Source organism: Henckelia pumila, chromosome 2 (genome assembly GCF_033568475.1).
Source record: "Henckelia pumila isolate YLH828 chromosome 2, ASM3356847v2, whole genome shotgun sequence".
In the NCBI taxonomy this organism is placed as follows: domain Eukaryota; kingdom Viridiplantae; phylum Streptophyta; class Magnoliopsida; order Lamiales; family Gesneriaceae; genus Henckelia; species Henckelia pumila.
Genome location: NC_133121.1, coordinates 192,242,158 through 192,314,246, shown reverse-complemented (window position 1 = coordinate 192,314,246; position 72,089 = coordinate 192,242,158). Strand labels below are relative to the sequence as shown.

The following is a 72,089-nucleotide window of genomic DNA, read 5'->3' as shown; positions in this document are numbered from 1 at the left end:
TTATTACATCGTCTCCCTGAGGAAAAAATATTGTCAATTTGTTAAAAGGAATTGATTATTAATATAATTTATATTCAATGTAAATCTCACATCGATAATAAAATTTTCTGGCTCAATGTCTTGATACAAAACTTTATCTGGTAAATATTTTGTGTGAATTACGTTAATTATATTCGTGATCCTTGTCAAGATTTTGAGTTCCTCCGACCATTTTATGTTTGTATTTGCAATTAAGCCATTATGCGAACTAGTATATATTTATATTTAATGTTGTAGTTTTTGTGATACCGGAACTCTCGTGCCCAAGACGCAGCGGAAGTTTAAAAAATTATATTTTGACATTCAAAATATGCTTGGACACTCGTATGGTTTAAATAACCTTTGTAGAGAGTTTATGAAGTTATACCTTCGATGAACAAATTCACTGGACTCTAACTATTTCGAAAAATCGAAAATTGCTCTTGTAGTATATCCCTACGAACAATCAACTGGATTTTTCTTTCTTTCTTCAAATCAGGTCCACGACTGGATTTCCGGTTCCTCTTCTAAAACGCATTTAAGAAGAAGAAGAAATTTTTCGTTGAGAAAGATATAACGAAGAAGACTGGCCGAGAGGAAAACTTTAAGCTGAGAAGAAAATTTTCTTTTTTTCATTATTTCTTCTGATAGCTTCTGCTATCTTTTATCGCCTCAATCAATTCTCAATTGATTGAGGCAAATTAAATGTGTTGTCGGCTGACAACTCATTTAATTAATTTTTTTTTAAAATTATAATAATATAATATATATATATATATTATAAACATAAGGTCCCACAATCATAAATATATATTATATATATCCATATATATATCATATATATATATGCATTTATATATATTGTGTGAGTCCTTAAATCAAAGTCCAACTCGAAAAAATTAATTAAACCCTTTTAATTAATTTTGCTCTCAAAATTTTTTTAAGCTCTTATAAACAATTTATAAGTTTATCTATCGATCAAGTAAAATTTTTTTTATCATAAATTCAACTCTTTGAATTCATTATCTCAACGGAAACAGAAAAACCAGTACTTATGTAACCCTCAATGGTTCAGGGATACAACTAGCTGTGGGTTCACAACTCTTTGTGATTCAGGAAAGATTTCTTTATATGGGCTTACCCTTTTAGCCCCATTTTATGTATCAACCCCTTGATCATAAAATGTCAGAACTCATTTCTGATTTGACCCATCGAATCATGGTAAGAGCGTCAAGTAGCACCGCCCCATGATTCCCTAGGTATCACTGATAGTGCCTGCAAAAACCAGTCGATTATGGTTAACGTACAGTACAGTCCCTTCATTTCATATATCCCGATCGAATCGGCAACCATTGGTATATCGAGAGTTGCCTATGATTCGATAACTATATTATATCATCTTGGATAATGCATAGTGATATTGTATATGTAACTAGAGAAACCATTTCCCTAAAACATATATCATTCTCTGGCCAGAGACTAAATACACTATCATTTCCTCAGATCATATAGGATATCCACATTTCATAAATGTGCGGTGAATCTCCGAATACAACCACTGACTCCCATGTATTTCATAGCTACACCCAACCATGCCACTGTAATGCTCTTCTGGAGCCAGTAAACTGATCAAAGTGCAGCATTAGTACACAGAGTCTAGTGTTGTTCCGGGTCATAAGGACTAATGGTGTACAACCATAATCAGGACTTCATCCACTCAAAAACTGATAACCACTTGGAAAGTCCTACGAGGGTTGTTCAATGAACACATCCTATGTGTCAGCACCTGTATGCTTCGGACATCCTATGTCCATTACCAATCAAACATGGTACTCCACATCACAGATAATAGTCTCAATCTCAAGCGACCCTTATCCTTCTTTTGGGCGGCTTAATCGACTATGAACTATGTTTAGAATATATAGTGGAATAAAGATGCTGTTGGAAAACTCGGCGATCAGATCAATCAGGATTGATACCCGGTGCAGCGGAAGTTTAAAAATTTTATATGGAACGATTCCATATTGGGTATCAAAACTTTTACGATTAAATTGTGTGTGTAAAAATTAAATAACGATTATAAAATTTTTACCTTTAATCTCGAATCGAGATTTTGGACACCAACAGATTTCTCTGCTCTTGTTGTAAATCCCTGGAACTGATGGACGAACTGTTCTTCAATCAGGTCCACAAACGGATATTTAATCCCTCTGATAGATTGCACTAGAAAATCTATCAGAAGTTTCTACGAAGAGATTAACGAATTTGATCCGTTAAACCAGACTGCAATTCAAAATTCACAGGCTGGATTTTTCGAGCAGAGGGAGGGAGGGGCGCGGCCACTTATTAAAAACGCAGCTAGGGTTTTAAAAATATTTTGTGACCTGTTGTGTGTAATTTCTGTACTGCAATAACTTATTTATAATGTAGGCCACTAACAGCTTAGGGCCCATTAGTCATAAGTTCAAGCCCGACAAGCAAGGCTCGCATGTTCAGAAATTAATATAAAATTCATCGTGACTCCGATTGATAAACCAATTTCACCAATGTGCACAGAAACCATTTCTGCACCTTTTAAAGTCAAGATAAATTTTTCTAAATCCGAATTCAGTGATTTCCAAAAATGCCCATCCCTATGTCATTTTAGGAAATCTTACTCCTCTACTCATAATTAAGAAGTCCAACTTCTTTGTTCATTAAATTTAACTCTTTAAATTTAACTATCTCAACGGGGATTAAAAATCCATTACACTGTGTGACCCTCAATGGTTCAGGGATACAGCTAGCCATGGGCTCACAACTCCTTGTGACTCGGAATAACAATTTCTGACTTGCCCATCGAATCATGGTAAGAGCGTCTAGCAACATCGCCCCATGATTCCCTAGGTATCACTGATAGTGCCTACAAGAACCAATAGATTTTGGTTAGCGTACAGTACGGTCCCTTCATCCATATATCCCGATCGAATCAACAACCATTGGTATATCGAGAGTCGCTCGAGATTCGATAACTATGCAATACATCTTGAAGATCAAATAGTGACATCGCATGTGCTACTAAGAAACCATTTCTTAAATCACATCATGTACTCTGGCCAGAGATTCGTCACACTAATATCTCCTCAGATCGCATAGGATATCCACACTCGCAAGTATGTGGTGAATCCTTGACAACAATGCATCGACTCCTATATGTGTTGTAACTGTACCCAATCCCGACACCTGATGACCCCAATAGAGTCGATAAACGAGTCAAAGCACAGTACTAGCATATAGAGTCTCAATGATGTTTCAAGTAGTAAGGACTAATGGTGTACAACCAAAACCGCGGACTTTATCCACTCGATAAGTGATAACCACTTGGAAAGTCCGGATAGGGTAGTTCGATCATTCATCATATGAATATCCATTTGCATGCTTCGAACATCTCTATGTTCCCTACCAATGAAACGTGGTACTCTGCATCGCAAATGCTAGTCTCAAACTCGAGCGATCCTTATCCTTATTATCGGACGGCTCAATCGACTAGGAACAATTTAGAATATACAGTGACTATAAGATGTGTTTCATGATAGACATCCCCATGTTCTACCACATCTTACATACACTATAGTATATTCAAGGTCTTTATCAAAACAACAATAGTATATCACAATATAACAATATGGAGAAAGATAAAGTCATTGCCATTAATAAAAGTGTAAATAATATTAAACAAAAGATTGTTTATACAAAGAGTCATCAAAGCCCTTAGCCACAAGTTGGCTCACCGGGCACCCACTCTTTCAATCTCCCACTTGCCCTAAAGCCAACTAGTCATACTACATAGACCCATTGCTTCGCGATGTTTGTCAAATAATGGTCCTGGCAAGGGCTTAGTAAGTGGATCAGCGATATTGTCTGCAGAGGCCACTCTTTCGACAGTGATGTCTCCTCTTTCCACAATCTCCCGGATGATGTGGTATTTCATCAGTACGTGTTTGGATCTTTGATGAGACCTTGGTTCCTTTGCCTGAGCAACGGCACCCGTGTTGTCACAGTACACCGGGACTGGACCAACAACTTCAGGAATGACGCCCAACTCTTGGACGAAATTCCTCATCCAAACGGCCTCTTTAGCAGCAGCTGATGCTGCAATGTATTTTGCTTCAGTGGTGGAATCCGCTGTGGTGTCCTGCTTGGAACTCTTCCAAGAGACAGCACCGCCATTGAGCATGAACACAAATCCAGAGGTTGACTTCGAGTCATCCACGTCACTTTGGAAGCTAGAGTCGGTATAGCCTTCCAATTTTAGTTCTCTTCCTCCATATACCATGAACATATTCTTAGTCCTTCGCAAGTACTTAAGAATGTCCTTCACGGCTTTCCAATGCATTTGACCGGGATTAGCTTGATATCTGCTCGTGACACTCAGAGCAAATGCTACATCCGGTCTGATAGATATCATCCCATACATGATACTACCTATGGCTGACGCATATGGTACATGTGTCATTTTCTCTATCTCTTCATCAGTTTTGGGACACATAGACTTGGATAGAGAAACTCCATGACACATGGGTAGATGTCCTCTCTTGGACCCATCCATTGAAAACCGTTTCAATATGGTGTCGATGTAGGTTGACTGAGTTAGTCCTATCATTCTCTTAGATCTATCTCTATAGATCTGTATCCCTAGAATATAGGATGCCTCACCCAAATCCTTCATCGAGAATCTACCTGATAACCATATCTTTGTTGACTGCAACATCCCTACGTCATTCTCAATGAGTAAGATGTCATCAACATAAAGTACTAAGAATGTCACAGCATCCTTAACTACTTTCTTGTACACGCATGGTTCCTCCGGATTCTTGATGAAACCAAAATCTTTTATTGTTTCATCAAATTTCTGGTTCCAACTTCTTGATGCTTGTTTTAGACCATAAATTGATCTCTGAAGCTTGCATACCTTATGCTCGCTTCCCATGGATGTGTACCCCTCAGGCTGCTTCATATAGATTTCTTCCTTAATGTCTCCATTAAGAAAAGCAGTCTTCACATCCATTTGCCATATCTCATAGTCATACCAAGCAGCTATGGCAATAAGGATTCTTATGGACTTGAACATTGCAACTGGTGAAAAGGTTTCATCATAGTCAACTCCTTGTCTTTGAGTATAACCTTTCGCCACCAATCGTGCCTTGTAGGTCAATACCTTACCATCAGGCCCAAGCTTTCTCTTGTAGATCCATTTACATCCTATTGGAACAATTCCATCGGGAGGATCTACTAAAGACCAGACTTGGTTTTTATGCATCGAATCTATTTCCGACTGCATAGCTTCAAGCCATAAATTTGAATCCGCATCAGAAATTGCTTCCTTGAAGTTTCTTGGATCACATCCAACATCGGGTTCATCTTGATCCCCTTCAAGAAGAAGACCATATCGAATAGGAGGTCTAGAAGTCCTCTCGGATCTTCTAGGTACAGGCGTGTCTATCAATGGTTCCTGAGGTATAGGATCGTTATTTTGTATTTCGGGTTCTTCTCGAATTTCTTCGAGTTCCATCATCTCGCCTTTCTTATCCAATAAGAACTCCTTCTCCAAGAAGGTGGCATTCCTTGAAACAAACACCTTTGTTTCAGCAGGATAATAGAAATAATATCCGATTGAATTCTTCGGATACCCTACAAAATAACATAAGCTGGATCGACTATCCAACTTATCTCCCACTGTCCGCTTCACGTAAGCAGGACATCCCCAAATCCTCAAGTACGAATACTTAGGAGCTTTGCCATTCCATAACTCGTATGGTGTTTTGTCCACTGCTTTAGTATGGACGTTGTTCAACAACAATACCGCCGTTTCAAGCGCATAGCCCCAAAACGAAGGTGGAAGCTCAGTGAAGCTCATCATGGACCGAACCATGTCCAACAAAGTTCGATTACGACGCTCCGATACACCATTAAGCTGTGGTGTCATAGGAGGAGTCCACTGAGAGAGAATCCCATTATCTTTTAGATAGTCCAAAAACTCGGTACTTAAGTATTCTCCACCTCGATCCGATCGAAGTGCTTTAATACTTTTACCTAACTTGTTTTCTACTTCAGCCTTGAATTCTTTGAACTTTTCAAATGCTTCAGACTTATATTTCATTAAATATAAATACCCATACCTCGAATAATCATCAGTAAAGGTAATGAAGTAGGTGTGGCCATATTGAGTACCAACTCTAAATGGACCACAAACATCTATATGGATCAAATCCAACAGATTTTGACTACGCTCAGGTTTCCCCTTAAAAGGAGATTTAGTCATTTTTCCTTTTAGGCAGGATTCACAAGTAGGTAGAGAGTTAATATCAGACATATCAAACATGCCCTCTCCCACTAGCTTGTTCATCCTCCTTGAGGAAATATGACCTAGCCTAGCGTGCCAAAGGTTTGCCGGGTTTTGGCTATCGATTTTCCTTTTGTTTGTTGTTGCCGGTTTATCAACATAATTTATTGGAACGTCTTTTAGTTTTAAGTTGTATAAATCGTTTTCAAGTTGTCCATTTCCAATCAAACATTCATTCTTGTAAATATTGCAAATTCCATTCACAAAATTGCAAGAATAACCATCTCTATCAAGCATAGAAACAGAAATAATGTTTTTAATCAAATCCGGAACAAATAAAACATCTCTTAAAAGTAACTTAAAACCGTTCTGCAAAATTAAATAAACATCTCCTACGGCTTTAGCTTCAACTCTGGAACTATTTCCGAGCCTCAGCTGGGTCTCACCCATTCTAAGCCTGCAACTTCTTGTCATCACCTGCAAATCATTGCAAATGTGAGATCCACATCCGGTATCCAATACCCAAGAAGTAGTATTAAGTGAAACATTTATTTCAATATAGAACATACCCTTCGCAGTTCGCAACTGCTCTAGATATTCCTTGCAGTTACGCTTCCAATGACCGGGCTTCTTGCAGTAATGGCAAACATCCTTGGATTTTTCCATGTTTGAAGCCTTTGTCTTGTACTTCTTCTCGGGTTCGATTTTCTTGGGTGGGGCAGAACGTTTCTTGCCCTTTGTACTTGGCCCCTTCTTAGCAGAAGAAGAGGAGCCCACCAAGAAAGCCGGTTTATCCTTCTTTAATGTGGATTCATATGTCACAAGCATATTGACCATCTCTTCAAGGGAGGCCTCTATCTTTTTCATATTGAAATTCACCACAAATCCGTCAAATGAAGAAGGAAGAGACAGAAGTAGTAAGTCCACGTTGAGTTCATGCTCCAACACCAAATCAAGGGTTACCAACTTCTGTATGAGCCAAATCACTCGTACCCCATGATCACGGACCGAAGTCCCTTCACGCATGCGACACGTCATTAGCTCCTTTACAGTAGAGAACCTTTCAGCCCTCGATTGAGCCCCAAAAAGTTCCTTGAGTTGAACGTGAATGTCAGCAGCATTCACGGTGTCCTCAAATCGCCTCTGGAGTTCATCAGACATCGAGGCTTGCATATAGCATTTGGTCTTGATATCATGGTCCCACCATGTATCAAGTTTGGCTAACTCTTCCGGACTTACGTCAGCTGGTGCTTCCTTCGGAGGAGATTTTTCTAACATGTAGAGCATCTTCTCCGAAGTCAAGACAATCTTCAACTTACGGAACCATTCCGTATAGTTTGCGCCAGTCAACTTATTTTGTTCGAGGATCGAGAAAAGTGGATTACGCGAATTCATCTTATGAAATACTGAAAAGAAACAGACAAATATCAGTGATTGTTTAAGCAATTTACTAAGACATAAAATAGGCGATATTTATTTTATGAATCTCACTCCCACTATTTTAACGATTTCACTACCCTCTAGTGAAAACGGGAAACTGTTTTCCTTAGTGAGAACATGGAGTCCAATTGACAATCTATGGTCCCGAATAATATCAGCCAACCATAATTTCAAAAGGTAGAGCCCAATTGCTTCCAAAGCAACCTCCATGTTTTTACCTCATGTCCAATAAGGGCCCAATAATATGACGCCGTTTATTGTGACATGTCAAGATGACCCATCAATATTAAGTTGTGATGGACGGTCGCCATGTGGATCCCCCAATAATATGAGCCGATCCCATGGGAGTTCCACCCAACTTACAACATGTGTCGATCCAATGTACAGCTTTCCGACGAACGGGCCCCCCAATAATATGAGCCGGACCGTATCCGCGGGTAGCATCTCATACATTGATCGTTGATGGAAGGTAGGAACATTTAAACAAATTTAAATTTCCTTTATTTATCTTGATATTAATTTTAAATCATATTTAAAATGAGATATTTTTAATTATGAAAATTTGTCTCATCATTTTTAAAATTTTGTATGCTTGTCGGATTCACACAATTTTGTCTAAAACATGCATACAACTATAATATCACATATTATATAGGATGATCGATTTCATTTCTAATCGACCCGTGGTTGCCAATCACGAGTCTTAGTCCAATCCTAGGTAATATGCAGTATGCAATGCAATCCTATTACATTGAGCTTCCAATTTACATTTCTTCTGTCTTTATTGTCTGCTGGGCCCACCTCCATCTTCAAATCTTGATCTCCCACTAAATCTAATGTATTTACAATAAATAACAATGACAAGTAAGGGATACATTTTAAGGGGTGGGAACGGGCCATAAACCAAGCCCACTTTTATTACATATGACATTCATATTGGGCCATAAACCAGGCCCATTAATAAATCCAACAACAATAAAAACAAATGTAAATTCCTAACATACACCTACAAAATTGGTCATGGCAATCGATCATCCTTATCCAATAACATTTAATTCAAAATTAATTTATTGGATAACATGCAATGGCAATTTAAATTTAAAAAGATAAAATCATATTTCATACATAAAATCTTATTTTACATACAAAATCATATTTTATCTTTTTATCAAATAAAATCATATTTTATCTATAAAATCCAATTTTATACATAAAATCATATTTTACTCAATATATCCATAAGATCATATCTTATCATCAATTGTACCAAAAATAATTAATTTCAAAATTCAATTTAACGGATAAAATATTTAAATTTTCCAAAAATTCAAATTTATCCAAAAATCAATTTTAAAATTTTCGGACTCGAACAATTCGATCCGACGCCTCGTGGACCAATCAAAAACAATTTTCGATCGGACCAAAAATAGAATTTTAACATATTAAAATTTAATTTAAAAAATTAAAAAATAATTTTTCCCGCGGGCCGCCCGGGACATTCCCGGGCTGCCCGCGCCCCATAGGGCTCGGGCCGGGCAGCCCGGCTGCCCCTAGGGCAGCGACGATCGCTGCCCATGGGCAGCGCCGTGCGCCGCCCTGTGCAGCGCCCAGCGTTGCGCAGGGCAGCGACGATCGCTGCCCCTGCCCCGGGCAGCGATCCAATCGCTGCCCGGGTTTTTGCCTGAAAAAAAAAATAAATTTTATTTTTAAATATTTATTTTGTTTCAAAAACCGAGGCTTAAAAAATTTTGTACAATTGATTAATTTAATCGCTTGATCTGAGCAACCTGACTTTGATACCACTGTTGGAAAACTCGGCGATCAGATCAATCAGGATTGATACCCGGTGCAGCGGAAGTTTAAAAATTTTATATGGAACGATTCCATATTGGGTATCAAAACTTTTACGATTAAATTGTGTGTGTAAAAATTAAATAACGATTATAAAATTTTTACCTTTAATCTCGAATCGAGATTTTGGACACCAACAGATTTCTCTGCTCTTGTTGTATATCCCTGGAACTGATGGACGAACTGTTCTTCAATCAGGTCCACGAACGGATATTTAATCCCTCTGATAGATTGCACTAGAAAATCTATCAGAAGTTTCTACGAAGAGATTAACGAATTTGATCCGTTAAACCAGACTGCAATTCAAAATTCACAGGCTGGATTTTTTGAGCAGAGGGAGGGAAGGGCGCGGCCACTTATTAAAAACGCAGCTAGGGTTTTAAAAATATTTTGTGACCTGTTGTGTGTAATTTCTGTACTGCAATAACTTATTTATAATGTATGCCACTAACAGCTTAGGGCCCATTAGTCATAAGTTCAAGCCCGACAAGCAAAGCCCGCATGTTCAAAAATTAATATAAAATTCATCGTGACTCCGATTGATAAACCGATTTCACCAATGTGCACAGAAACCATTTCTGCACCTTTTAAAGTCAAGATAAATTTTTCTGAATTCGAATTCAGTGATTTCCAAAAATGCCCATCCCTATGTCATTTTAGGAAATCTTACTCCTCTACTCATAATTAAGAAGTCCAACTTCTTTGTTCATTAAATTTAACTCTTTAAATTTAACTATCTCAACGGGGATTAAAAATCCATTACACTGTGTGACCCTCAATGGTTCAGGGATACAGCTAGCCATGGGCTCACAACTCCTTGTGACTCGGAACAACAATTTCCGACTTGCCCATCGAATCATGGTAAGAGCGTCTAGCAACATCGCCCCATGATTCCCTAGGTATCACTGATAGTGCCTACAAGAACCAATAGATTTTGGTTAGCGTACAGTACGGTCCCTTCATCCATATATCCCGATCGAATCAACAACCATTGGTATATCGAGAGTCGCTCGAGATTCGATAACTATGCAATACATCTTGAAGATCAAATAGTGACATCGCATGTGCTACTAAGAAACCATTTCTTAAATCACATCATGTACTCTGGCCAGAGATTCGTCACACTAATATCTCCTCAGATCGCATAGGATATCCACACTCGCAAGTATGTGGTGAATCCTTGAAAACAATGCATCGACTCCTATATGTGTTGTAACTGTACCCAATCCCGACACCTGATGACCCCAATAGAGTCGGTAAATGAGTCAAAGCACAGTACTAGCATATAGAGTCTCAATGATGTTTCAAGTAGTAAGGACTAATGGTGTACAACCAAAATCGCGGACTTTATCCACTCGATAAGTGATAACCACTTGGAAAGTCCGGATAGGGTAGTTCGATCATTCATCATATGAATATCCATTTGCATGCTTCGAACATCTCTATGTTCCCTACCAATGAAACGTGGTACTCTGCATCGCAAATGCTAGTCTCAAACTCGAGCGATCCTTATCCTTATTATCGGACGGCTCAATCGACTAGGAACAGTTTAGAATATACAGTGACTATAAGATGTGTTTCATGATAGACATCCCCATGTTCTACCACATCTTACATACACTATAGTATATTCAAGGTCTTTATCAAAACAACAATAGTATATCACAATATAACAATATGGAGAAAGATAAAGTCATTGCCATTAATAAAAGTGTAAATAATATTAAACAAAAGATTGTTTATACAAAGAGTCATCAAAGCCCTTAGCCACAAGTTGGCTCACCGGGCACCCACTCTTTCAGATGTGTTTCATGACTATCATCCAATGATATCTCATCTTTCATGCACTATAGTATATTCAAAGTCTTTATCAATGCAGCTTGCATGGGTATAGAGATAAAGATTTCCATATACAAAAGATAAATTGTATTAAATAAAAATTGTTTGTACATAAAGTCAATAATGCCCTGCCAACAGTTGACCTTATGGGCACCTACTCTAACAATAGTAACTAATATCTTCCATATTGGAATCAAGACAACTGAGTACCAAGTTAATAATAGCTCTATAAATCTAGAGCAGCAGTGGTAGCTCGACTTAATTATATCTGCTGAACTAGCTCAACTGGATTTAATCTCGGCTGAATTTTGAGCTCAACTGAATTTCAGCAACTAATTTTGAATATAGTCCTCAACTGAAATTCGGGATCTCACAGTTGATCTCTAATGGAGTTATCACTATTGATTATGTCAAATCATATGATAACTTGGCAGATCCACTTACAAAAGCACTTAATAGAGATCAAATGTATAGTTTTTCAAGAGAGATGGGGTTAAAACCTACAAATAAAGTTTTCATAGTGAAAGTCCAACCTTGTGAATTGAAGATACCAAGATCTTGGTTCAATGGGACAAATAAATTATGAAAATTTGACGAAACACTCAAGAATTTCTTCCAACCCATTCCTAGGACGAAGAGTGTTAAATCCTACCTATGTAGTGAGATTACGTTTTGAACTTTCAATGGTTCCTTGCTCGAAAAAGGAAGAGTATGGTAGGATACTCTTACAAGTAGACCACCTATGTAAGTGCGAGAACGGACTGTCTCGAAGAAACACTAATGAAGCCAAGATGTGTTCCATGGCCAAAACGGACACAAACGGATAAACCAATTAGAAATGATGTGAAGTTGTTGAGCAAGTAATTTCATCTGGTTTTACACAAACCTCCAAAAAGTTCAAGACATCATGTTTACTTCGTGGCCTAATAATTCTGATAGTATTCTACTAAAGAAGGTTCAAAGTTATAAGCTACCTCTCTTGATGCAATAACTTTCCGTGTAAACTCTCTTTTGACAGCATGTGAATTAATGCAATAATTTCATTCATTTGGGGGATTGTTAAAATTTTTTGTGCATAATGAATGCAAAGAGAAGCCCGGAAAGGAAAAGAACAGCAAAAAAAAAAAAAAAAAAATGAGGCACCCTTGCTACGGCCTGGGCTAATGCCCAGGCGTGTAGATGGCGACTAGGCACCAGTGATGGCTCGGGGGCGCCTGTGTTTAGGCACCCCTATGCCTGCACTATTGCCTAGGAATTTTCCCAGGCATGCGGGAGGTGCTTAGGTGCCCGAAAAGTGGCGCCCAGGCGCTGTAGCACTATTCACGAAAAAGTGCATTTCTTTTTCGAGTTTTCTGATGTCATTTCATCTAAATTACTTCTTTTGGTGGTTATGATCAGTTTTTTAGATCAAGAGACGTAATGTATGGTGAAACAACATGTCCTTACAGATTTCGAACATTAAATTGAAGATCAAAATGTTGTTCGAAAAACTTTTTGAGACTTTAATTTTCTCATATCTGCATTCATATTGTCATTATCTTCCTTAAACCAAATAAGAGAATTTAAATCATTTTTTGTTTGAGAAGATTGTCATTTATTGTGCTGTAATCATAAGATAAGAGTTGTATCTTGGGAGAAGAGTGTCAAATTCCGAAGCACCTAGAGCAGGGCATAATCTTCTCAAGAAAATCGTGTCCAACACGAGCCTCAACTATTCGTTTTCAACTATTTAGCATTATGAGAAAATATAAAATGAATTTGAACCCCGAAAAGTGAAATTTCGGGGTGAGAGTAATGAAAAATTTCTTAGGTTAATTACATGGTCTCGAAAATAGGTATATAAATCAATCCCCAAAAAAAAAACCAATCCCCAAAAAAAAAACCCAGTTTGAACACATCTCTTCCAAAGACGATGAATGGAATACAAGAATTAACATGACAAATAATTGTCCTATGATTTTTTAATTTTAAAACCTTGCATACGAATGCATTCGTGGTACTGAAGAGTGATTTACGAAACAAAGAGAATGATACAATATATCTTCCATGCATGTGCTTAGATTTCAAACAAATGGGAGAACAAAAGATCTACTAGATATATTGATATTTTAGATGTATGAAAGAGCTAGTAGTAAAACATTTAGTACATTTAGTATTAATCTTCCAATCAACTTTTACGAATGAAAAAAACCTATTACATGCGAAAAAAACTTATTACACAAGAATGCGAATGATATGAAACTTCATAAATTTGATTCAAATTTATATTTATTTTGAGAGAAGAAAATGAAAATGTTGAGAATGAATCGGAGATTGAGAAGGAAAAAATATGGAGAAAGCCGTTGGTTATGAGTGGTAAATGGAGGAGGATCACTTTTCTTCATTTTTCTTTTGTTTTTTCCCTTCCCAAATGGTCCACAATCCCTAAACTAACTAATATTTATATTAATAAATTACATTAATTAAAAGAAGGCCTGACCCAGAGATTTTTGCGAAGGCTTTGACCTCAATTGAATTTTAAAATAGACCTATTTTTGAAATTGACACGTCGTTTTCATGAGTGTCTATATATACACATACTAGCAGAATTAGCACACCCGTTATGTATATAATATATGAAAAATGTCAGAGTTATTTATTATTATTATTTTAAAAATTATAATTTATTTCTAAATATTTAGACGACTTTTTTAATTTTAAAAAATAATAATTTTTTTTTTAATTGAAATAACTAATTGCAACAAAACTAATAATAAAGGTTATTATTGCAAATTGATGTTAGTCAATAGTCATATCAAGATAAGGACAATATTATAGAATATAAATATGTATATTATAATATGATTCAAATTTGGAGGGCATTTCCCACACCTGCCGTCCGCCCGCCATATTATACTTCTCACTATAATATACTAAATAGCATAGTATAGCCGTTTGACTCAAGAAATCGAATCCTACATGTTCAAAAATACTTGACATCTCCATTTCTCAGTTTCTCCAATTCAATCAAACCATGTTGAGATTGAACTTAATCCCCCGCCCCGCCCCCAAGTCCCTTCCTCTTCCCTTTTCCCGCGACATTTGTTCCGTCTATGGAGTTGATTTCAGGGAAACCCATCTGAAAACCGATGTCGTTAAGCTCTCGATTGCCCCTGGCAAACGATTTAGTATTCTACACTTGGGGAATGGAAAACCCAGTGTCAGCTGGGTATGCAGGGCGGTTCCGAAACGCAATTCCGGTGGAGACGAAGCATCGTCGGCTAGCGATAAGAGGGCGGGGGTGATCGTCTGGTCGGCTATCACTCTGATGCTGGCTGTGGTGAATCGAGTGCTTCACAAGCTTGCGCTGGTGCCCATGAAGGAGTATCCCCTGTTTCTGGCTCAGATCAACACTTTGGTGTGAGTTTCTGTGTTTTTATTTTAAGGAATCAAAGTTGATTATTTTACATCCATGTGTTTTTTTTTTTAACAGTGTTTGTGTAGTCGATTTTTTCTATTTTGACAGACAAGAAACTCTTTTTAAAACATAGAAATTGAATCTTAAAAATGAGAAATCACATTTGTAATAGTGTAAGTTTAATGAATCTTGATACCTATTTTATATTTATCCACTATACTTTTAATGTTTTAATACATGTAGATAGAAAGTTTGGAAAAAAGAAAGTTTGTGGGGCCATATAATATACTTAACAGAAAGTTCTATTAAATTATCTTACATAATCCAACATCATTCATGGAAAATATTATTTTTTAGGTGAACATATTACTTTTCATTGAAAATATGGATCATGTAATAACGTATATTTGTGAAACCATTTTAGTTTATTAATATGTTTAATAAAATTATCCGACGATCTAAGAGAGAGGGACTGCATCTGGAAATCTTCTTGTGAGGGCCGGTGGATTATGTGGTAAGTTAGATCCTACCTATACAGGCACTGCCTTGAGGTAGATCTAACGGTGGACATTTATCAATAAATGTGGGATCCATTATTTTTTAGTGGTCCCTGCGTGTATTGATAAATGAGGACCCTTAGATCTATTATGAGGGTAATGCCTGTATAGGTAGGTTGAAATGAACCGGATTGTGTAGTATGTTTTGAAGCGGAAATATTTCTTCTTCATTTTTTTTAATAAAAAAATCGTATAAAATTTGATTTCGGTTTCTGCGTGGTGATTTGATTTTATGGAGAAAGCTGACTTGATGATGGATACACAGGTTCGTGGCTGTTTACTTTCCTTTGCTGTACCTGAGATATAAAGGTGGCTTAGTTACTGATGAGATGCTGAGCATTCCAAAGACACCCTTTATAGCCATGGGCTTTCTTGAATCCGTGTCACTCGTTTCTGGAATGTATGCTGGAGGTACTCATCAATTTAGAGCTGTCAAAACGGGCCAGTCAGTCAGTCACCCCCCGCCTGAAGCAGTGGGTTACGGGCTAGCTTGTTTTAACAGCTCTATCCGACACATTGTTGATACTATCTCTCCATATAACTTAACAATCCCGAAATAATTCACTTATTAGATTATTTTGTAATATACTTGCTGATTGAAAATTTTTAAATATCTAATACTTTCGATCATGATATGATATCTACAACAGAAAATATCTTCGTCAAAAAATGTAATCAAACATTTACCCGAACTTTCTCAAATTCAACTTCAGAACGTTTTGTTAGAAATACTGAGAACATATCGAAAACATTCGAGAAACAGTACAGCAGATCAACATTGATGGTCTTTTGTTCATTTTCATTGAAAATATTTACATTTTCCTTGCAGCAATGCTCCCCGGACCAGTGATACCTTTATTATACCAGGCAAGCATTTCTTTAAGAAAGTTTTGCTCCAATTTTTTTTTTTTTCTAGTTATTTATTTTCGACAGTTGCACGAAGACATATTGTGGAACTTGGAATGTTTTTCATTCGGTAATATTTATTTTCTTTTCACCAGTTGAACTCTTCTCTATTTGTTGTGCATGTTTCTTGCAGACATTCTTGATATGGCAGCTGGTTTTTTCCAGAATTCTCTTGAAGAGGACCTATCCCTTGAACCAAATTGCCGGGTGCATTCTCGTAGCTGCGGGAGTCATAGTCGCCCTTACAAGGTCTTACTTTTCTTTCAAGAAAATTGTAATCATTTCCTTCTTCGATTTTGTGAGCTTACGATTTTTATTTATTTGTATTTCAAAATGTTGAAACATTCTTTGATGTGCATTAGTCATGGTGAATGATGCGATTAAAAAAATGTTGATGATCACTAGCGACCTAAATCTCATTATGCACATAAGAAAATCACTTAGCTTAAAGGTATTTCATTAAGACGAGTTTTTAAAGTTTGAAAAGCAGAAGCAGTTTGGCGAAAACAACTTTTTCTACAAGATAAGCCGAAAAGGAAGCTCCAAAACCAGAGTTTCTAACTCCTAGCTTCTGGTTTTTTGAAGAACTTCTTTGTTAGGTTTAATCCAAACTCCCTATTTTTAGCCAAAAAAAAGAAGCTGTTTTGTTTCCATTCCAAAAGTGCTTCTGCCCTTGTATTTTTCCTATCTAAACATACTCTAGGCGGTCTTAGCATCTCCGCATAGTATTCATTCAATAAAAAGATGATCATAGAGCTGATGATCACAAAGCTAGTTACTGGTTTCTTGTCTTACTTTGAGGTAAAAAGTAATCCCGGTCCTTCGATAATCAGTTGATGCATAATCTTATTTTTGCACATGCATCCAATTGCGGAGCCAGGAATTTCAATCTACCCGGGCTAGAATTTTTAGCTCTTGAATCATTCAATATTCTAAATTTAATTACCTGGGCTAATATCAAATTATTCCAAAAATTTTCGAATTTAATATATATAAAATTAAAGAAAAAAAATATCCCACCCGGGCTAAATCCCGGGTGAAGATAAGTGTGGCTCCGCCACTGCATGCATCTTCGTCTCATCGCTAACATTAACATACTTTCGGGCCACAGTGGATCAAGCAATGGTACAATGCTTGCCGGAATGGGAATTTTGTGGCCGGCGCTAATGGTATTGTCTAGTGCCTTCCAAGCAGGTGCATCCATCGTTAAGGTGATGTGATTAGTTGTACTTGACTACATTTAAACCTTCTACAACTGCACACTAACAATTCCAAATGTGGGAATGTGCAGGAATATGTGTTCATTGATGCTGCCACCCGTCTTAAGGTAACTAAAAAACTTCGGCAATATCTAGAAATATCATCAAAGTATTGTGCGTCGATACTAATACTACTGTTATTTTTCATTCTATTTTTTCTATTCTATTCTTATCTTATGTAAGGATATTGAAAGCGTTGTTATCTTATAAATCACACCATCACTGCAGGGAAAATTGCTTGATGTCTTTGTTGTAAATTGCTTTGGATCTGCAGTTCAGGTAATGGCGAGTTACTCTCCAAGTTTTTCAATGTACTTTTTAATGTCTTCTACCAGTACTAGAAGTAAGATGGTATATTTTACAAGGGACTTAAATTTTTTGCATTTTAGCAAGCTTGCTGAAAATATTTGGCATCCTCTGCTAAACAAGTAACGATCCTCCAGAACTAAATTATATATTTTCAGATAATTGAAGTTATTGCAATCCATACCTTTTTTATTTTTCGGAACCATTTTTAAGATCTTCGTTTTTTATTTTTAAGCTGATTCAGGTAGAAGAATTTGTGAGTTGATATCCTCAGGAAAAATCAACATTTGATCATACTTCCTGGTGTTAATACTTGGTTATTGTTTTGAACTTGTAGGCTATGTTTGTACTCCTCTGTCTGCCAATTCTGTCGAACTTGAAGGGCATAACCTTATCTCAGCTGCCTATGTACTTCAAAAGTGGCGCTGCTTGTTTCTTGAATATCGGAGGGAATACGCCAGGTAAGATCTATCTCGTATAAAGTTCCTCTACATACTTCTATAGTCTGCTGGATACATATCAAACAGCTTAACCATAAAATTTCTTCGGGATAGAATTTAGAACCTGCAAGCCTACTTGAGCAATTACTGTCTTCTCAACAAGAACCAAAACTTGAGGATTAAGGCGTTTTTGTTTAGTGTAGTGAAGAAGCATAATGACTTTGTTCATTTCTTGTGTCCAGGGTGTGCAGGAGCTCCAATGCTACCTCTGCTTTTCATAATCTCCAGTGTTCTTTTCAACATATCAGTGCTCAATCTTCTTAAATTCTCCGATGCTATCGTTGCTTCTCTCGCTGTCAGGGCATCAGGTTCGCTCTTCACACAACTGGGAATTCATTTTTTTCACTCTATCTTTTAAAACAAAAATTACATACACATGCTGGTCGTTTGGCATTAGTACGTTTACGATGTGCTGATTTTTTTCTCTTTTTTTTTTTTTGGTGGTTTTTCCCTTGTGTTGCAGTGCCAATTGCTATATATGCTCTTTCCCTACCATTGCCATACCTTCCTCAAGTTGAAAGCTTAAGCCCCCTTTTCCACTTGGGCTCTATGATTCTTGTGGTGGGACTTATCCTATACAACATGCCCAGGCCTCAGAAGCAGCTCTCCAAGGCTTTGTGACATTTATTTGTAGAACTAAAACACGGTTTTGTTCTTTGAATAAATGATTTAGATATTGGCTTAACCAAAGTTGAATTTCTTTTTTTAAAAAAAAAAAATTTTGAGGCATGCGTGTACAAGGGTCGACTTAATCCATGTAATATACAGAAGACATTATTGAAAAGTTCAAAGTTCAAAGACAGAAATAAGTGCATAGTTTACTTTTTCCTTTTCTTTTAATTTACTTTTGATAGATACAGTAGATGGTGCTACAAGTCTAAACAGTGAGTTGATCAAGATCATCCGAAGCAGTATAGACTATTAAAATCCTAATAAACTATTTATCTAATTCATTTCCTTGGCACAACTCTATTTGGGGTCATTTCCTTGTGGGAAATTGGGAACAAGGAATATGATTTCTTATATCATCTTCAACCCATAACTCAATTTTAGAGCAACCTTTACGTCAAAGTAATGCAATTTTTGCACCAAATACCATATTCATCTTCAATCTATCTACTACTTAAAATCATAATCTAAAAAGAATATTCTCATAATACCATTTTTTTAATTTTTTTTACATTAATTCTTATGATTTATTTAATTAATACATTTTTATAAATTTAACAGTATAAACTAAATTTTAATTTGATATTAATTAATATTAATTATACTGGAAATAAATGCAATTAGAATTAATATATTTAAATTATTAAATAAATTTGTTATTTTATGATAATTAAATTCTATTTATAATTATTTATTGGTTTAATTAATTACATACAATATGTCTTTGAAATATCTAGATTGCTGAAACCACTATTAGCTCCGCGTGTTTTCAAATCATGAACACATATATAACTGAAAACACATATGGAAAATGATGCGCACGTTCAAGATCTGAAAAAATGGGAGATAATAGATCATTTTTTCATGGAAATTTTTAACAATTTCGGGATTTCACATGGATAGTAAATGCAAATTATGCAATTAACCCCATTTTTTATTACAATTCATTTATATTCCTATATTGAATGTGTTGTTAAAATTATTTAGTTGCATTAATTCTTTACACTAATTAACTGTTTTTATCAATTATTTTGTTAATAAAATATTTTTAAGTATGTATATCGGAGATTTTTGACTCCCAAATCTTGAAATACTCCAACTAAGCATTCAACTCTAACTTATCGCAAATGAAATTTTAGATGAAATTTTGAAGTCAAAGGTTTTTGCTGCAATCTTTAACAAGGCATTGCCCCCCAAAAATTTGAAATCAACGACTTACGAAATGCTAAAATTGTTCTAAACTCTAGTATTAATGGGGCATTCCAAACGAATGTAATCATACATGATACCTTGGAAAGGGCTACTACTCTGTGCTTGTGTCAAGTATATGGTATTCTCCCCCAGCATGAGTTGAGCAGCTGGTATATCCATGTTAAACAGCCAATATATACCGTGAATCCCATGCCTAGCAATCGCGTTATCGCCCCCAATCACTCCGCTTGAAAAAAGGGGAGGATCTGCAGCAGCATTGTTGATCCGAATTTTAGAGACCACGGAAGTTAAAAATCAGTTTTTAGTTGTATTGAAATTTTCACCAGCAAACCTCTACTTACTAATTATAAAATACTGTCAACCAGTGACTTGATGTTCAAATCATATTAATGTTGGTGTCAATATCGAAAAAAATTTAATGAAAATGTTCACCTGCAATTCAGAATTATGCGCAGATATGTGCCGCCACCGAAGCACCTTCCTCCATCTTCAAGTTGAATAACTTTTTCATGAAGAACACTTTATTATTTGCTGATGGCTTCTCGTACATGTCCGATAAAATGGACATCATCTCCTCCGTGGTTTTTGCCTCCGCCACGTTGTGCACCACGTTCTTTGTTAGGGTCAATCGTATTACCCCTAACACTTTTCGGTCAAGAAGCTCCCACTCATCATCCTCCATCTTTTCTGGCTTCACCCCGGATAGAGGTTGATGTAGCTTCTTGCTATACAGATAATCTTTAATCTGTAACCGCCAGAACGTGAAATCTGTACCTCATGAAAAGGTGCTTTGGCAGCGCTGGGGCGCTAAACCTTCGAATTATAATCGAAGGGCAGCGCTGGGAGTGCTGGGGCGCTGCACATTCGAAATTTAATTTTTTTAAATTTTTAAACAAATTTTTAATAAGACATATTCTTTAAATAATCTCAATCAAATATTTCATATCTCCATAATAAAAATCTATTACATTTATTAAATAAACAATATATTAGAATTTCAACATCTTAATATCTTATGACTTAATATTACAAATCTATTACATTTTATTCTACTTCAATCGCATTTCCTCCCGTCGTAGTTCCGGATGTTCCTTCGGTATCATCTTGGTCTTCTTCATCACTTTGAATATGTTGTGTTCGAGTAGCGGCTTTTGACCAATCATTGAGCAAACATTGGGCTTCCAAGTTTTCCGACCTTAAGCTAGAACGTCTCTCGTCCAATGTATTTCCTCCAATACTAAATGCTTGCTCCACTGCAACTGTTGAAACCGGACAAGCTAGAATTTCTTTTGCCATTATAGCCAAAATTGGATATATTTGTGTTTTTTGCGACCACCATCTCAAAATGTCGAAGTTTTCCTCATCTGTATTACTAAAATCAAAGGTAGTGGTAAAATAATTCTCAAGTTCCTGACTGAAACTTGAGGATCCTCGTGGACGTTTTGTCCATTCCCTTAATAAAAGTTGTGCTTTAGTAAGTTTAGAAGTAACATTACTAGTTGCAGTGGATTGTGTTTCATGTGAAACAATTTGTCCACCATATTTGATGTTATATTCATTATAAATATCAAGTAAATAAGTTTTAATATTAAACAAAATCAATGAGATAGAAGGAATCGTTTCCGCAATAGGCTCCAAAGATTCATAATATAATGTTAACATGTCGCTTAAGCCATCTAATTTAAGTCTAGGATCTAAAACAAAAGCACATAAAAAAATTTCAGGAATGAGCAAAAAATATTTTTCCCATTTTGCTTTCATGACGAGAATACATTGAGATAAAACACTATCATTAGAATTAACATGTTCATGAAAAATACAAGCAATGTTACAACAATGTGTTAAAACTAAATGTGAAGTAGGGTAATAAACACCGGATAATTGGTCACTAGCATCATTAAAAACTTTTAAAATTTCACAAATACTAGTGCATATGTTTCATTGATTTGAAAACAAATAAATATCACGAGCTTGAACAAATTGATGAAAAAATGTACATAATAAATCTTTATATTCAAAAGAGGATAATAAAAATTTATATGTTGAATTCCAACGAGTTGGAACATCTCATACAAACCACTTAAGCTTCATACCATTTACTCTACAAAATTTTTCCCATTGCTTCATAACTTGAGGATGCGTCCATAAATAATGAATAGTGTTCCTAATTGGTTGAATATGTATGCTTAAACTTTTTAGTCCATCTTGAACACACAAATTTAAAATATGACATGTGCATCTAATATGAAAAAATTTGTCACCTAGTGATGGTTTACATATTTCAATAAGCTCACTAATACTTAAAGTATTTGCACTAGCATTATCAAAAGACATTGAAAAAACTTTGGTAGTTAGACCATATTCTTCTAAAATAACAAATATAAGTTGCGAAATATTTTATGTCGTGTGTGATTCGTTGAAACATCTATATGCAAGCAACCTTTTTTGAATGTTCCAATTATTATCAATCAAATGACATGTAATACTCATATATGAACAACTTTGCCAATGATCACTCCAAATATCGGAACACAAAGAAAATTTATTATTCAAACTATAAAATTCCTTAATTAATTCTTTCTTTTGATCAACGACTAACTTTTTCATTGTGCGTTTGAGACTATTTCTTGGAATACGTCTAATAGAAGGATTTGCACTTGTAGAAAGCCAATTTTCAAAAGATAATTTATCGCTAAAACTAAAAGAAAGTTGTTCAACCGCACAAAATTTAGCCGTTTCTTCTCTAAATCTAGCTTCGTTATATTTAAATAGTTGAGATTCATTACCTGATTGAGAAGAGAATGCCGGAATTTGAGTTTGACCACGATCAATACCAATTTCCACCGGATGATTTTTCTCGATATGCCGCGTCAAAGTTCCATAACCACCTCCTTTTTTAAATTTGTAACATTTTGAACAATATTTGCATTTGGCTTGCAAATCACCGGAGGGAAGCGTCACCTTGTCGAAGTGTTTGGTGAAGATATCGGATGTCGGGCGAGGCACCGCTCGAGTTTGTCTTTGAGAGGCCGCCGGATCGTTCATACTTTCTTGACTTGCATGATGACGTGGTGGTGGTGGTGGTTGTTCAACTTGTTGTCTTTGTTGCGCCTCTTGTCGAATTTCTTGAATTTCATCATCGGAATATTCAAGATCAAATCCATCGACATTGAATTGAGGATACTCGACCTCGGGTGGTATGATGCTCTTTTCCTTTTCTTTTCCTTTGTCACCCCTACGACTTGATCCCTCTCCGGATATTTGTAATTGTATAAATATGAAAATAAATCAACAATTGACAATAAACCAATAATCAAAACTTGATATTTTTGATAATTCAAGAAATTAAAAGGAATTGAGAATAGAGAGAATGAAGAGAGAATTGTGTAAACAAAATGAAAGGAGGTTGGGGGTATTTATAGATAAAAAGTATGTTTTTTAAAAAATAAATAAATAAAAATAGCCGGTTGACCCGGCGGGTCGGGCGGGTTGACAACGGCCACAAGATCGTGGCCGTTGAATGATCCAACGGCCACTTGCTAGTGGCCGTTGGATCTGGGCTCCCTGATGGGCGCCACGTGTCCAACCCGCCGGGTTGGACCCGTTCAACCCGCCGGGTTGCCGGTTTTCCCTTGGGAAAATCGGGACCGGACCGCCTAGTGGCCGGTCCGGTCCCGGTTCCGGGTCGGGCCCGTTGACCCGGTTAACCGGCCTGTTGACCACGGGCCGGTTCCAGGCCGGGTCTGGGCCCAACCCGGCCCTTGGCCAGGTCTAAGTGGGTGACGAGAGTTGAGATTTACCAGATGGCGGCTGTGACTGTTCTAAATGGATTAGGATTGAATGATATATTAATATACTACAGTACCGTTTGGTACATGATATGAAAGTGGGATGAGACACAAATTTTTACTCATCTCATGTTTCTCTCATTTTTTTGTTAACCCAATGATATCTCATGGCCCGGTATGAGATTAGATGTAGGTTTGATGACAAATACCTCTCCACCCATGGTATTAGTGGAGGATGAGTGCCATATAAGTGACATTGTGTGAAATTGATAATGACAATTAAGAGAATAAACACAATAATCCTACAAAATAAAAAAACATACAAAACAACATATTATTCATAACCATGTCTTGCTTATCCATATCTCATCATGTTTTTATTCATCTATCGTACATCACATCCATGATACCAAACGGTATCTACGGGTATGTTTCTTATGGATGATGAGATAAATAATATATAGATAAGTAATGTATTGTAATAAAAAATAAATAAAAAATGATAGTGAATAAAATATTTGATTTGATTGATAGATTATAGTTGATTTGATTTGATTGATTGAATTTTATATAAAAATTATAAATTACTATTTTATCCTTTTAAAAAATAAATAAAATATAAATAATATTATTTATAGGGGGTAATATAGTAATTTAAATTCAATGATTTGATTGATGTATGATAAATAATTAATGATTTGATTGATGTAATAATTAATAAATGGATAAATAATATGATGAGAAGAACGTATGATTAGAAATGATAAATTTGTACATGGATTATTAATAAGTCTACCAAACATAGCCTACAAGTATTAAATATAATAAATATATATAATATATATATATATTTTAAAATATCGATTAATTCGATTAACGAAATTAAAAAACATACGAAACTTTTGAAAATCAAAATCGAAATTCCAAAATAACCGAATCAAATTTTCAAATTGGTTCAGTTAGGTGGTTAAATCGATTTAACCAAAATTTTGTTCACCCCTATCTGCAATGCATAGTTACCAACATCTTTTGATGTGCGGTTTAATTATTATTATTATTATTTTTTAAATGCAACTTGGACTTCTTGTGATATTCCGTTTGATGACCTTTTTCTTTTCCTTCTTTTAATGTTTTCTTTGGCTGCTTGTGAAAACCATGTCCCAAATTTTGTTTTGTTTTTTTTTTAAAAAAAAATATAAAAGAAAAAATTAATAATTAAGAAATGGCCAAGGAAATAATAATTATATATTATCATCAAATTAATTCATACAAAGTGTATTAGTATTAAAAATAACAAGAACATACAGAAAAATTAAATTAAAAAAGTATGGATGGAATAGTTTAATGATAAGATAATGATTAACATGACTTAAAAAAAATTAATTAACAGTATGTTTAGATGCCTAAAAATGGAATTTGGAATTGGATTTGGATTTGGATTTGGATTTTGAATTCATGGAATTCAAATTTTATTTTGGTGTTTGAAAAAAAGTTAAAATACATATTGGAATATACTAGCATAAATTTTAGGAAAGTGATATTTTGTAAAAAAAATATTAGAAAAACTTAAATTTATAACTAAAGTTTATAAATTTATTATTAGAAATAATTTTATTGTTTTTATAAACCCAAATCCCATGAAATCCGATCAATTTTGTAAGAATTTCACTTAGTTAAATAAAATCCCATGAAATCCCATCAAATATCAATTTCGTTTTAAAATTCCATTTTTTTCAAACACCAAAACATTATTTGCAAATTCAAATCCCACCAAATCCCCTCCAAATCTAATTCACCAAACACAGTATAAATATATTTAAAAAACGTCTTTATAAAATAAATTCCTCACATATTGATGTATATTGGGTTATGGCTCATATGTCCGGCCCATGTTTTCCGTTGGCGCCAAAATTGGAACCAAGACTTTATGAAATTTAAAACTTCTTCTATTTTGCAATCTGAAAAAACAGTGGATATTCTTTTAATCATACAAAATATTCATAATAAAAATTGGTCTTCCTTCTTCACATTAAAGATGAAAACTAATATTTGTTTCAGATTAATCTCAAATCATACTTTGGAAAATGTATACATAGATACAAATAAAGAAAGAACTATAAAACAAGTATATGAAACTATACCAATTGTCCCACTAAGACACAGAATTAGATACAAGCTGAATTTCATCTAAGGACCTTCCAAACGGATGTAATCATACATGATTCCTTGAAATGGGGAAGTAGCATTTGCTTGAGTTAGATAAATTGTGTTGATGTCCCCTTCAACTAGCATTGACCCTTCTATATTCACATTAAACAGCCAATAGAGACCATGGATCCCATGCCTCGCAATTGCGTTGTCCCCTCCTATCAATCCGGTAGTAAATAGTACCGGATTTTGTTCTCGGTTATTGATCCGAATCTGAAACCATGACATCATTAATTTTTATAAGAAAATTTTATATTTGTAATAAATCTCAAATTAGTTTGGGACTTGGGATAATAATATGAATGATTTTATTGGAAACTTATATAGACAAACACTGAATGAATAACTCGAGTCATATGCTGTATGAAATAAGAATTTAACAAAACAATCAATTTCTTTTAAACAATGGCTAAGAGTACCGAATTCACATACCTGCAAATCAGCTCGATTAGCAGATGCAAGAGCTACTCTCAGTTTGTAAGTCTCAGTAGCTTTGACAATGTTGAGTTTAAACTTAATTTGCCACGTGCTGCTTTCATATGTTTTATCTTCTCTTTTTCTGTATTCAATTTCAAACAAGAATATAATTATATAAACATTATATACACACTGCACACACACACACATACACCTATGACCGGAGCTGTCAAAGTGAGTTAGATTTGCTGGGTTGGCCTGCCCTGCACCGCTATATAGGTGGGGGTCCGCGCCAACCCGTCTAGGGATGTAAACGAGCCGAGTTAGTCGTGAGTAACTCGCGAGTAGCTCGGTCAAAACTCGACTCGAGTAGCTCGAACAGCTTTCAATGTATGTGATCGAGTAGCTCGCGAGCTACTCGATCATACATATATATATATATATATATAATATAAATATATAAATATAATATATATAATATTTTATTTATTTATTCATATATTATTTATTTTTATATATTTATTTATTTATTTTTCGAGCTCGAGCTCGAGTAACTCGAACTATAGTCGAGCTCGAGCTCGAGTACGAAATTAATTACTCGATCGAGCTCGAGCTCGAGTTTGAGTAGTCAAATATGAGTCGAGCTCGAGCTCGAGTAGTATGATACTCGGCTCGGCTCAGCTCGGCTAGATTGCACCCCTAAACCCGTCTATATAGTAAGTCGACCCGTCCCTCCCCGTCTCTCCCCGTCAAGTGGTGGGTTACGGGTCAACTCACCCCAACTTGCCAAATATAACTAAAAATTAGCGGGTTGACCTGCCCCGAACCACCAAATATGCGGGTTGGGTTGATAATTTTCCAACCCACCTAAATGGTGGACCGGGGCCCGCCTTGCCAACATACAAGTTTTGGTGGGTTGCGGGTTGGCCCGCCCCGCCGACCAGTTTCGAGAGCTCAGCCTATGACCTATCAAAATATGGCAATCAACTATATATAATGAAATTATGAATGGGAAATTGGACCTGGTTACATGGGAAAAGAACCAATCTGTGGCATAATTGCTCTCCCCAACTGTGTATACCAAATCATCACTTGGATATAATTCACCATATCTTTCCCACAATCCGTATTGTCGAAACCTAATATCCATAATCCAACCATATTGAAAAATATGCAAAAATTTGTTACATTAATATATATATATATATATAGGAATATATATATATATATATATATATATATATATATATATATATATATGACTACATATTTTGGAGAGAATGAAAATTTGAGCAAATAGCATTAAATTTATAACATACCATTCCACATTTTATTAATTTAAACTTATCTTATAAATAGATTCAAATAACCGAATACATAGGATAAAACTATATCTGACCTTCCTAAATCAATCCGACCACACTTTGGATGGAATTATGAATTGAAATCAGAATCACCTCCTTAAAACCATGTATGACTGTTAAAATTCGGTCTGGTTCCTATAATAATAATAAACCAAAACTCGAGAACATAAAAACTTTTGTGAGGTGTCTCATTAGTTAATTTTAGCAGATGGATCTCCTACTCAATATGAGATATTAAAATGTATTATTTTTTTATGTCAAAAATATTATTTTTCACTTTATTTATGGATCGAGTCAATCTTTCTCACGAACATGATATTTTCAAAATTCCGACTCTTTCCGAATCCCATCACATTCCCGTTCCGAAAAAATCTCAACCCGACATTTTTTCGACCCGAAATTTTTGGATTTTTTCCAACCCGATTAATATCGGGAGAGGAATCGAGAATAAAACCTTATCCCGATGGTATTCTCGACTTCTCCTGAAATAATATTATAATATATTTTATTAATAGATTGAGCTAAATATTATTGGATTTCAACTCATATAAAAATTAATTGTAGACTTAATTCACATAATTGTTTATTGTTGAAACGATCGAATTGTAGAATCACGAAATGACATTTTATTTTTGTGTATTTTTTAAATTAAATTAATAATTTAATTAATTAAAATTTATAATTATCAAATTAGAACAAATATGTAGAATAAGAGATGCAATTTGAAAATCCATTAAAAAAATTATCTAGTAAATTGTATCCAAATATTTTATTAATAATCATTCGATGCACACTATGATGTTCTTATCTTGACAAAATCTTAGCATTATTCGTAATATTTTAATATTATAAGTTTTAAGTTGAATATTTATTTATTTATTTAAAATTATTAGTTTCTAAATAGTATTTTTTAAATAAAATAATCACAATTTATTTTTGTTTTTGAACGAAATCTTTAACATGAAAAAAAAATCGGGATTTCTTCTCTATAGAGACGGGATCCCAAACATTCGAGTCTCGAAGTATATCGATACGGGATCGGGAGGAAAAAATTTTCCCGATTCTTTTCGAAATGAGAATTAGGTAAGAAGGTTACGGGATGAGTCCCAAAACTATAAGATTTCCCCCCTTAATCAACTACAAGGATACCAAGAGGATAGTGACAACCTCTTTTAATGCATTCCTTATTGCTCTACCCTATTCCACCCCAACTCACAACCACAAGAGACATTTATAAACATAAATCAATGTGAAGTTTTAATATCTAGAATCTGTAAATAGATCATACATAATTCAACTACTTCATTCATATAAATTAGATTTATCCATTTCCTGTTTGTATTTCATAAAAAAAATTAAAAATTTGTAAATAAATATTGAATAATTAGCCTTTGGGGACATTGTAATTTTGCCCCTTGTAATTTTTATTTTTGAAATATTTGATCCTTTTGTTATAAAATTTCGTCTTCATCCACTATCAATGTTATTTCTATAATTTTAGTCATTTTTAGTTATAGAGCTGAGATGACGTTGACATGAGGCTTATGTGCAATGTCACATTAACAACTCAATGGGAAAAAAATATGGAATTTACAAAAATTAGACTAAGACTGAAATTTAAAAATATAGACCTAATAGAAAAGAGGTAAACGTACATGATCAAACTTGAAAATTTTCTCTTGACTTTATTTAGCATGATCATCATCTCATGAATATATAGTACCATATTTTTACAAGACCATAAAAACAAAATTTGACTCAACTCGATGCAAATCGTAACCACCATGCAATAATAATCTAAGGGAGTATATGTGTATTAACTCAGTCTCATTTTACAAGATTAGATGACTAAAAATGATTAAGTATTGATTAAATACTTAATTTGGATTTAAATATAAATTTTTGGATATTTTGTCTCGGGCGAGATCGGAAGGTCTGAAACACTTCGAAATCAAGGATCCATGTTCGGAAGCCAAGGGCGCGATCGGAGCTTCCGAACTCCAGAAGTGAGGTGTCCGATGTGTTGTCAACAACATTTCGACACATGGCGATGATCGGAGCTTCCGAAAAACCAATCGGAGCATCCGATGATTTGGAACAACATATGGCAATGACTTTGACACTTGTTTGAGATTGCATAGGATCAGATCTTTCAAAGACCCGATCGGAAGTTTCGATCAGAGCAACAGGCAACTTGTCCATGCATGCAGGATCGGAACTTCCGATCTCCAGTTCGGATGTTCTGATCTTCGCCTATAAATAGGACATCCTAGAATCATATTTTCACACCAAATTCAAGTCTCTCTCTGTCTCTCTCTCTCTCTCTCTCTCTCTCTCTGTCTCTGTCTCTCTCTCTCTCTCTCTCTCTCTCGTATTTATTTAGAGATTTTAGTGGTTTCCATCCTTTTTTGGCGAGGTACGGACTTTGACGAGGCGTTTCCAGAGTCGTAGCGGAGTTGTGCCCAAGTTCTGGGGCAATCGACATCAACGAACTATCGACGGATGGAGGTATACCCTAGTTCCTATAAATAGTTCGGAAGTATCTGTTAGCTTAGTTAAGGCTTTTAGATGATGATTAGTTATAAAGTAATCTTGTGATTATAAGCTTGGACAGTAGAGCTGGTATAGCCTATCTGATTTTATTGAGGTACGAAAGTACTGTTTAAGATACCCTGATTGAGTATACATTTCCTATGTGTTTCATGGTTTATATGTCATGATTTATATGACATAATTTTATCTGCATATTTTATGTTACAATATTATGTTTCACGCATTATCATATTGAGCTTTTATCCTTGAGATAGCCTGCAGTAGGGTGCTCACCCTAAGTGTTAGTGGATGGTTAGACACATGGACTCGTGATCAGGTCACCTATATCCACTGTTGGGTATGTGAGCCACCTCCTGGTGTGACGATGTAGAGTGCTACATACCTTGGGCCCGAGTCTGTTGAGAAGTATTCTTGACCTTGAGTCTTGGTAACCCGTACACTCGCATTCATGCTCACATAATATTTGTATACTCATAATCTACTGTCGAGCGTAGTTTTAACACGTCCATGTTTCTGTGTTTTTTGGACACCCCATTCGATGGGACTTGCCTCAGGTTGTGGACGAAGCAGGAGGCTCAGGAAGGACTTAGTTGCAGGTTTTGGCAGCTAGTGGGAGTTAGTTCAGCAGGGCTTTTTGTCTATATTTTGCTGGTTGGATACTGAGTATTTTTATTCGATATGGTTGTACTAAATTCAGTATTTACAGATTCAATACCTTGGGTTGTAATATTGTTTTAGTTTCCATTGTGTTTTATCCGGTTATGTTTTACTTAAGATTATTGCATGATTAAGCTTTTGATTAGTAGGTGATTACGGTGTGAGTCACTATATTTATGATATCAGAGCATGCATTGAATTGGGATCTAGATAAACAGTCTTGAGGTTTAATTTTGTTACTTTATCAGATGGCTGGTCATGGAGATGAGAGTCATGGGAGTATAGGTAGCCGTTGGGGAGACGACGAGCGAGCGCTACCTCGGAGACATCATCACCATAGGAATGACAGTCACATATTTGACTTGCGTAGGTTTATGCAGATGGCTCCTTAGCCATTGGAGGGCGGCGAAACTCCAGAGGTTGCTGAGAATTGGCTGGAAGGGATGGAGAAATGTTTCGAAGTGTACCGTTGCACTGATGAGCAGAAGATGCAGGCGGTCAAATTCCTTCTACAAGGAAGTGCTCGCAAGTGGTGGAGTTCTACTTCCACACCTTTTATATTTTAGCGAGATTCAGCAACTTGGGGGGAATTCCATATGGCGTTCCGAGAGTTGTAATTTCCTGCAGCACTCTACCCGGCAAAGATGAATGAGCTGATGATTTTGAAGCAGGACAACATGTCCATTGAAGAGTACCAGCAGAAGTTCTTTGAGCTGCTATCTTATTGCTCGTATGTGGCCAACAGCTCAGAAGTCAAGTATGATTTGTTCTTGCAAGACCTTAACCCGGAGATTTATGCGCAAGTAGCTATTAGTGACGATCCGACGTCGTATGAAGTGTTGGTGAACCGTTGTCACCAAGCTGAGAACACTCTCAAGAGGAACCGGAACTTCTCTTCCTCTTTTCGACCATGTAGCTCTTTGGGTCCTCGAGCCCAGTCTCTTAAGAAGTTTGTTTCCACTTCTTCATCTTCTGGATCTGATGGTGTCATGCAAGAGGTCAGTGTAATCATTGTGGTAAGGATCACCCGTTAGAGAAATGTCGTAAAGCTGCGGGGGCTTGTTTTCGTTGTGGGGGAGATTGGTCATCTCAAGAGGGATTGTCCACAGGTCGGGGGAGCATGTTCTAGTTCAGGTTCTCATACTACAGTTCAGCAGAGGCCACTAGTGCAATCATCGGGATGTTTTAATCTGCACCTCGTAATTCGAGCCAAGTGTTTGCACTGAGGCATTACCAAGCTGTGGAGGACAATTGTAACGCCCGAAATTATTTAATTTTAATCCGAGAATATTTAATTTGGGAATATTTAGAGTTTTGATTTAAATTCTAATATTCTTAAATTATTTAGGATTGAAATTGAATGAAATGAGAGGCTGAGGATTAAATTGCAATTATTGAAGACTTGAGGGGCCAAAGTGCAAATATTGGAAATTTTGTTGGACACTTGTTATTCTAAGATGTATTCACGTGTTTGACATCAATGTTCATCAGAAATTTCAGAGGTAGAACCGAGAGTGCAAAAGAAAGGAACCCCAAGCTTCTTCTTCATCTTCCAATTGCCATATCTTTTGTTCCGGTTACCCGAATTCGATTCCAAAAAGTGTTCTGAACTCCTTGCAAGAAGGGCTTCGATTTTATGTAAGTCTTTATGTCTTTTATTATGTTTTGAGAATCTTGAAATGGCAGAGATCAGTACGTTTGGTTGGGTATGAGTTTTTGAAGCGTTGTATCGTTTATTTTCAAAACCGAATCGACGAACGGCTATTGATTGTAGTCTTATGAGTTCCAGCGGGTAAATTGAGTTATATACCTACTGATATGCTGGGTTTTTATTGATATAAAGATGATAGATGATGTTTATGATTGTTAGAATTGTTATAGTTGATTTGCGGATTGCCGAATTTAGCCGTTACGTAGTCGCACTTATGATTTGAGATTGTTTTGTTATCTTATACTTGAGCTTCCATTGACATGAGTTAAAGCTGATGCTTCATTGGTAAAAATGCTGTGATTTCAGTTCATAAATAGGGGACGTCAACTCGAGAATCCCAATTTTGAAACCGGTAGAAGAAAGAACAAGGTTTGTAGCCTTTTTGCTTTGAAGTTGGGTTGAAGATTGAGCAAAATTTTAACACAAGGTGGTGTGGTTATTTGTTCAGATTTGGATATCTTGGAGATAGTTTGAAACCATACTTGAAAGGTAAAAGTGGACTTCTATTTGAATGGGATTAAAACTCGAGATGGTTTGTATCGAGTTTCCTAAATCACATACGTATTTGATTATTTGCTCTTATGTGTTTTATGTGACTTGTATTGAGTATATGATGTTAATGAATGCTACACTGATATTATATGTTGCATTCATCTTGTGAGACTTACTCCTTGATTTTGAAATGAACGAAATCGTTCGATTAGATGATTTGAGGAACTATATATGTATGGCCTGGGTGGTTGAGTTAGCCTAGCATTTGATTTACATGTATGGTGGCTTCAAAGTATAGAAAAGTAAGATAAGTAGCCCCACCTCGATCAGGAGTGTAGGTGGTTTAGTTACGATATCTTCTTCTCGGGATCCCAACCAATGAAATGAGAGATTCGTTGAGAGTAACCTGTTTTAAAGCATGCATTGTATTTTATTTATATCATGAGTTTGATATATATAAATTGATTTGCATGTTAGTTGCTTTTACTGGGAAATATGTTTCTCACCAGAGTTATCCGGCTGTTGTTGTGTTAGTATGTGTGCATAACAACAGGTGGTTCAGGAACAGGGAAAGGACGGGCTTGACAAATTGAGACTTGAGAGATTAGCGTGATGATCTGGTGTAGATATGAAGTTGCTGTCATATTATGTTAGTTTCAAGGACTATGCTTGTATAGAACTTAGACTTGAACTTTAGTCTAGATTGTTGCTACTTGACCTTGTAATTACACTTGAATTAGTTGTGTTACTCTTGCCTTGAGATGTGGATATGATCTTGTTAATAGCTTCACTCACCTTTGTTAATGGTTCTTGAAACTTGTATGATGTTTATAGCATATGATTTGAGTTTGTAAAATGGATCTAGGATAGCTTTGACAGCAGCTGTGTGTGTGCAGAAAGTTTTTGGCCGTTTGGCCAGCGCACGGGCGAGCCCTTGCTAGCGCGCATGCAGGGCAAGCCAAGGGGGCCGCTGCCCCATTGAACTGCACACGCGCGAGGGGTGACCCCGCGCGCGCACAGGTCACTCTTATAAATTTTTTTTTTTTTTAGGCTTTTGATCTTAGCCTTAATCCATGAACCTTGGACTATTATTTTGATTTGAGAGCTTAAGAACCGGGTCGTCACAACAGGTGGTATCAGAGCGATAAAATTCTGGACTGAGATAGATAGTGAGTGGGGTAGATCGAGTCTTCTTCCTTACTTACTTATTTTATCATGCTATGATTTATTTACATAATTGAATTACATGTTGTAAATGCTAGCATGTTTTGCTTTCAAGTAATTGATTACATGATTTTGTATTTTTATTTGAAAGTATGTTTTACGTTTGTTGAAGACGCATTCTTACTGGAATATCTGAAATGATTTGAGGCATGTGTTCTGTTGTTTTATGACATGCTACCTGATTATCTGAATTGATTGGAAGCATATTTTGAATGAGTACCTTGATTATTATTTATTTAATATTGAATCAGAACCGTGTCTTGATCAGAGATAAGATGATCAGAGGAGGACTGAGATATATGTGATGATTATGGTATCCTAACCATTTTGATAATCAGATATGTCTCGACGACCAGGACGACCACCTCTTAGACCACAAGTTCCTACTCCTATGCTAGAACAGACAGTTGTAACACCGACAGTGCCACAAACTACAGAAATTCCTAGCACTGAACAAGGAAGTACCTCTTGAGACATGAGAGATATGACTGCCACTCCAATGGAAACATTGCTTAAACGATTTCAATCCTACAAGCCGCCAACACTAAAGGGTATTGAGAATGCGGTTGAGTGTGAAGGTTTGCTCGATGATATGGAAATGTTATTTGATTCCCTTGATTACGGTGATGAACGAAGAGTCAGATTGATAGGGCACCAGTTGCATGAGGTTGCAAAGAATTGGTGGATCACAACCAAGAGAGCTCTGGAGCGTAGAGGGACTGTACTTACCTGGAAAGTCTTCAAAACTGAATTTTATCAACGTTTCTTCCCAGTGTCTTACCGCAAAGACAAGGGTGCTGAATTTTCTAATCTGAAGCAGGGAAACTTAAACATTGAAGAATATGTTGCAAAGTTTTCTACCTTGCTACGCTTTGCTCCGCATGTTGCTGATAGTGACGAGGCAATGGCTGATCAGTTCATTAATGGATTGAATCCAGATGTCTTTACTTTGGTGAACACAGGGCGACCGAATACTTTCGCTGATGCTCTGAACAGTGCCAAAGGAGCGGAAGCTGGTTTGATAAAGCAGCGAGGAGTTTCGTATGCCGATCAGCCTCAGAGACAGTCACAACCTCCGACTCAGGTTCCACAACAACCTCCTCAATTTGAAAATGGTGGTAGTAGCAGTGGTAAGAAGGGATATTTGCAAGCACGAGGAAGCCAGTTTAAAAAGTCAGGGAGTAGTTCTTCGAGTTCCAGTGGCTCAAAACCGAAGTCAGAAGTGTATTGTAGCAGTTGTGGTGGAAATCATCCGACTGATCAGTGTCGAGGTGTATCTGGTAATTGTCACATATGCCATCAGACTGGCCATTTTGCGAGGGTGTGTCCTCAGAGAGGTTCTGGAAGATCACGAGGTACAGAGTCATCACGATCAGTGACTCAGCCTGAGAGGCAAACATCTTCTGTTCATTCCTTCCAATTATCACATCCACAACAATAGACAAGGCTAGGAGGGAGTCAGACAGGTAGTCAACCCTCAAGACAACAGGCTCATGTGTTTGCACTGACTGAAGAAAAGGCACAGGGAGCACCAGATGATGTGATTGCAGGTAACTGTTCTCTTTGTGGTTATCCTGCATATGTATTGATAGATACAGGTGCATCTCATACGTTTATCTCTGAACAATTTGCATTATTACATGCTTTGCCTGTTGAATCATTACCTGTTGTAGTATCTATCTCTTCACCTTTGAGGAGAGGTCTTATATCCATGCAGACGATTAAAAATTGCTTGCTACAGTATGATGGTAATGGGATAGAGATAGACTGTATTGTGCTTGGTTTGTCTGATTTTGACTGCATTATCGGGATTGATATGCTAACCAAGTACAGAGCTACCGTAGACTGTTTTCAGAAAGTGGTGAGGTTCCGACCTGAAAATGGTAAGGGTTCTCGTGCTAAGATTCCTCTGATTTCAGTATTATCTATGACTCAACTTTTACAGAAAGGAGCAGAGGGATTTATTGTATATACAGTTGATGTCCTGAAAACTAGCCCGAACCTGGCTGATTTGCCAGTGGTTAGTGAATTTGCGGACGTTTTCCCTGATGAAATTTCATGATTACCTCCGTATCGTAAGATAGATTTTAGCATAGAACTTATGCCAGGTACTGTACCGATTTCTAAAGCACCTTATCGAATGACACCAGTTGAATTGAAAGAATTGAAACAATTGGAAGATTTACTGGCCAAGGGATACATTCGACCCAGTGTTTCTCCTTGGGGTGCTCCAGTATTATTTGTCAAAAAGAAAAACGGTTCCATGAGATTGTGTATCGACTACCGGCAACTGAGCAAGGCAACGGTAAAGAATAAATATCCTTTGCCTTGTATTGATGATTTGTTTGATCAGTTGCAGGGTTCTGCTGTTTATTCCAAAATCGATCTGAGATCTGGCTACCATCAGCTGAGAGTTATAGATTCTGATATTCCAAAAACTACTTTCAGAACCAGGTATGGCCACTATGAGTTTATAGTTATGTTGTTTGGTCTGACGAATGCTCCAGCTGTGTTTATGGCTTTGATGAACCGTGTTTTTCAGAAATATCTTGATGAATTCGTTATAATTTTTATTGATGATATTCTGATATAATTGAAGAATCTGATTGATCATTCAGAGCATTTGAGAACTGTGTTAAAGACTCTGAAAGCTGAGAAACTGTATGCTAAACTGTCGAAATGTGAGTTTTGGCTAAAACAGGTTGTCTTTCTTGGACATATTATATCCGGAGATGGTATATCTGTTGATCCAAGTAAAGTCGAGGCTGTGATTAACTGGTCTAGACCAACATCTGTTCCTGAGATACGTAGTTTCATGGGTTTGGCTGGGTATTATTACCGTTTTATTAAAGATTTTTCTAGTATTGCAAAGCCAATTACTCAGTGAACTCAGAAGAATGCTCCATTTATCTGGTCTGAAGCTTGTGAATCCAGTTTTCTTGAGTTAAAGAAACGACTGACCAGTGCACCAGTCTTGACGATTCCTTCAGGTACTGGTGGTTTTACTGTTTATTGTGATGCATCTCATCGAGGCTTAGGATGTGTATTGACGCAGCGAGGGCATGTGATTGCTTATGCCTCGAGATAGTTGAAGCCTCACGAGACCAGATACCCGATTCATGATCTTGAATTGGCCGCCATTGTATTTGCTTTGAAGATTTGGCGACACTATCTGTATGGGGAACAATTTGAGATTTATTTTGATCACAAGAGTCTGAAAATATTTGTTTTCACAATCAGAACTGAATATGAGACAGCGTAGATGGCTTGATTTGCTTAAAGATTTTGATTGTGAGATTAAATACTATCCGGGAAAATCCAATGCAGCTGCTGATGCACTGAGTCGAAAGGTATGTTCTTTGTCTCTATCGACAATTGGTGTATCACATTTGATTGAAGAGTGTTGTCTTTCTGGTTTAGTATTTGAGACGAATTGTCAATCTCTTCGACTTTAACAAATTCAAGTTGAACCAGAGTTACTTTTGAGAATTAAAGATGCTCAGAAACTTGATCAGAATGTGCAGAATTCAATTGAGAAAGTCCGGTCAGGGCATGTATCTGAATACCAGGTTTGAAATGAGCTTTTATATGTAAACAATCGCCTGGTAGTGCCTGATATTTCTGATGTACGAAACAAATCTTGAAAGAGGCGCATTGTAGTCGTTATAGCATTCATCCTGGTGGCAGGAAGATGTACAATGATCTAAAGATGCAATACTGGTGGAAACAAATGAAGTCAGATATCACTGATTTTGTTTCTCGATGTCTTAATTGCCAACATGTGAAGGCAGAAAGAAAGAAACCGCCTGGTTTGTTGCATAGTTTATCAGTACCTTTATGGAAATGAGATCATATTTCCATGGACTTCGTGACGAAGTTACCTCGATCTGCTAGATGTTGCGATGCTATCTGGGTGATTATTGATAAATTGACAAAATCAGCGTGTTTTATTCCTTATCGTATGACGTATAAAATTGACCAGATGGCAGAGATTTATGTCCGAGAAGTTGTTAGATTTCATGGAGTGCCTAAGTCTATTGTATTAGATCGTGATCCTCGATTTACATCACACTTCTGGCACAACTTACAGAGTGCTTTAGGTACTCAGCTACACTTGAGCACAACCTATCATCCACAGACAGACGGATAGTCTGAGCGTACTATTCATACCCTGGAAGATATGTTGAGAGCTGTAGTGCTTGATTTTGGCACTAGTTGGCAAGATTCACGGGCACTTTGTGAATTCTCGTACAACAACAGCTATCAATCGAGTATTGAAATAGTTCCGTTTGAAGCTTTGTATGGTAAGAGGTGTCGATCTCCTCTTTACTGGGATGATATTTCAAAGGTACCTGACGTTGGACCTGATATGATTCGAGATATGACAAAAAAGGTGAAGATTATTCAGAAAAGGATGAAGACAGCTCAGGACAGACAAGCAAAATATGCCAATATTCGACGTCGACCTTTGTCTTTTGAACAGGGGGATAGGGTGTTTCTGATGATTTCTCCGTTCAGAGGCACTGTACGATTTGGCAAGCGAGGGAAGTTGTCTCCACGCTATATTGGTCCGTATGAAATCCTTGAGAAGATAGGCAATCATGCCTATCGATTAGCTCTTCCTCCGTCTTTACCTGGAATACATGATGTCTTTCATGTATCGATGCTTCGAAAATATCTTGCTGATGAATCTCATTTGCTTCAATCTGATGAGGCTGAACTCGACGAAACCTTGAGTTATTTTGAAAAGCCAATTCAGATTCTTGATCGTAAGGAGAAGCAACTTCGAACAAAGACTATTCCGCTTGTGAAAATTCAGTGGAGTTGTCATGTTATTGAAGTAGCAACCTGGGAGACGGAATCGGATATGCGACAACGATTTCCAGAAATGTTTCAATGATGTGAGTTTTTGTTCTTCATTCTTTCTGTTATCTGTTTTATATTTTGTGCTGATAGTACTTGAGATTTCGAGGACGAAATCATGTCTTAGCGGGGGAGAATTGTAACGCCCGGAATTATTTAATTTTAATCCGAGAATATTTAATTTGAGAATATTTAGAGTTTTGATTTAAATTCTAATATTCTTAAATTATTTAGGATTGAAATTGAATGAAATCAGAGGCTGAGGATTAAATTGCAATTATTGAAGACTTGAGGGGCCAAAGTGTAAATATTGGAAATTTTGTTGGACACTTGTTATTCTGAAATATATTCACGTGTTTGACATCAATGTTCATCAGAAATTTCAGAGGTAGAACCGAGAGTGAAAAAGAAAGGATCCCCAAGCTTCTTCTTCATCTTCCAATTGTCGTATCTTTTGTTCCGGTTACCCGAATTCAATTTCGAAAAGTGTTCTGAACTCCTTGCAAGAAGGACTTCGATTTTATGTAAGTCTTTATGTCTTTTATTATGTTTTGAGAATATGTAAATGGCAGAGATCAGTACGTTTGGTTGGGTATGAGTTTTTGAAGCGTTGTATCGTTTATTTTCAAAACCGAATCGACGAACGGCTATTGATTGTAGTCTTATGAGTTCCAGCGGGTGAATTGAATTATATACCTACTGATATTCTGGGTTTTTATTGATATAAAGATGATAGATGATGTTTATGATTGTTAGAATTGTTATAGTTGATTTGCGGATTGCCGAATTTAGCCGTTACGCCATCGAACTTATGATTTGAGACTGTTTTATTATCTTATACTTGAGCTGCCATTGACATGAGTTAAAGTTGATGCTTCCTTGGTAAACATGCTGTGATTTCAGTTCATAAACAGGGGACGTCAACTCGAGAATCTCTATTTTGAAACCGGTAGAAGAAAGAACAAGGTTTGTAGCCTTTTTGCTTTGAAGTTGGGTTGAAGATTGAGCAGAATTTTAACACAAGGTGGTGTGGTTATTTGTTCAGATTTGGATAGCTTGAAGATAGTTTGAAACCATACTTGAAAGGTAAAAGTGGACTTCTATTTGCATGGGATTAAAACTCAAGATGGTTTGTATCGAGTTCCCTAAATCACATACGTATTTGATTATTTGCTCTTATGTGTTTTATGTGACTTGTTGATTGAGTATTTGATTTTAATCAATGCTACACTGATATTATATGTTGCATTCATCTTGTGAGACTTACTCCTTGATTTTGAAATGAACGGAATCGTTCGATTAGACGATTTGAGGAACTATATATGTATGGCCTGGATGGTTGAGTTAGCCTAGCGTCTGATTTACATGTATGATGGCTTCAAAGTCTAGAGAAGTAAGATAAGTAGCCCCATCTCGATCGGTAGTGTTGGTGGTTTAGTTACGATATCTTCTTCTCGGGATCCCAACCGATAAAATGAGAGATTCGTTGAGAGTAACCTGTTTTAAAGCATGCACTGTATTTTATTTATATCATGAGTTTGATATATATAAAGTGATTTGCATGTTAGTTGCATTTACTGGAAAATATGTTTCTCACCGGAGTTATCCGGCTGTTGTTGTGTTTGTATGTGTGCATAACAACAGGTGGTTCAGGAACAGGGCAAAGACGGGCTTGACAAATCGAGACTTGAGAGATTAGCGTGATGATCCGGTGTAGATATGAAGTTGCTATCATATTATGTTAGTTTCAAGGGCTATTCTTGTATAGAACTTAGACTTGAAATTTAGTCTAGAGTGTTGCTACTTGACCTTGTAATTACACTTGAATTAGTTGTGTTACTCTTGCCTTGAGATGTGGATATGATCTTGTTAATAGCTTCACTCACCTTTGTTAATGGTTCTTGAAACTTGTATGATGTTTATAGCATATGATTGAGCTTGTAAAATGGATCTAGGATAGCTTTGACAGCAGCTGTGTGTGTGCAGAAAGTTTTTGGCCGTTTGGCCTGCGCACGGGCGAGCCCTTGCTCACGCGCGCGCAGGCCAAGCCAAGGGGGCCGCTGCCCCATTGAACTGCGCACGCGCAGATCACTCTTATAAAAAAAAAAAAAAAATTTAGGCTTTTGATCTTAGCCTTAATCCATGAACCTTGGACTATTATTTTGATTTGAGAGCTTAAGAACCGGGTCGTCACAACAATGCGAAAGTGATAGCGGGTACGTTTATTTTATGTGGTATCCTGCTTTTGTTCTTATTGATACTGGTGTATCTCATTCCTTTATATCTGCACATTTTGTCAAACGTCACAATTTACCTTATGTTACCCAATGTTCTAAAAAGCTTGATTAAGTTTCGCTTAATCTTGCTTAAGCTCGAAGTTTCTCTAAAACGCTTCGCTTCGACCAAAAGCGGTAAAAAAACGGTCAGACATAAGTTGACCATGTCAAATGTCATTAAATACGCATAAATGTGATTTTTCTAAAAACCAAAATTGATTAATAAGATATAAATTAGCATTTTTATTAGTGAGTGATTGTTAAAAATGTATAATATTGTATGGCTAAGTGTAGAGATGATGTGAATGCAGTACATATTGAGAGATTTTATAGCTAATGTTTTAAATTAGACCAATTAATTTAGTTTATGTTCAATGACACAGGATATGAAATGAATGATGAAATAAATTGAATTAGAATCTAAAAAAAAATTAATGCATTACACTTGATTTGTTTGAGATGACTAAAATGTTTAAATTAAAAATGTTTTTTTAAGCTTAAGCATATGCTTAAGCTCTCAGTAATCATGCTCAAGCTTAAAAAGCTTGAAGCTTGGCTCCCACACTTCGACACGCTTCATGTTTTTTAGAACCTTGATGTTACCTTAGACATAGTACTTTCAGTTTCTACACTGACTGGTCAGTCAGTGTTGGCTAAACGTCTAGTGGTAGGTTGTCCTTTAGAATTTGAAGGTAACATTTTGATAACAAATCTAATGATATTAGCGATGGAAGATTTTGATTGCATATTGGGTATTGATATGTTGACCTTGTATCGAGCTTCAGTGGATTGTTACCAGAGACTTGTGCAGTTTCATCCAGTTGGGGATGATAGTTGGTTTTTATATGTTGAGGGAGCACGACCTCCGATGCCTTTGGTATCTGCTTTGAGAGAATGTCGAGCTCTGTAGTCAGGCAGGAAATTCTACCTCATCTATGCTGTTGATTTATCCACTAAGAGCATTGGTATAAGGGATTTTCCAGTTGTTAATGAATTTCCTGACGTTTTTCTTGATGAGATGTAGTGACCCGTATCCAAAATTAACGATTAATGATTAATTAATCATGTAATCATGTTTAGATTAATAAAACATGATTAAGAAAGTTCCAAATGGATTAACGAAGTCCAGAAATGGATCCAGGACACTCGAAAATGGCCGGGAAGGTTCCGAGGGTTCGGAGGGTTCGGAGGATCCGAACATGAGATCGGAGGATCCGAACTTGCATTGCCAGCTGTCCGAAAATAATACGTCATTGGTGACGTCACTGATGGGACTTCGGAGGATCCGAAGTGAGGATCGAAGGCTCCGAAGACAGGAACGGAGGATCCAAACCGGAATGGAGGCTCTGAAGTTGGGTTTGGAGGCTCCGAACTTCGCCTATAAATAGGGGGCCTAGATTTCATTTTCAACTCACCCCTCTCCTTTTTTTTTTCTCTCAATTCCTTAGCCTTCTAGCTTAGATCTAGGGAATTCTAGGCGTTCTTTTGGGATTCCGGAAGTGGCATAGCGATCCTGGCGTCGTAGCGGAACTGTGCCTAAGTTTTGAAGCAGTATCCATCAGCAGGCTGACGACGGACATATGTATAGCTATGGTCTCCTTAAATTATTTGGGAGTATGCAATAGCTTAGTTAAGGCTTTTAGAGCTTATTGAATGATGCATGTGTATTTGCATTGTAGAGTTGATGATAGACTTGGAACCTAGAGTGGGACTGCTAGGAACTGCCTGTAAGAAGATACGTAAGTACTGACTGAGATAGCCAGCGGATATGCATGCTTATATGTTGCATTTATGTGTCATATTTTGCATGGATTATTATGCGGCATGTGCATATCATATTGTACCTGTACATCTTTTGAGATGAGTCATGGAGGGCCGCTCAGCCTTGTTTGGACGATTGATGTCTAGTCCCCCGTGACCGACGGGTTAGGGGTTACTAACATCTGGGTGACACGGTCCACGTCCGGTAGGAATGAGAAGTGTACACAGGGTTTGCTCCCCGGGTTGTACCACTCATGTCCTAGGCGCCATTCTGAGCAGTTTTTATCCCAGATACGGATACCCAGTCATATTCATATGCATGCATCATGTTTGTATGTTTTACTCGTGCTTTCGTATTGAGCTTAGAGCTCACGTCCAGTCTTTTCTGTGTATCTGAACACCCCATTCGACGGGGCAGATGTAGGTGTAGGTCTGAGCACCAGGAGCTTGGAGTGGCCAGTGACCTTGGAGACAGCGAGATTAGCTGTAGGTTTTACCCTTGGGCTTATTTATTCGATTGGGTTGTATAATAGAATTTGTTTAACCGATTGTATTCTGCCGGTCTATTTTTATTGAAGTTTTCCACAGCAATTTATTTAATGCATGCTTAATTATGCTCTTAACTCTGATTAGGTAGTGGATCCGGGTTGGGTCGCTACATGAGATTCCAAGTTTTCCTCCTGTTTGGGAAGTTGAGTTTGACATTGAGTTAATGTCAGGGACTTCGCCTATTTCACGAGCACCGTATCATCTGACTCCGTCAGAGATGCGTGAGTTGAAACACATTTGCAAGATCTCTTGGATAAGGGATATATTCGTCCTAGTGTATCTCCGTGGGGAGCTCCTATTCTCTTTGTGAAAAAGAAATATGGGTCGATGCGACTGTGTATTGACTATCGACAGTTGATCTGCATGATCATCAAGAATAATTATCCTTTGCCTCGTATAGATGACTTATTTGATCAGCTTCAGGGTACTTGGGTATATTTTAAGATTTACTTGAGATCTAGATATCACCAGATGCGAGTATGGAGCAGGATATATCCAAGACCGCATTTGGGACTAGATATGGGCATTTATGAGTTTTTGGTAATGCCATTTAGTTTGACTAATGCACCAGCTGTATCCATGGATTTGATGAATCGTGTTTTCAGGGAGTATTTAGACGGGTTTTTGGTTGTGTTCATCTATGGTATCCTAGTTTATTCGCATGATTTTGATGAGCATGCATATCATCTGAGTCTTGTTTTGCAGACTCTTTGGGAGAAGAAACTTTACGCAAATCTGAGTAAGTGTGAATCTGTATTGATCGTGTGGTATTTCTTGGCCATGTTATATGTAGTAAAGGAGTTTCAGTGGACCCGAGCAAGATTGAGGTTGTATTGAGCTGGTTGAGTCAGAAGACAGTGGCTGAGATTCGTAGTTTTCTGGGTCTGGCAGGGTATTATCTCCGTTTTATCGTGAATTTCTTGTAGCTAGATCTACACTTGACGCAACTTTCTTGGAAAGGCGTACCATTTGAATGGTCCTAAGAATGTGAAGAAAAATTTTGTGAATTTTGTCGACGGTTGTTTCTGTGCCTGTGCTGGCACTATCGTCTGGATCTGGAGGTTATGTTGTGTATACCGATGCCTATCTGCAAGGGTCTGTGCCCTGACTCAGAATGGACATGTGATTGCATACACTTCTAGGCAGCTGAAAATTCACGAAGAGAATTATCTAGTGCATGATCTTGAACTAGCAGCTCTTATCTTTGCACTGAAGATTTGGCGTCATTATCTATATGGCAAGAAATTTGAGATTTTCACTGATCATAAGAGTCTTTTATTCACTAAGGCTGAGTTGAATATGAGACAGCGTCGCTGGATGGATTGCTGAAAGACTGTAATTGTGAGATTAAATATCATCCAGGTGCTACTAATTTTACCGCGGATGCTTTGAGTCGCAAGGTGCAAGTATCTGCACTTTAAACTTGTCTTATCTCTCGTACGATTCAGGATTGTTGTTCTTCTGGATATACCTTTAAGCAGAAAAAGCGGATGAAGAGCATTCAGATGTTTGCAATTTTATCTGAGCCAGCTTTGTATTCTCAAATTCAGGATGCTCAGATGTCTGATCCGAAAACTCAGCGATTGGCTCGGTTAGCAACAGTGATAGTACATCTGGATTCCATTATCAGTCAGATGGTTTTCTTTGTTTATCTGACCGTATTGTGGTACCCGAGGATAATACTCTGATAGATGAAATTCTATCTCAAGCACATCGTACCAAGTTGAGTATTCATCCTGGAAGCAATAAGATGTACAAAGATTTGCAGAATCGGTTCTGCTGGAAAGGAATGAACATAGTGTGTACCAGTATGTTTCTAGCTATTTGGTGTGTCAACAGGTTAAGGCAGAACACCGACGAACTGGAGTACTGCTTCTGTAGTAACCCAGAAACCATTTTAAGATAATAATATGTTAAACATGATTAAGGGTTGGTATTTAACCAATTTCGGAGTGTTATTGGACTTCAGAAGTAAAATTTGGGATTTTTAATTTTGGGCCGGATAGTAAGCTCCGATCCCAGATAGTAAGCTCCGATCCCGGATAGTAAGCTCCGATCCTGGATAGTAAGCTCCAATCGGAACGGAAGCTCCGATCCTGGAACGGAAGTTCCGATCCCCAACTGCCAGAAATGATCGATGACTCAGTCGCGAGTTTTAACAAGTGTCGATCATAGAGCAGATCGGAAGCTCCGATCGTAGATCAGAAGTTCCGATCCTGGCGTGGCAGACATGCACGCAATGAGCTGGATCGGAAGCTCCGATTCCGAAATCGGAAGTTCCGATCCTGGCCGAGAAATTTGGCTATAAATAGGGCTCGTTCGATTTCATTTTGAAATACGAATTCCCGAGTTTCCTTCTACAGTTATATAGTGTGAGATATACACTTGAGGGCCCTATCGGTTATAATAGAGGTTCTGGAATAACCAAAGTGTGGTTATAGTCATCCGGGACTAGCGACTCCAAAGGGCTAACTACGGACGAAGGTATGGTCCGGGAATCTATTTAAGTTTTGGGAGTACTTATTAGCTTAGTTAAGGCTTATAGAATTTATGTAGTGATACGATGAATTTTTGAATATAGGCTTGGAACCTACGATCCTATTATACTTGAACTAGCCTAGAGGTACGTACACATTGACTGAGATTGCCAGCGAGTATACATGTTTATATGTTGCATTTATTTGGCATTATTATATGGCATGATGTATGATTTACCGTTTTCTATACTCATATGTCATGAGCATATACACGTTGAGCCTATTCCTTGTTATACCTGATTATAGAGCAGCTCAGCTCTATACTCGATAGTCTGTCACTGAGAGTACCGCGACGGCGGGGGCATTTATGTCTGTCTACTCTGGTGTACTAGACGAGTGTGGTTGCACCCAGAGGTTGATCCGTGCGGTGGCAGCACTCATATGGCGCCGGTTCTGAGCATGACTTTTCAGATGACCCTGTACCAGTCATCATGTTGCATGCATTATATACATATGTTTACTCATGTCTATGTACTGGGCGTTAGCGCTCACGTCCTAGTTGTTATCTTGGATACCCTATGTCATGGGGCAGGTCGCAGGATGGACGGAGCTGGTAGTTCAAAGCAGGACTAGGGAGCAGGAGCCTTGAGGATTTTATTATACAGGATTGATATAGCTGTATAATGTTTAAATTTCGATATGGTTGTATTACTACAGATTTAAGCCTGGATTATATTACTAAGCTGATATGTAAATTATGGTTAAGTTTCCGCACGTTTTTACTCTGTTAAGTATTTTGCTGTATTAAGTTTAATGCATGCTATTAGTTGCCAGTTAGTAGGTGATTCCATGCAGGGTCACTACAGCTTCATAGTTTACCGATTCTTGAGTGGAAATGAGAGTTTATCACTATGGACTTTGTGACCCATTTGCCAGTATCCTCGAGGAATTGTGATGTTATCTGGGTTGTGGTACATTGACTCACCAAGTCATCACATTTTTTTCCGTATAACCGAGATTATAATTTTGATCGGATGGCTCGTTTATACATTAAGGACATTGTGAGATTCCATGGTGTGGTTGTGAGCATTGTCAGTGATAGAGACCCCAGGTTTACATTTTAGTTCTGGGGGAGTTTATATTGTGCTTTGGGTACTACTCTCAGGTTAAGTACTCCTTATCACCTGAAGAATGATGGTCAATCAGAGCGCACTATTCGTACTCTTAAGGATATGTTGCGAGTTTGTACTATGTATTTTGGTCCAAATTGGCAAGATTATTTGCACTAATTGAGTTGCGTACAACGAAAGACAAGTGGAAGGACCAGAGTTAATTTAACAGGCTGTTGTGAAAGTTGATCAGATCAAGAAACTGATTAGAACTGCACAGGATCGTCAAGCCAGTTATGCTAATATCAAGCGTAGACCTTTGCAGTTCCAGACATGTGAAAAAGTGTTCTTGAAAGTTTCACCATTCCGCAGGATTATGAAATTTGGTCTCAAGGGTAAGCTATCTCCGATATTCATCAGTTCATTTGAGATTTTGGAAAGTGTTGGAGATTTAGCTTACAGACTAACATTGCTTCCGTTTCTGTCTAGTATCCACGATATGTTTCATGTATCACTGTTGCGACGGTATGTGGCATATGAGTCTCACACATTGCAGCCGTCAGAGGTACAACTAGATACAAATTTGACATATGTGGAGAGAACATTGCATATTTTATATCGTAAAGACAAGGTGTTGCGGAACAAGATCATTCCTCTGGTTCTAGTTTAGCGGCAGCGCCGAGCCACTAAGGAAGCCACTTGGAAATTAGAGAGCCATATGTAAGAAAAGCATCCAGAGTTGTTTTGATCATTCTTTCCGAGTTTTAAGAATTTTATATTGTAAAAATGTTCAGGTGTAATAAAAGAATATTTTACTCAGTGTATTTATTATTTATTTTTTTACTTAGGATCTGATTTCGAGGGCGAAATCTCTTGACTAGGAGAGAGTAGTATCCCAATCTTATTTTACAAGATTAGGTGACTAAAAATGATTAAAGATTGATTAAGGACTTAATTTGGATTTGAATATAAAGTTTTGGACATTTTGTCTCGGGCGAGTTTAGAAGGTCCGAACCACTTTGGAAGCAAGGATCCATGTTCGAAAGCCAAGGGTGCAATCGGGACATCTGATCCCAAGATCGGAGCTTCCGAACTCCAGCAGTAAGGTGTCCGATATGTTGTCAACAACATTTCGACACATGACGATGATCGGAGATTCCGATTATTTGGCATAATGATGGCAATGATTTTGACACTTGTTCGAGCATGCACAGGATCGAAAGGTCCGAATACCCGATTGGAAGTTCCGATCAGAGCAACAGACGACTTGTCCATGCATGCAGGATCGAAGCTTCCGATTTCCAGCTCGGGTGTTCCGATCTTCGCCTATAAATAGGACACACGAGAATCAGATTTTCACACCAAATTCAGGTCTCTCTCTCTCTCTCTCTCTCTCTCTCTCTCTCTCTCTCTCTCTCTCTCTCTCTCTCTCTCTCTCATTTCTTTAGAGATTTTAGTGGTTTCCAGCCTTCTTTGGCGGGAGACGGACTTTGATGAGGCGTTTTCGGAGTCGTAGGTGCCCAAGTTTTAGAGCAATCGACATCAACGGGCTATCAACGAACGGAGGTATACTCTAGTTCCTATAAATAGTTTTGGAGTATCTATTAGTTTAGTTAAAATTTTTAGATGATGATTAGTGATAAAGTAATCTTGTAATTATAGGCTTGAACAGTAGAGCTGGTATAGCCTATCTGATTTTATTGAGGTACGAAAGTATTGTTCAAGATACTCTGACTGAGTATACATGTCCTATGTGTTGCATGGTTGTTATGGAATGATTTTATATGCATAATTTATGTCACGATATTATGCTTCATGCATTATCATATTGAGCTTTTATCCTTGAGATAACCTGCAGTAGGGTGATCACCCTATGTGTTAGTGGACGGTTGGACACGTGGACTCGTGATCAGGTCACCTATATCCACTGTTAGGTATGTGAGTCACCTCTTGGTGCAACGACGCAGAGTGCTACATACCTTGGGCCCAAGTCTGTTGAGCATTATTCTTGACCTTGAGTCTTGGTAATCCGTACACTTGCATTCATGCTCATATACTATTTGTATACTCATACTCTCGTGCTGAGCGTAGTTCGCTCACGTCCATGTTTCTCTGTTTCTTGGACACCCCATTCGACGGGGCAAGCCTCAGGTTGGATGGAGCAGGAGGCTTAGAGAGGACTTAGTTGCAGGTTTTGGCAGCTAGTGGGAGTTAGTTCAGCAGGGCTTTTTGTCTGTATTTGCTGGTTGGATACTGAGTACTTTTATTCGATATGATTTTACTAAATTCAGTATTTACAGATTCAATACCTTGGCATGGGTTGTAATATTGTTTTAGTTTCCATTGTGTTTTATCTGTTATGTTTTACTTAAGATTATTGCAATCTTAAGTTTTTGAATAGTAGGTGATCACGGTATGAGTCACTACAATTTGCAATCACTAAAAAAAAGTGATTGTTAGATTTTGGGTTAAAAAAATACTCTCGTATGTTCCTTAAATCTAATTATGTGTTAGCTTATACTTAATTTAATTGAAATACAAAAGGTAGTCATATGTTGATTGTGATTAATTCTCCAAAAATTATTTTATTAAAAAGGTTAATGCTAAAATCACTAAAATCACTTATTTATCAAACATTTCTCGACTTTGATTTTTAGCTTTTCATTTTGTTTTCCAAACACTAACAAGTTCTAATTTTTAATTCTTCACTTTATTATAATTTATAAACCTAATCACTTGAATGATAGCATAATTTTTTAAAGCTCTCCCTAAATCATATGCACATAGTTCGATTCTGATTCCATTATGTGAAAACTGATAACCGTCGACTTAAAAACCATGTTCGTAACTGCTATAAAACGAAGAGATAACCTGTCGGGATGATTGACATAAAGTTTGTTTATGTAGTTTGGCTTGGGTTCAGGAATATAGAATTCTTTAGCACAACGATCTGGTATGCCTATTTCCCACAACGTGGGTCCATGTCTCGGAGGCTCGTACACAATATCGCCCGTCTCAATGTTGCAACCTGATTTATTCCTCGTATAAAAAAGACAAAATGTCAATTTAATCATGTATATATTGGTTTCAATTAATCAAAAAATAATCTTGTAATTATGTTTTTTTCCATCAATTTTAGTCTTTTCAACCTAAAAACATGTAATTAAATTACCAATATTATCGTTAAACTTTTATAATTACGCTGTTAGAAAAATTTTTCGAGATATGAACACGTGTTTGACCACATAATTATAAATTTTAACGATGGTATTATCCGTTTAGTTATATGATTTTGATGAAAATGAATAAAATTGATTTAAAAAATTACATAGTTACAAGATTATAATTGATTTATTGAAACATATATGTCTAAATATGTCACACAACAATGCATACATGACTAAAATTGACATTTTCGTCCATTAAAAAATGAGCAGGGTTGTTGTAAAACAGTTTCATGAATTTATATAAGTGAGATGGGTCGACCAGACCCACATCTACCATACGAGTAATACTTTTGATATAAAATTCAATGTTTTTTTATGAGTTAGGTCAAATAGGAGATTTATTTCACGAAATTGACCTATGTAATTGTCTCATAAAATTTTTTGTGTACAAAAATTACAAGCATTTGTGTTTATATAAAATTGAATTTTATAGCGTGTCTTAAGTGAGACCCTACCTATACAGGCACTGCCTGCACATGCATCTAATAGTTGATATTTATCAATAAATGTGGGGTCCATGATTTTTTTAGTGGACCCTGCATGTATTGATAAATTATGACCCTTAGATCTATCATGTGGTAATGCGCCTGTATAGGTAGGTTGAAATAATCTCTATAATTCTGATTGATGATTTGGACCAATTAATGATCCGCGCGCGACTGTTTATTTTACTTTTGAATTTCCAACCTTAGGTTTTATGATTATTTTGTATCTTATACTCTTGTGTTAGTCAATTGCACTAACCTCTTTGAGAAAAGTCTGGTAAAACATAAAACCTTAATATATATATATATATATATCTATATATATTTATAGCGTATCTGTATATAAGGTAATGTATAGGAGGAATATTATTGAGAAGAAATTGATATATTTTAATGTCAATTTTTCCGTCAAGTAAATTCTGAGTTTTTATTTTATTTTTGTAAAAAAAATGGGAAAAAAAAGAAAAAAGAAAAAAGAAAAAAAAGAGTGGATATATTTTAGTGACTAGGAAATAGTAAATATAGCATGTTCAGATAGTAAATGCTAAGCGGAAAAAAATTCAAAAACCTGGTGATATGCTGATTACTGCATCATTTCTGTAATCTCCAATAAATCCAGGAATCCATGCATAGAGATTGTATTCACCCATTCGGATATTGTTAATGGCGAAAAGGCCGTCTTCATCGGCTCTTGTCCAAAATTGGTAGCCCTGAAGAGTGAAAAAAGAACGCGAAATATTGAATGATATTCAAACATCATTCATTTGTCCATGCTGTGCGATTTTTCGGATTTTCAATTTTATAAGATGACTTTTTCATGTAAATTTTGTCTAGCTACTATGAATATGTTTGTGTTACCTGTAGTTACACACTCTATGGACTAATTATTAAACCATAATCAAGCATCGTTCATCTATTTGTATTTGTCCTATTTTTCAGATTTTCTATTTTTCGAAACTCGTTTTCCATGTAAATTTTGTCTACTATTACACATGCATCTACAAAGGAAAAAAAAAAGTACCTTGCATTCAGTTTGCCAAGATCCAATGTCCCCTGGTGGAGCCAAGCCAATGTATCCTCCATTTCCCACTATATAATCATCACTTATATATCTAAACGACAAAATCAACAATCCCATTAGAGAAATTCTCTCCCCAAAGTAATTATATTTTGTTTCAATCATATTAAGCATAATGCATTATTGTACCTGTCCTTAACAAGTAATCTGCCACTAACACTTCCCCTTTGAACCGACTTGGGAAAATCATCAGATGCTGGAAAACTATATGGCCAGCTTTTAACTTCTTTCAACACCTGATCGATTACGTTAGAATCGAGTCCCCGGTTTTTTTATGGTAGCAAATTGAATGACGCTGCATATTAATTCATGAACCTGTTGCTTTGCATCTTGCCAGAGTGACAAAGGGTCTTCCCCTTCCTTGGCCGAATTCAGGTACATAAAAACCGGACCGAAGACTTTCTTCCACGGCTCGCCTTCTTCGAATTTAAGCACCAAGTCATTCCCACCATAATGGGCGCTAATAAACATCTGAAATTCAAGATTGAACTGGTATTATATATTGATTTATTGGCACACTAGTTAATTCCATGATTCCATGGACATAGCTAGATTTTTAGTATCGAAAATATTGTCGACCAACCCATACACGAAAACGCCAATCCGGATTGAGCTTGTAAAGAAATGTTACCAAGAAAGACTAAAAGGGATCAAAGATCTGCAATTCTCCTCCGTTTTGCAAAGTGCTACTTACAGCAAGAGTAGTTGGACCAACATGGGAAGTGAGCTCTTGCTTCAAAGGTCCGCCGGTTCGGAACTCGTTGCTAGGTGATATCTGCCAGAATCCAACTGCTGGATTAAAGCATATCCATCCATGGACCTTGAGATCTTCGTCCTCGCACGAGTACTGGTATTTGTCATCCACCTCAATCATATGTACAACAAGGAGTTGATGAATAAAATGCTCTGAATTTAGACAAATTTATAAAGACATGGACTACTTTAAGACCGTTGCTGAGGAATTAATTACCACTTACTTCTCCTTTGAATTTTGGCTCGACTGGATCCACCAGTACAACTGCTTCTGGATATGCCAACTGCTCGCCTCTCCCCGGTAACCTGTCCTCCGACGAAGGCATAGGCCTCTGCCTGTTATCTGCCATGGCCATATAATGAAACCTATTCATTCAACTTTACTAAGTTAGTTAAGACACCATCTGGCATATATATATTGTTATTTCATATTAATTGTTGCAATATCAATGCTTGGGAATCAAATACTTGTTCTTGTTTAGCTTGAACACGACCCTCGTTTCATCGAGGTTGAAACCGGGCCAGCCTTCCAATCGTTCATAGATGGCATATGTATAGAAGCCCGACGATCCTCGTAGCATTACGAACCTATAATTAATCACAAAACAAATCTTGATCATTTTCGTCATCTTTACATAGCACAGTTTTAGTACTTAAAGTTGATGTTGATGTTCACCTTTTGTCTATGTTTAAAGGAGCAAGCTTTCCTTGAAGGTAGGTGTCCCATTTTGCAGAGAATGAGAGCTCTATCTGCTCCTCGTTTGCCACTATGATTTCCATGTTTGTTCCTCGGATCCTGAGTGAGCTTTTGGTCAATATTATCTATGTTGAGGTCGATGTCACACCACGTGTACGGAGCGTGTGACACCGACATTGTTTAATGAATACACATTTAAAAAACTATAAATTTCGTAACACAACAATCATATAAACCAGTCTATTTCATAAAAAAAACTGTCTTTACAATAGAAATTGATAATGTATTAATGCGGAATGATTCAATTATAAAATCTTTAAGAAAGACTTGTTCTCCATTTGCATGGTAAATTACTAGTAGATATAAATCTTCAAATATTAGATCGAATTGGAGAACGTCAATATATAATCCACCGTCAAATAAGGTTTAGTATGTTTAAAAAAATAGCATTGTATATTAAAATTATATATCGTCACACTCACACATACTAAGGAATATTGTCATAGATAATAATATTTTTCGATTTCATTAATAAAGATTAATTAAGCGTACACTTGAAACGTTCCTGTGGTCCCTGGACTGCCAGGTGAACTCCAGACAAGGTCCCAATACCTGCATAAAATTATAAATTGTAATAATGGATTTAATTTGAAATCCATCCGCTCAAACATAATTGAGTTTGATCAAATAGGAGATTCTTTTAACAAAATTGACTTAGAGACGATTTTATATAGTTTGTATGTGTGTGTATATATAATTATAGAGTAACACCCATGTAAGATAGTCTCATCCGTGAGACGGGTCAACGCTAACCATATTTATAATAATAAGTAATACTTGTGTCATAAAATATAATATTTTTTAATGAATAACTCATATAAGAAATCCGTATAAAAAAATGACATTTGAGACCGTCTCACATGAGTTTTTGCCATAATTATATATATAAATTTTGTTACCCTCTATTTGATTCTTCATTGGTAGTTTCAAGCAGATTGTCGATGCCATTATATTTGATAGCAGTCACCAAGCCATCAGGTCTCGAAATGGTCACTCCAAGGATACCGTTCTCCAAAATCACCTGCACCACCCATCCAATCCAATCCAATCCAAAATTCCATATTTAAAAAATAGGAAAAATTATTTTTTTGATCATGTATGTTTGTCACTTTGCGATTTCGGTCCTCTATATTTTCAGATTTTAGTTTTAATCCGCTATCTTTATTTTTTTTTACAATTTTAGTCCTTTTTCCTATGTGGCGCTGATGTGGCACCAATGCAGTGCTGATGTGGAGCTGACATGTACAGTGCCACATAAGAATTTTCGAAGAAAAAAGACCGAAAGTGCCAAAAATCAGAACATGTAGGACTAAAATTGAAATATAAAAACATAAAGGACCGAAATCGCAAAGTGACAAACATATAGGACCAAAATTGCAGTTTTCCTAAAAAAATATTACACAAATATATAAAATCGTGTTTTCGTAAATATGCATGGTTTGGATTAATACGAACTTTTTAATATCTTTATCTTATCTTACATGGTTTTCCCGAATGCGCAAGCGTAGCCCCGAACGTGCCATTGGTTTCTTCTTCTCCGGAATCGATCCCCCCGCGTACGTATATATTCTAAAACATTAATCTTAGCTTCAATCAACTTTGAAATATCTGTAATGTATATAGGGGTGTAAACCCGCACGTTATAAAAGATTCACAGGTTTACGTAAACTGCGAATAAGGCATCCGGTTTTAATGTTTTCTCAATTCGAAATTGCGAATTCAGAATGTTGCAGTAGCTTGCAAGAATAGCCACGTTAAATACTTTCGAAAATGAAAAGTTAGATATAGTTTCCTTTTCAAGTTAAAACAATATTATAGAGTAATTTTTTTATTAATTTTTTTTTTTATACGTAAACATTTAATTTTCTTTTTAGAAAAAAATCTTTTAAGAATAGAGTGAATGGATCATCCGTGCTTGCCAAAAATGCATTCACGTATAACGTGTGGGAAACTTTACTTATACTATGTATTGGGGTTACTGGTTACCTACCCTTTGTTCTGTTCTAACACTTATGACTAATATTTTTAAATTCCTCGAAATAAATATATATAATATCAATTAAATTGCAGGTTCAAAAAAATTTTTTTTGAACAATAAAATTTGTTTCAATTCCTTTCATTCCAAATTAATCATTTCATGCATTGAATCAATTTTCAAAGTTTTTAAAAGAATATATTACCATTAGCTAGTTTATTATATTATATTTTAATAAATAATATTTTATATTGTACCAAACCACTTTCCAAAATATTTGACCTAGATATTGCATGAGTTATGGATGAAAAAAATTATAATTAATTGATTTCGATTATAATTTAATAGTTTTATTGTTAGCAATAAAAGAATATATTAAATTTTAAATCCGTACATTAATTTTTTCGAGAAAAAATATAATTATCATCCTCATTAAAAATAAATTTTCATTCTCATTTTCATATACCTGTCGGAAGATTGGATATCGATATCATGTACAATAATACTATTACCAACTACAATTGAATTTTTTTCAAATTTGAATTATTTCAATGAAAGAAATAAAGAAATATGAATGTATAAAAAAAACACACAAACACCTACACATGTATATGTTAGATCCCTTAATTTTGGTGATAACAAACAATATTTCACTGTTATAGATGATTTTGCCTTTAAGTATAATACTCGGCCGCTTATAATATTGAAGACTCAAGGGAAGTTCTCAACTGGTCTCAAGCAAGCTAAGAGTCATCAACTATTCAAGAAGCTGAGAGTTCTCAACCATTCAAGACTACTAAAGGATCTACTTTCCTGGCCCAGTAACAGACAACTCACTCGACCGTTTTCTCGCTTGAAGATTATTTAAAAACGGTTGTAAAGATTTTTTTGATTAAAGCTACAAAAATTACAAAAAAAAAAAATCCCGCATACTTTATCAAAAAATTGGTTGACAAAATATGTACAACTAAAAAAATATCAGAAAAACAAAATGGTTTTCCAAAATGCACACTACAAAGTTTTGCGCACAAGAGCTGTATGCGACTGCTACTTTCTACATTTGGAAAGATCCAAATCTTGAATTTATTGAAGTGTACTACTTATCAAGAAAGGACGACATCAATAGTGCTTTAGCATTAATAAACGTGCAGTAGAATGTTGAATGGTTCCATGCAAAAATCAATATAAATAGAGGATGCATCAAAGAGAGAACAATTGAACTTTCAATCTGAATTATTTATCAAGAACGCTATCTCTCTCGCTTACAAGCTTGCATTATCACATACTTTGAGCATACAAGAAAGCAATATCATTTTCTGCTCAATCTCAACTCTCGCTTACCCGAAATATATCGGATCTTCAAGGATCAACTAAGGGTTCATCAAGCCTCTCGATCGCTTCTGATAAAAAGTTTTCGTAGAAGAGTTTGATTCTTTGAATCTAAGGACTCAAATGTTTGTATTATTCTTGTGGTGTGTTAGTTGATAAATCTTGGTACTTTATCCTTTGTAGTGTACTAGAAGTTCTGATTTAGGCAGTAAATAAGTCCTAAAGTTGGAGTGGTTTGTTACATATAGTTGTAAAATCAAAATCTTCTAGTGAATTCCTTCCTAAGTGAAAGAAGAGGAGACGTAAAAAGATTTTGCCTTCGAACTTAAATATATTTTGTGTTATTTCCCTTTCTGCACTTTATTATCTTGTTAATATATTCTTGAGTTGAGTATAAAATTCATTGAAAATTTCAACCGTTTTTCGTACTAAGAGTGGGTCGACCGTTTTCAAGTGTTGAGAAGTTTGGTCTCCTTTGGTTAACATCTACTCGATCGGCTATGTTTTTAGCAAAGCTTTTAAGAAAATTTTTAAAATGTGTATTTATCTCCTCTTTACACACATCTTCGATCCCAAAAAGCGATATCAGAGCAAGTTTTTCTAAAGTGCAGATATTTATACTCAAACATGACTTCATTCAACAAGATTCGTATGTTTTCTAAGGAAGGGTATCATGAAGATTCTCAAGGCCAACATAGTTGTTGCTATCTCAGACGGAGAATCTCAGAGGGTGGAGAAACTCCGTTAAGAGTGGACTGTAGAGGAAAAAAAAGAGAGCAAACTTTGATGACTTGTCCAAGGACATACTCAACAAGACACTGGACAAGAACATGTTCAGTATGATTAAAAACCTGCACCATTGCCATAGAGATCTGGGAAAAGCTTACTCAGTTGTGCGAGGACAATAACCAGATGAAGGAGAACAAGTTTACTATGGTCATCCAAAAAATTAACAATATCAAAAATGAAGCCAAGGGAAAGCATGGCTGAATTTTGATGAACGGTTTAGTAGTATCATCTGTAAACTTATTACCTGTAGTAGCCCATTTCCATTTTACAAGATTAAGTTATTAATCATGTTTAGATTTAATAAAACAAGATTAATGGATTTTATTATGATTAAACGGACCAAGGATTTTGGTCCAGAATGCCTAAAAATGCTTAATGGACTTATTGGGCTCGGGAAGTTCGGAGGATCTGAACTGGGTTCGGAGGCACATTTGGAGTTCGGAGGAGGGTGAGATCGGACGGTCTGAACTCTCCCAGGACAGATGTCAAAAAGAATTCTACAGATGTATCGGACATAAGAGATCAGACGATCGGAAGAGGGATCGGACCGTCCGAACTTGCATGCATGCGACGTGGAGATCATGCAAAGATCGGCCCATCCGAACCGGGGATCAGACTGTCCAATCAATGCCTATAAATAGGGGTCCGAGAGATCACTTTTCAATTGCCAATTCCTTTTTCCAAACCTCTCCTTGGCCCATGTAGCTCGATTCTAAGAGCTTTTGGGTACTCTTTCTTTAAGAGTTGGAGTAGGTAGTAGTTTTTAGATAACAGACAGTGTCCGTAGTAGCGGCCAGGAGGCGGAGCTCTGGCGAGGTGTTCAGGAGTCATAGAGAGGTTGTGCCCAGGCTCTAGGGCATGCGACATCAGCGGGGCTGACGGCCGACGAAGGTATGGCTCTGGTTCCCTATAGTAAATAGGGAGTAGGCTATAGTTTAATTAAAACTTTTAGAGCATGATAGTTGATATTTGGAATGCTAGATAATACATGGTATTTATATATTTTAGCGCTGCATGGTAGGTTTGGACCTAGAGAGGAACTTCTAGGATCTGCCTTAGAAAGGTACGGAAGTATTATTCGAGATATCCAGATTGAGTATGCATGTATTGTGTGTTTGCATGGATTATGTGATTGCATGTTTTATATGCCTTTATATACAACATGTCATTACTGTATGATGCATACATGAGCATATTGAGCCTTTACCTTAGATGTATCCTGTAGTAGGTTGCTCTACGAGTTTGTGAATGATTGAATACGTAAGTCTTGTGTCAGGTCACTGTGATGGTTGGACACTTGTACTAGTATCAGGTCACCATTACCCACTGGTTATATAAGCCACCTCCTGAGGTGACGGCGCATCGTGCTATATACTCTGAGCTCGGTCTATGAGCTAGTTTCTTGACCTAAGTATCTTGGTACCCAGTTCATTTGCATTCATGCACATATAATAATGTATATTCACACTCTCGTAGTGAGCGTGTTAGGCTCACTACAGGTTGTTTTATGTTATCTGGACACCCCATTCAGTGGGGTAGATGCAGGTTGTTTCTCCTGAGGCCAAGGAGATTAGGTGGTGACCAAGGCTAGATGACAGGGTTGACCACTAGACTTTACTATCTGATATTGGTTTATTTTAAAGTTTTGCATTTACTCTGATTAAGATTATTTAATGTTTAATTGCATGCTTAAGCTTCTGATTAATAGGTGATCACGGTGCGGGTCACTACATTATCTTAGGTAAATCTTTTTTTAATCATGAGATTACCTTGAAAGTTATGCGAGCATGGTCCAGAGAATTTGATATCAAGATAGAGGCCATGCAAGAATCAAAGAACTTGATCAAACCAGAGCTCCATGATTTATTTGTTGATCTTAAAACTTATGAGTTTGAGCCAGGAATCAGACCAAAAAAGAAGCCCTCAGCCTCTAAACCAACCAAAGCTTTCTCTACGACTGTCTATGTCCACTGGTCAAGGAATCCTCAAGCAGGAAAACTGCAGATCAACTATGCAATGATGTTATGTCACTCTTCATGAAGAAGTATAGTAAGTTCATGCATAAAAATCAATCAAAATTTATCAAACCATACAACAAAAAAGACAATGCAAACGATGGTCCTCCATGTTTTAATTGCGGAAAGAGAGACCACTTTATTGTATATTGCAAACGATTGAGAAATGATGAAAAGAAATTGGTTGAGAAGAAATAATCGAAGAATGAAAGAAGATCCTTCAAGTAGAAAAGAGATAAAAAAAAAAAAAAAGTATTGGTTGCTGAGGGTAGCAAAAACAAATGGGTTGTTTCAAATTCGGAGTGAACCAACTCTGAAAGCTCATCAAGTGAGAGTGAAGATGAGAAAGTGCAATGCTTGATTGCAAAATTAGAACTGGAAGAGGAAAGCGATGAGGTATTTGATTTTGGTTCTTCTAAATTTACACGAGAAGAACTAGTCACTGTACTGTATGAAATGACCAAAGAGTACCAAAAGTGTAGAGACCCGTCCCAAGTCACCGACTAAACAAAATCTTAAAAATAACCCAATTTTATTTTATAAGATTAAATGTTTAAACTTAATTAAGTAATTTTAATTGGATTAATCTGATCAAGAAATTGACTCCAGGACGTCAAAAAAAGGTCAAAGGATTGAAGTGGACTTGGACAAGTTCGGAAGGACTAAACGAGATTGGAAGATCCAAAGTGATCGGATCAAGCGATAGTGTTCGGAAGCTAGATCGGAACGTCCGAAGGTGAGATCAGAACTGCCGACGAGGTAGGCCATGCACACTTGTGACGTGTCATTGACGTTTGAACACGTAGCTGCATCCATGGGATCGAAACTTCCAAAGTTTAGATCGGATCTTCCAATCGTGGTCGTTCGGAACATGGCTAGTATGCAGAGATCGGAACGTCCAATCGGAATGTCCGATCTCCGCCTATAAATATGAGGTCCGAGAGCCTCATTTTGTGCCAAGCTACAAGTATTTCCTCTCATATTATGGTGTTTCTTCGGGCGATAGCGAGGCACTGCCAGGGTCGTAGCGGAGTTGTCCCTGAGTTCTGGGGCAACCTACAACAACGGGCTAACAACAGACGAAGGTATAATCCGAGTTTCTATAAATAGTTGGGATTATCTATTAGCATAGTTAATGATTTTAGATGTTGGTTAGTGATATAGTAATCTTGTGATTATAGGCTTGGACAGTAGAGCTGGTGTAGCTTGCTTGATAGTATTGAGGTACGAAAGTACTGTTCGAGATATCATGTCTGAGTATGCATGTATTATGTGTTGCATTGTTATATGACATGATTTTATTTGCATATATTATGTCACAATATTTTGCTTTATGCATTATCATATTGAGATTTTATCCTTGAGATAGCCTGTATTAGGGTGGTTACCCTAATGTGTCAATGGATGGTTGGACACGTGTACTCATGATCAGATCACCGATATCCACAGTAGGGTATGTGAGACACCTCCTAGTGCGATGACAGAGAGTGCTACATACCTTGGCGTCGAGTCTATTTTATCAGAATTTCTTGACCTTGAGTCTTGGTACCCCGTACACTTGCATTCATGATCATATAATATTTGTATACTTATACTCTCATGCAGAGCATAGTCGCTCACATCCATATTTCCGTGTTTATTGGACACCCTATTCGACGTGGTAGGTCTTAGGTTGGACGGAGCAGGAGGATTAGGGCGGACTTAGTTGCAGGGTTTTTGCGGCTGTTGGAAGTTATGTTTTCAGGGATTGTATCAGAACTTGTTCGTTTGGTACTGAGAATTTGGTTCGGTTTGGTTGTAACAATTTTGGATTTTTTTTGCTTGGGTTTGTATAACTTTAGTGTTTTCCGCTGATAAATTCTGATTGTGTTTTAATTAAGATCATTGCATGCTTAAGCTTCTGATTAATAGGTGATCATGGTGCGGGTCACTACATGCAGTTAACTTAATTGAACAGATAATCACATCAGGTAAACACTGAAATAAGAAAATATAATTATACAACCCCATTGAACTAGCAAATACTCAGAGTAATACAACAAAATCGAAATCATAGTACTAAAACCCAAATAAAAACATAGACCAAGGCACCTCTTTGATCGATGTTGCTGCTGCATCTGCCAACTCAACGATTGCTCCCACTGGGTCCATACTACCTATGGTTTGCCCCGTGGAATTGGGCGTCCCGAAACAAAACTGATGATGTGAGCGATAAGAGAGCTCAACACGAGAGTATAAGTATATAGATACTATATGCGCATAAATGCAAGTGTACACGATACAAAGGATTTGGAAAGAAACTCCGCTCAATCGAATACGACGCAAAGGTATATAGCACTCTGTGCTATTGCACCAAGATGTGACTCCCACACCATAAATAATGTGGACATGGTGACCTGATCACGTACTAAAGTGTACAACCATCCACTAAAGAGTAGGGTGAGCGACCTTACTACATGTTTTCTCAAGGATATAAACTCAATATGATAATACATGCAGCATAAATATCGTGACATAATAATATGCATAAAATCATATCATATCATATAAAATACAAAATATAAGACATCGATACTCAGTCAGGATACCTTGGATAATACTTTCATACCTCTTATGAATTAGGTCTAGGTGCACTGATTCTAATTATCCAGCCTATTATCAAGTGATCACCATATCACTAATGCAACTCTAAAAAACTTAACTAAGTTAATCGATACTCCCAAAAATTTATAGGATTATCGGAATATACCTGTGTGCGTTGTTAGTCCACTAGTGTCGAAGGCTTCCAACTTCAGGCACAGCTCTGCTACAACTCTAGTAGCACTTAGCTATAACCCGATCCTCGATAACTAAGGCTAAAAAACCCTCAAAACTAAAACAAGAGGGAAATACATGTAAATGGTGCAAGAAATCTAAAGCCTAGATGCCCTATTTATAGGCATGGTTCGGAAGCTTCGATCTTGCATGCATTGGCACGCCTAGGAAATCTGTCTTCGGAAGCTCCAAACGGGACTTCGGAGGTTTTGATCATTTTTGAAAGGTCCAATCATGGAATTCAGAGGATCCGATCTCACATGCAATGTCTCCAAGTGTCAAAACCCTTGACACCACATCTTGCCCACATCGGATGTTCCGATCTCTTCTTCAGTGGTTCCGAACTCACCACTTGTACAACTCGGATTGACAACACATCGAACATCTAGATTCTGGAGTTCAAGAGCTTCGATCTGTTGTTCGGATGTTTCGAACTCCTTGCTTTTGAAATTGGTTTGGTTGGATCTAAACCCTATAGGTCTTTTGACTATCTGGACCATTTTCATCATTGAGTTGATTTTTGAGTTATTTTTCACATATAATGACCTCATAAACATGTTTTATATATTTAATCTCATAATATGAAAATCTGGTCACTTCAAGAAGCTTTCTCAATCATTTGAGGAAGTGAAGACAAAAAATCAAAGAGTAATCCTTGAATTGGTTAATGGTTTTCAATCTTAAAAGATGACAATCTAAATGTGAATCAAATATACATATAGGAAACTACCCTAAGTGATTTTGGACTATTCTAAATCTAAGAACACAATTAAATTAAATGACGGATTAAACTTAGGGGAAATTTAAATTCAAATAAAATGACCGAGAATACACAACGGTACCAAACATTAATTATCGTCACCTCATGATAAAATTCCCTATCTTAATTATTAATATATTTCTAGAATTAATAATTTTATTTTTATTTAATAATCCAGTTATTTCTAATATATTAAACAAAAATGCATTCAACAACTATGGAATTTAAGCTATTTTCCTAAAATTACGCACTGAAAACGAATACTATTTTTAGTCGGTTTAACCATGTGCTGCTGATCAATATTTTTGAACATATTTTCAATCTATTCTCTTTCCGTCAAGATCAAACAACAACCATCAATTAATTGACCAGACTAAAAACAAGATATATATGCAAATATCAATCAATAACATAAAATATATCAAAACAACAATCAATGTTGGGGTGCAATAATTATCTCTATCGGTAGAGCGATCGAACCATGACACTTGAGCTATTGTGCGGTTTAAAAGATTTGAGTTGCATAATTACCACCAGCTATAGTTGCATAATTAGTATCAGAGCCAAGGTCATGAGTTCGATTCCATTAATTGCAATGAGTGCAATTATTGAGAGGGAGAATATTTGGGTACAATAATTGTCATTACTGGTATAACGATCAAACCATGACGTTTGTGCTGATGCGCGGTTTAAAATATTTGAGTTGCACCATTACTATCAGCTATAGCTTTTAGTAAAACCTTAAACTCTTAGTCCTACAAATCCAATATTCAAACAAAGAAAAGTTTGGCTCTATCGTGGTCTTCGTCAAAAAGTAAATTACTCCTTAAATTGAGACTAGAAAATAAATCTAATATTTGAATTCATGAGAAATAAAAAAAAAGAATTGAAGGAATTTCAATGGTGGTTCGTGAAGTGCATCTTCTTCCCCTCGCTCCAAGCCATAACCATCGTCTTAAAAAATGGTCAAAAGTCATCCCAAGTTGGGTGAAGGTTTTATTTTATATTCCCTCATAAAAGTCCTCAAAATTTCTTTAATTAGATCCCAAATTTTTTACAAATTGAGCCCAAAATAAAGTTTCCAACTTTCAAAATTCTGCACGTAAATATGGAAATTTTCCACAAAAGGAACATGGTTCGTGCTTGGTCTGGAAAGTGGTCCGTGTCAAGTCCATGCTTGGTTTGGGCATGGGTCAGAGTATTTAATTTTCATTAATTTTTCGAGATTGTTGAAGATTCACGGACCATGGTCCAGACCCGGATATTGGTACTTGTTTTCGAAAATTTCTTCCTCTTCTTTCTTATACTCTCCCTGGTTTTTCAGAAAAATTATAACGTGACACCGTAAAGTTTGAATCTCTCCCATTTTCAAGCTTTCTCCAACTTTCAGTCAAACCTACAAACAATAAAAAAATACGACTATTTAAACACAAAACTCGGAAAAAAATTGTCAATTAAGCACGGATACGACAAAATTCAAGTTCTAAATCTAATCTAGGACTCATGCTTATCAATTTTGTATCCTAACACAATAGGAATAAAAATATGGAAACTGACGAACAAAATGTTGAAGAGAAAAGATAACTTTCATTTTTCTTTTTCTTACGTTATTTTGTCCAATGCATACATTTAAATAGATTAAAGAGATAGGACTAAATCCTAACAAATCTGGGATAATATTACCACAATCCTATCGTACCAAATATAAATCAAATCTATATCTAAACAAATATTATTCAAATAAAGATAAACTTATCAACACTCCCCCTCAAGTTGATGCGAAGATGTTTATCATTCCAAACTTGCTCAATTGATCTTCGAATAGTTGTCTTGGAAGCTCCTTGGTTAGAATATCTGCAACTTGCAATGTAGTTGGAACAAATGGTGTACAAATGGTTCCTTCCTCAAGTTTATCTTTTATGAAGTGCTTGTCAATTTCTATGTGCTTGGTTCTTTCATGTAGAACTGAATTATGCACAATGCTAATAGCAGCTTTACTGTCACAGTACAGCTTCATTGGATACTTCACTTCTCTCGTTAAATCATTCAGAACTCCTTAAGACAAAGAGTCTCACATACTCCTTGAGCCATAAATCTGAATTCAGCTTCTGCGCTGCTTCTAGCGACTACACTCTGTTTCTTGCTCCTCCATGTTACCAAGTTGCCCCATATGAAAGTGCAATATCCTGAAGTTGACCTGCGGTCTGAGATGGAACCTGCCCAATATGCATCTATATACACCTCCATCTCTCTGTTTGTACCCATTTTGAAGAGCAATCCTTTTCCTGGTGTTCCCTTCAAATATTTGAGAATCCGATATACAGATTCTAAGTTTTTTTTCACATGGTGAATGCATAAATTGACTCACCATGCTCACAGGAAAGGAAATGTCTGGTCGTGTGTGAGATAGGTAGATCAATCTCCCAAATAATCGTTGATACCTTCCTTTATCTATTGGTCTGTCGTCTATAATTTGTCCCACTTTACCATTCGTCTCTATTGGAGTATTTGAAGGCTTTCATCCACTCATCCTAGTTTCCTTTAGAAGATCCAGAACATACTTGGATTGAGTCACCATAATTCCTTTCTTAGATCTTGCTATTTCCATCCCAAGAAAGTACTTCAAATGTCCCAGGTCTTTGATTTCAAATTCCTCAGCCAAGTTGTTCCTCAATTTACTCATCTCCTGGATATCATCTCCTATTAGTATTATGTCAACAACGTACACAATCAATACAGAGATCTTACCAGTGGACGATTTCTTTGTGAACAAAGTATGGTCAGATTGACCCTGAGTGTATCCCTGACTCTTAATAAACTTTGTGAATCTCTCGAACCAAGCTCTAGGAGATTGTTTTTATCCATAGAGAGATTTTTTCAGCCTACACACCTTTGACTCAAACTAATCAGCAAAACCTGGGGGAGGATCCATATATACTTCTTCTTCCAAATCTCCATTTAGGAAAGCATTTTTCACATCGAGTTCGATTAAAGGCTAGTCAAGATTCGCAGCAATTGATAATATAACTCGAATAGTGTTCAATTTTTCCACTGGAGAAAATGTTTCAGAATAATCAACCCCATAAGTTTGGGTGAAACCTTTGGCAACTAGGCGAGCTTTATATCTTTCTATGAGCCATCAGAATTGTATTTTGTAGTGAAAACCCACTTACACCCCACAGTGGATTTTCCTTTGGGCAGATCAACCTTCTCCCAAGTTGTGTTTTTTTTTCAGAGCTCTCATTTCTTCAAAAATTGCTTCCTTCCATTCAGGTATCGCTAGAGCTTCATGTACATTATTTGGGATCCTAACAAAATCTATTTTAGAAATAAGAACAGAAAATGTGGTTGATAAATTTTTGTAAGTCACAAATTGGATAGAGGATGCATGGTACATGATCGAACACCTTTTCTTTGAGCAATAGGAAGGTCAAGAGTATTTTAAGGAGCTAAATTGGGTGTACCTTGACTCAAATTAACAAGATCTGTTGATGTGTGATTGTGTATCTCTGAATTTGGCCCAAGTTCAGATTCATGGCCTTGTGGTAGGATAATGTCTCCTCTTTTCTATGTCTTTCCTTTCCTTGTATAAACTAGACCCTTGAACTGCTTCTCATTCATTTCTATTCTATCAAAAGGAATAGATTTATCAGGAGTTTTAAATTCAATTGTTAGGTCTGAGACGGTTTGGTCTGAGGCAGGTTGGAATTCATATTCACCGGATTTATACTCCCCCTAAAGTTGAGTGCCATAATATGACTGTCCCTCAAAAAAGTGAAATCCATAAAGACAAACATCCGTTTTGACACAGGATCGAAGCACTTAAACCCCTGTTGATTATAGGGATACCCAACGAAAATACACCTGTGAGACTTGGGATCGATTTTGGAACGGTTAACATCATGGTTGTGAACAAAGACTAGACTTCCAAATATTTTTAGGGGAATATCTGTGAGCAGTCTAGTACTTGGAATTTTCTTTTTAAAGATGCTAATGGGAGGACGAAATTTTAAAACTCGGGATGGGAGACGATTAATTAAATAAATAGTTGTATGTTGTGATATTTAAACTCGCAAGCGCACGATTATCAAGTTTTAATATAGTGATGAATAAAGTGTCGATTTCACGAGGAGTAATATTGAAAATTATTACGTATTTGTAATTAAAATAGTCAAAACTTTATCTAGAAAATTAATATTTGAAAGGTTTGCAGAAAAATAAAATAAGCAATGATTTTTTGTAGCACGCACAACTTTCAGCGAAATATCAGAAGAAAAATGGTCTAGAGGTTTATATTTCACCTGGTTTCAACAAAAATCACTCCTAATTAATTTATTTTCATGAATTCCTTTCAATTAATAACCAAGAACACTTAGATTATTCTATTTCCCTCTCCCGAGTGTCAAATAGATTGTATCAACTACAGTTAAATTTCAATATCCCTATTAAGAATCTAATTGCAGTGATATGTGTAAAATGATGTTCTTCCTAAGACTCCATTAAAGTTATATACTCTCCCGATCATATAAATAATTAACGGTGTGTTATCTATTGGTCCTATTCAAAATCCTCTCTCTCGAGTGCCGGATTTCAAATTAATATAACAAATCAATTATTGATCAAGTAATTGAAAAGACAATCAAATCTAGAAAAACAATTAATCTAGAGGAACTCAATTCAATAAAATAAAAAATTCATGAAAGTGTCTACACTAGGTTCCATCCGACCTCTAGACTCTAAAAATTTAGTTCATAATAAAATTCAAACAAAACCAATCATGTTCAGAAAAATAAACATTAAATCAAAAATTAATAAATATAAAAGAGAGAAAACAAAGCCAAATATTCGATGCCGTGTCCGATAGATCGATCTTCAAACTCTGTCCAACTTTTCTCTGGTAGTTCTTGTGCAGATTTTTCTCTTCCATGTTCTCTTCAATCTCACGTTCAAGCCCTCTGAATTTTTTCTGAGTTTGTGGCAGCTGCTTTCAATTCTGATATTCTTTTCCTCTTTTGTATGTTTCTTGAAAAGCCCACGATTAAGCCCAATAATCTAAAGTTTGAAATTCCCAAAACTCTGTATTTTTTTCCTAATTAAATGGACACGCAGATGCTTGAATTTGTGCGCAAAAGCTTTCTTATTCCTCGGATTTTCACGCAGAAGCGCGACATGAAGCGCATGGCTTCTTTCTTCATCTTGCGCAGAAGCATTATTATTTAACGCAGAAGCTCAAAACCTTGCTCAGATGCACTTCAAATCATCGTGTCATCGTACCCAAGGGTAGAAGCGCTAAATTTCACGCAGAGGCTGAATATTTTCTCGGCAAATTGCGCAGTTGCTGCTTCATAATTTGTTCATCCGCTTCTTCTTGGTACTTTTCTTCAAATCCTTGCAAATTACAAAAAAAAAACAACTAATACGCATAATATCCACTCGATGCATCACAAAATCCAAGTCAAATCATATGTAAATTAAGTGCATAAATTGCACTTATCAAATCTCCCAAACTTAGACTTTTGGTAGTCCCGAGCAAAACAATAACGAATAACGTCATCGGCTTCCGAATTTTTACATTTCAAGATTCAATCTACATGTACACTAATTTTCTCAAGAGTTCTCGTGCGTGTGTGATTTGTCAATCTTGTCTATCCTCCTCGCTTTCGATACACTAATGCAACAATTTTGTTTCATAGATTCAACAATTCTGCTCTCTAGTTTCAAAACAATCTCTACCAAGTTCAACTTCTACTCACTAAGATCAAAAGGACTTTTAAATTTATATCATAGGTATTTTTTTAAAAAAAAATTCACCTGATTTTGCACACGTTTTTTATTTTATTTAGCCCCAATAATTACCCGCAAACTTAGCTATAACTAAAGATAGGATTCGAATTTTAATCACCTGGTCTATAGCCCGGATGGAGCATCAACCCCATTTTATCTGCAAACTTAGCAATGGATTGGTGATTAGGATTTCAATCCCTTTCCAGGCCCGGATGGAGTTGTAATGTTTTTTCAAAAATTTAATATTTTCACTTTTTATTTGCAACCCCATTTATTCTGCATACTTAGCCAAAGACAAGAGAATTAGGATTTCAATTCCTCATCATTGACCCGAATGGAGCTATTATTAATTTATTGCCTAAATCATTTATAAGCTTGTAGAAGTCTACCTCGGTTTCAAGTATAAATCGCCAAAGTTAAGAATCAAACCATCCAATTCACGCACAAAATCACAAAGTTTCTCTAATCACTAGGGTCTAGACAATCAAGGAATAGTGCATATGGGTGATAAATCACGATTAAATATAGCTAACATTGACATTTTTAACACAAAAAATTATTTGCATCATAGGCCAACACAAGTACACATCATGCCTTGAACTCAAACTAACTCATGAAAAATTTTCAAATTTCAAAATTTTTAAACACCCCCCCAAACTTAAAATGTGCATTGTCATCAATGTACAAGATTAAATTAAAACAAGGACATTTACCTTGGGCACCAAGCGTCAGTACTCTACACCATCTTAATCACTCAAAGCTCTTCATGCAGGGGTATCTCCTAAACTCTCACCGCTTCAACTTTTTCACCTACACAACTCAAAATTATTATTGATGTCTAGTCTCAACATGCACAAAAAATAAATAAAAACGAAAACAACTAAAATAAAGTAAAAATAAAGCAAATAAAAAAAACTAGCTTGGGCATCCTCCTAAGAAGCGCTTAGTTTATAGTCCATAGCCGGACTATATGCTGGTTCTAGCCTGGTTCCACTTTGTTGGAGGTTTTTCCCTTCTCTTTCACCCTCCAAACATACTCAACAACCTTCTTAATCTTTGATTTCTTTTTCTTCTTCTTCTTCTTCTTCTTGGCCACCGGCGGATCCTTCTCTATTGGCACTTCTATAGAACTAACAGCTTTGGGACAACATTCCATCTTATTTGATTGTTCAATCATGAACACCTTTTCCGTGGATGGATTTCTAGCTTCCTTGAACACATTAAAAATCACCTTCTCACCATCAACTCCCATAGACAGCTCTCCTTTCTTTACATCAATATTGGCTTCAGTAGTAGCCAAGAATGGCCTCCCCAAAATCAGTGGCATATTTCTGTCCTCCTCCATATCTAACACAACAAAATCCGCAAGAAAAATAAACTTATCTACTTTTACCAGAACATCCTCAATGATTCTAAGCGGATACTTGATAGATCTATCAACTAGCTGCAATGCAATCGTCGTGGGCTTCACCTCTCCAAGTTCTAAACTCCTGAAAACAGACAAAGGCATTCAGTTAATGCTAGATCCTAAATCACAAAGTGCTTTATTAAAATTAGAAGAACCAATAATGAAAGGAATCGTAAAACTCCCTGGATCTTTCAATTTTTGTGGTAGCTTCTTTTGCAGGATAGCACTGCACTCTTCAGTCAAGTTCACAGTCTCGAACTCCTCTAACTTCCGCTTCCTCGACATTACTTCCTTCAAGAATTTGGCATAGTTCGGCATTTGCATCAAAGCATCAGCAAACAGAATATTGATGTAAAGTTTTTTGAAGATATCAAGAAATTTTGAGAACTGCTCATCCAATGTCTTCTTCTTGAATATCTGCGGATATGGAAGTGGTGGTTTATACATCATTTTAGGCTCAGGTTCACTTTGCTTCTCCTCAAACTCTTCCTCTACTTTCTTCTCTTCAACTACAACATTTTTAGTCCTCTCAGATGTCTTACTCTCAAGTTTTATTTCTTCAGTACATACTTGTTTCCCGCTCCGCAACTCTATTGCCTTGCAATGTTCAATGGGATTCTCTTCTGTATTACTTGGGAACTGACCTCGATTATTATCTTTCAATGAATTCGTCAGCTGCCCACTTTGAATATCCATAGATTTCATCATGGCACCCATATTGACCACATGCGCCTCCAAGATATCGAGATGATTTTCAGTCCTTGCCATCCTTTTACCAGATTCCTGCACAAAAGTACTCACCACATCCTCCAAAGAAGGCTTCCCTTCTCCTTTATTTGCATAAGAAAAATTTTCATGGTCACACAATTCAGGATGATAATAATTTGAGAAAGGTTTACCTCGATAGCCTCCATAACCTCTTTGGTTGATGTACTGAGCTTGTTCAAGAAGATGATATTTCTTGATGGCGACCGACACACCTGCTGAATCTTCGACATTCACCTTATTCAATGCAGCTACTTGAGTCGTCAGTGCAGATAATTGGGCAGCGATAGATGTAAGAGGATCAACACTAAAAAAAATGGTGTACGTGGTTTTTTATGTGAAAACAGGCAGTGTTGTACTTGGTGTTGTAATACCAACGACAACACAGTGCAACGGAAATTTAATGCATAAATAAAACACAAGTA

At 36.5% G+C, this 72,089-nt stretch overlaps 2 protein-coding genes across 3 annotated transcripts; one reads left to right on the top strand and one right to left on the bottom strand.

The window, feature by feature from the left end:
* Positions 1 to 14,354: 14,354 nt before the first annotated feature.
* Positions 14,355 to 19,204, top strand: LOC140882236 (protein CLT2, chloroplastic-like). The gene is made up of 10 exons (XM_073288103.1): positions 14,355 to 14,869; positions 15,690 to 15,835; positions 16,254 to 16,291; positions 16,464 to 16,579; positions 17,442 to 17,541; positions 17,622 to 17,657; positions 17,818 to 17,868; positions 18,233 to 18,356; positions 18,578 to 18,703; positions 18,859 to 19,204. The coding sequence occupies exons 1-10, from the start codon at positions 14,484 to 14,486 to the stop codon at positions 19,014 to 19,016; spliced, it is 1,281 nt and encodes a 426-aa protein (XP_073144204.1). The 5' UTR covers positions 14,355 to 14,483; the 3' UTR covers positions 19,017 to 19,204.
* Positions 19,205 to 26,185: 6,981 nt separating this feature from the next.
* LOC140881488 (uncharacterized) lies at positions 26,186 to 55,719 on the bottom strand. Of its 2 annotated transcripts, XM_073286844.1 has the most exons (15): positions 55,507 to 55,719; positions 54,925 to 55,046; positions 54,518 to 54,577; positions 53,945 to 54,064; positions 53,737 to 53,856; positions 53,493 to 53,634; positions 53,210 to 53,380; positions 52,831 to 52,986; positions 52,645 to 52,751; positions 52,459 to 52,549; positions 52,006 to 52,147; positions 50,597 to 50,753; positions 27,712 to 27,828; positions 26,705 to 26,831; positions 26,186 to 26,485 (listed from the first exon to the last, which is right to left on the bottom strand). In XM_073286844.1, the coding sequence occupies exons 1-15, from the start codon at positions 55,546 to 55,548 to the stop codon at positions 26,252 to 26,254; spliced, it is 1,908 nt and encodes a 635-aa protein (XP_073142945.1). In that variant the 5' UTR covers positions 55,549 to 55,719; the 3' UTR covers positions 26,186 to 26,251. The 2 variants fall into 2 exon arrangements, with proteins under 2 accessions (XP_073142945.1, XP_073142946.1); XM_073286845.1 differs by lacking the exon at positions 27,712 to 27,828.
* Between the last annotated feature and the right edge of the window lie 16,370 nt (positions 55,720 to 72,089).

Bases quoted from the DNA above. Each gene is read 5' to 3' on its own strand.
- LOC140882236 (XM_073288103.1), top strand. From the start codon at position 14,484: ATGTTGAGATTGAACTTAATCCCCCGCCCCGCCCCCAAGTCCCTTCCT. The intron at 16,292-16,463 runs GCAAGCATTTCT...TGTTTCTTGCAG, and splicing joins TGATACCTTTATTATACCAG to ACATTCTTGATATGGCAGCT. The intron at 16,580-17,441 runs GTCTTACTTTTC...TTCGGGCCACAG, and splicing joins GTCATAGTCGCCCTTACAAG to TGGATCAAGCAATGGTACAA.
- LOC140881488 (XM_073286844.1), bottom strand. From the start codon at position 55,548: ATGGCACGTTCGGGGCTACGCTTGCGCATTCGGGAAAACCAT. The intron at 53,635-53,736 runs GTATTTGATTCC...TTGAATGAATAG, and splicing joins TTCAAGCTAAACAAGAACAA to GTTTCATTATATGGCCATGG. The intron at 52,550-52,644 runs GTACAATAATGC...TTTGTCGTTTAG, and splicing joins AGATTACTTGTTAAGGACAG to ATATATAAGTGATGATTATA.